Source organism: Chroicocephalus ridibundus, chromosome 4 (assembly GCF_963924245.1).
Source record: "Chroicocephalus ridibundus chromosome 4, bChrRid1.1, whole genome shotgun sequence".
NCBI classification, from domain to species: domain Eukaryota; kingdom Metazoa; phylum Chordata; class Aves; order Charadriiformes; family Laridae; genus Chroicocephalus; species Chroicocephalus ridibundus.
Window position 1 is genome coordinate 83,911,600 of NC_086287.1, and position 71,481 is coordinate 83,983,080.

The 71,481-nt window shown below is 44.5% G+C and overlaps 1 protein-coding gene across 6 annotated transcripts; it reads right to left on the bottom strand.

The window, feature by feature from the left end:
- Window positions 1–1,805: 1,805 nt before the first annotated feature.
- On the bottom strand, window positions 1,806–38,552 carry SLC7A10 (solute carrier family 7 member 10). 6 transcript variants are annotated; one of them, XM_063334564.1, is made up of 11 exons: window positions 38,429–38,552; window positions 16,597–16,801; window positions 10,112–10,263; window positions 9,200–9,325; window positions 8,053–8,206; window positions 6,784–6,907; window positions 6,585–6,688; window positions 5,352–5,448; window positions 3,086–3,235; window positions 2,551–2,728; window positions 1,806–2,085 (listed from the first exon to the last, which is right to left on the bottom strand). In XM_063334564.1, exons 1-11 carry the CDS (start codon window positions 38,523–38,525, stop codon window positions 1,958–1,960), a joined length of 1,515 nt encoding a protein of 504 aa, XP_063190634.1. In that variant the 5' UTR covers window positions 38,526–38,552; the 3' UTR covers window positions 1,806–1,957. The 6 variants fall into 6 exon arrangements, with proteins under 6 accessions (XP_063190634.1, XP_063190637.1, XP_063190631.1 ...); XM_063334567.1 differs by having other exon boundaries at window positions 1,947–2,085; window positions 2,551–2,669; XM_063334561.1 differs by lacking the exon at window positions 1,806–2,085 and having other exon boundaries at window positions 2,109–2,728.
- Between the last annotated feature and the right edge of the window lie 32,929 nt (window positions 38,553–71,481).

A 71,481-nucleotide genomic window follows, 5' to 3' on the forward strand; every position in this document is an offset into this window, starting at 1 on the left:
TATTATTATTATTATTATTATTATTATTATTATTATTATTATTATTATTATTATTATTATTACCACCTTTCTCATTACCATACAGACTTGTTGTCTCAAGAGCTGCAAAGTTTCTGTGCTGGCTGATTTCCATACTTTAATTATTTAAACAAACAAAAATAAAACCACACCAAAACCGAGCAGTTCTGAAAGAAATCATCATTGCTGGTGCCATAATACATTTAATTTGCCCACTAGATAATAAAGTTATTGGAAAAATTAATCTGTTGGAAATTATACCACAGGAAGATGATTTTGAACTATGGAAAATAAGCCTCAGTCACGAGAGCTGCTGACACGGGTTCAGTGTTCAGGTGCTGCTTTGCCAGCAGAAACAGGGGCGGTGTGCTGGGAATTTTTAAAAAAAAAAAAAAAAAAGAAAAAAGAGCTGAATAGAAATTATTTTCATTAGCAAACTTCATATATTACTAACGTTATTTAAAATATGGAATCTCTCTTTACATGTGTGCATAAGTACACACAAACCCACGCCTTTTTCTTTAGGTAAATATATATTTTAATCTCTTATGATTAAGAGCTTTATACAGACAGAATAGTATAAGTTGTGTTTCTTTTTAGTGCCTGCCATCTGAAAGTTTGGAGAGAGATGGATAGGTATTTAAAAATAAAAAAACCTTTGAATAATGCATTGTGTTCGAAAGACACATTCCTTGAGCTCAATCCTTATTTTGAGTCTATTCTTAAATCTTTGTAGAGCGTGTGGTACTTAACACACTGAGAGATTAATGAAGCCTGAATTTTTGTAGCAGGGCCTGTACCACACGGAAAGATGCTTTTAAAAGGAAATTCACATAGCTGTGACCAAGGCTACTGAACGTGATAGTTTCTGTTTTCAAAAGTTGCAGAAGAACAGTAGCGATTCACAATATTGCTCGGAGCTCTTCTTGCATTTTGCATTTTCAAAAGATTCTTTGGTGTGAAAGTGGCCATATTGCTACAGCAGCAAGTCTCTCTATATTAATTAAATATGGGAATGAGATTTTTTTTTTTTTCCCCCTAGTGTTTGCCACAAATAAAATATGCAGAACACCTTCTAAAGAGCATCTGATGTGAGAACGATTTAGGCTTGTTTCTTGGCTGAGCACGGCTGAATTGGGGTTTGTCTCTGAGGCAGTGCGACAGCCCCTGACACCAGTGAAAGGGAGAAGGGCCGGGCTTCGTTCTCCCATTTCGCTCCAGTCCCGCTGCTGAGCCCGCTGCGAACCCTCCCCGGCTCCGCCTTGGTGGAAATGCTTCAAAACTGAGAGATTTGAGATTTTTTTTTAATAACTTTTTTTTTTTTTAATATTTTTTTCCTGTGTCACCAGACGGTGATGAAGCAGGCTGTTGATTTTGGGCCCTGGGCTCTCTGGTCTGCCCAGGTGGTTGCTGTTGGGCGCAGGACGCCGGGACGCCTCTGGCAGCGGTGAGGGAGGGGGGTCTTCCGAGGGGTAACTCACGTGTTACGTGGGGATTCTCCCCACCCAGGGATGGCAATGGGAATCTTCCTGCTGCCGTGGGTGTCCCAGGGGCTCCTCGCTATCTCTTGATTTCACCACTTTGATTTTGTGTCAGGAGCTGCCCTACTTTTGAAATGCCTAAATCTGTGTGTCTCTGATGGACCCTCCTGGCTGCTAAAATCAGTATTCCAGAGCTGTATCCGTACAAGTACACTGCCAGAAGAACACAACCAGCACCTTATTTTATATTTTATTTCTTTTCTTTTTTTTTTTCTCTCTCTTTTTTTTTTTTTTTTTTAGGGAAAAACTAAAAGCTACAGATGCCATAAAGGGTGTAGCTCATTTTATGGGCTTCGCTATTGGAGCTCTAAAAACATTTGTGTTTCTTTTTCCAGAAAAACTTTTTGCAAAAATTAGCATGTAAACAAGAAGCCACTTCATCCTGGGAGGCCGCGTTGCTATTTCGTCTCCGCCGTCTTGGTCGCCGGTCGCCGAGAGCGGGCAGAGGGTGCCTCCTCCTCCTCGGCGACTCCCCCCTGAGGGTAGACCACAAAACACAGCTTCTGTCCCCAGCAGGTCACCGACTCTGCGAAGAGCAACGGGCGGGTGGTTAATGGGGATGCTCAGGCTCTGCCAAGCAGAAGCGATGCCGGGGCCACCCCACGCGTGAAGGGACGCGCATCCCGCCAGGAAGAAAGCAGGGCAGGGGGGAGGCAAAGCCCTCGGCCATTTATTAGTCCTTTTGTGAGAACTCATTTCTCCTCCATGTGTTTAAAATTGCCCTCCAGCGTGTCTGCTCTGGGACAGGCTGCTGTGGGCGAGCCGGGTGGATGGGGAGTCGCAGGGGCGCAGGAGAGGAGGCAGGAGTGAGCACAGCAGTTGCCCAAAGGCAAGCGCTGCCTGGCCACCTTGTGCCCGCGGCTGAGAGCGGTGGTGGGGCTCGCTGGCCGGTTCCCTGGCTGTTTTAGCGCCCATGTGGCCGAGGTTAAGCGGATCCTGGCAGCCCCGAGCAGCCCCAGGAGCGCAGCGAGGCACCGCGGCGCTGCCTTACCTATTAGCCTATTTACACACTTTGGTTTATTTCTCCAGTAGACTCCGAGGAAAAACACCGGCACTCCAGTTAAAATGATAATGAGTCCAATGCCACAGACGACCGGCTCGGAGTATAAGCTGAAGATCAGCAGAAATGCCCAAAACGCCAGGTAAGTGATGGGGATGAGGAGATTCACCTACCGGGAGAGAGCAGAGCAGAGCACGACCGTGCAGAGCAGCAGCAGCGGCTGATGGGCAGCGGGGGCTGTGGGGGGCTGCATCAGCGCTACGGCTTCGGGACCCCCTGCGGGTTGTGTCCCCCCTCCCTCCACCACTGGTGTCCCCTCTGCCATCCCAGCAAGTTCACAGGGGGTATGCCTGTGTGTCCTATTTCTACACTCATGGCACTTTGGGTTGTGGCTTGGGACCTTAAAACACTATCACTACACAAAAAATAAACCCTTCTTCAAAACGGGAGGATGGAGGGCTTGGTGTGCCTGTCCCACCCCTTGCATCGCTATCACAACCAAGAGATTTAGCTTTAACATTGTCACCTTGATCGGTCTGAAAATTTTGGGTTTCTTCCAGCGCAACACGATCAGGCCTATAATTGTCACTCCATAGCAGAGGTAGTTAATAAATGACACGTAGTTGATTAGCGTGTATGTGTCTCCAACAAGCATGATGATGAGAGTGGCCAAACACTGTAAAGAGAAAAGCATAGCCTTACTTGAGTCATTAATAGAGAAGGTAGCTTAAAACGAACAAATACAAGCAAAAAACCTGTCAAAGCAGTTGAACTCCTTTTGTTCATGGCCCCTGCTGGGCGTTAGATTTTGGTCTGTGTTGCTCCAGGCTCTCTTTTTCTTATATCCCTTTTTCTCAGTTGTCTCTTTCAATAGCAAAGCCCTCTCGGAAGGGGGGGCTTCTGCACTGGGAACCAGGCACCACCCCAATCAACAACCCTTTGGTCCCTCTGGTACCCTGTCCGAAGCCTCGCAGGCTTGGCAGGGGGATTTCAACACCATCAGCAGTGTCTCCACAAAGTGGATGTAAACCAGGACTGTGTTTCATATGGGTGTCATGTAACGCGTTCCCCGCTCTCCCCTGGCTGTCACGGGCAGACAACCCGTTCCTGCGGCCGTGGGGCTTTGCAGGGACACTGCTGGGAGTGGTGATTGCTTGCGGGTGGGTGACACTGAGGTGCCAGCTGTGATTCCGGGGTGGCAGCAGGTGGCAGAGGGACCTGCTGCTCCCTCGGTCACTGGTCGCAGTCACACGCAGGTGGGAGAGATGGCTGCTCCCCACCGTCTATTTTACATTTAGCTTGGTATCTTGATTTTTGAAAGGGTTAGTAAAAATACAGGTCTGATGGTGGTGTTAAAAAGGCCTTTCTCCACGTACAAAGAAACTTTTCTCCATGCGAAGAGCTAGGTGTGATTCACTGGAAGAGAAAAAGGAACCTGATGTATTAATTAGCTTTGTCTAAAGTCTGACCTGAAGCCCACTCCTGCCAGGGCTGTTTCACAGCAAAACAGCCTCTGAAATGTAGCGTTATTTCAGACGATGTGTTTTTGAAGACCTGGGCAGGGCAGGCTGTGGGCAGTTTACCCCAAAATCCCGCACAGGCAACACACAAGACATTTGTGATGGAGCACTGAGCCCCAGGAGTGCCGTAAAGCCCCAGCTAGACACACATTTTGTCATAAAAGTGGAATGTGCAGGAGGCTTATTTGGTGAAATTTGGTCTGGGTGTATAGTGCCAGAATTGCTGTTAGAGCCGGGAGACGCATAAAAGTGCCCCATCCTGGCGCATCTGGGGTCAGACCCTGGCTGGTTTGACACTGGTGGCAGGTCTGCAGTTGGCAGCAGTTGATGCATCCGAGTTTTCAAGCAAATGCCCTTCAGGGAATTCCCTTGCTTGGGCCATGCAGCCATGGACAGCAGCACCAGGAGTCATTTTCCTCTTTGACACGTTCTACGCTACAGTAAAGCCCATTACACATTCTAGCTTCACTGTTGCTCAAAGTGTATGAAGCTCTTTGTTTCAAATAATAACTTCTCTAAGTCATTACTAGTGTGGAAATTTACGCTGTACAAAAAGCGAGCGAAATCTTCCCGCAGGAGCACGCCAGCATCCTGACCAGCCCTAAACACCCCAACACTTGGCCCGGTGGTTTCTGGTCTTTGCAGGTGACTTCTGGTCTGCCCGGCATACCATTGAGCAGCCGTGTTATTCAGGGCTGCTGTAATCAGTGTCCCTTCTTAATTGTTTGGCCCACAGAAAAGAAATACCCCTCAGCACTGCCTGATCATCCTCACCAGGTGTCTTGCTCATTGAGAGTAAGTAACTTTGGGAGCACTTTGTCCTCTGCCTGGGACCCACCACAGCTTTGGTGGTGGGATCTAAACCAGTCCTGCCCGAGGGGGATTAGCAGTGACCATGGTGATTTCCAGCTCTTTGTGGCAAGCGGGAAAAATTGGTCGAAAGAGCTTGTCTCTTCTTAAATGAAGTATCTCCATTTCAAAAGCCAGTCTCTGTCTCTGCTGTGGGCAGGACAAGTGGTGACGGGCTATTTCAAGGACCCCTCCCAGCGCCGAGGGTGGCTGGCAGCAGGAGCCATCATTCCCGAGGCCGAAGGCGGCTCCTCTCAGGGGCCGTCGGAGCTGCTCGGTGCCCACTGGCAGCACTCCGGGCCGACCCACAGCTCCTCCGGGGTAAAATGTGGCCTCCCGAGGATTTTTCCAGCTCTCCTGTCTGTGATTCAGTATTTCTAAAAGCCGGTTTCAGGGCGGCAGGGCCGGGATGGTAAAACTTACGCAGACGAGCAGTGCGGGGATGGGCGTGCAGTGCTTGACGTGGATCATGGCAAGCAGACTTGGCAAATGGCCTTCTCGGGCACCAGAGAAACATAACCTGGAAATAAGGACAGTAATGCTGAATCCACTGGGTGCGCAACAGCCTCCTCAATATCTAGCCATGTCACGGCTCTAATCTCAACCGCCCGCACGGGCCTTGCCCTGGAAGGGAGCTGCGGGCTGTGGGTGCTGGGCTGCGACTGGGGGATGACAGGTGACCGACTGCCTGCGTAACCTCCGTCAGTTATTTAAACTAGATCCTTCCGTATACCAGGCCTTTAACAGCTAACGTCATCTGTGACACGACCAGCTCTGAGATGCGGAATTACCTCTGAGGAGGAGGAATGGAATCTGTCCGGTCCCTGCCTGCTGGCCTTGCTGGCCTGTTGCCTCCTCACCCAGGGTGGGATGAATGCCGTGATGCAGGTTGCGTGGCAATCAGCTGTGCATAGCCAAGGCATAAAACCCCTCAGAGATAACATTTCCAGTGTCCAAAGGGGCTTGGGGGAGGTTTAACATGCCTTGAGAGTTCACTTCTAAGTGTGTAACCTGTTCCATACGCACTTAGATTTGTTGCATCTCATACTCGTGAAATTGCTGAGATAAATAACTTTCCCAAGGTACTTAAAACTTGAGTCATTTCCTTGACATTTTTTTTATAACTTTTTAATTAGGTTCAGAGAGGTCAATTCATATAAATAGACCTTATAGACTACAATATAATACACTTTACAGATTCTGGCCCCACTATCAGCACTGTGCATGCAAAGCATCTTGCCTGAAAGGAGTTTTTCCAGCATGGGAATGAAAATGTCTGTAACTGGGAACAGCACCGGGCTCTATAACTCCTCTTTGAGCGAAGCACAGTTTAGCTTGTAGCTACTGGAACTCTCTTGATGTAAAATGACTTTCGTTCCACGCTAAAGCCGTGTTTGGCTCTTACCATGAGTTATTCCACATCTGCAGACACTTTCAGTAGCTTATAAGGATTATTTTGCAAGAGATTCCACGATTCAATATGACATTTGCTGATTCAAAACAGAGTAATTCATAACTGAATGTATCCAACGCGCCCAACAACCACCTCATGCTCTACAACATCCAAAAAGTCTAGCTAGCATTTCTTTAGCAAAAGAAATTAAAACAGCCCCTCCCCAAATTAGATAATGTTCATAAAATTGTACTCCATCTAACCTTGATGAGGTAAAAAGGTATCCATTTATTCCTCCAAATGTAGATAGGGCCACTGAGACTGGCATAACCCAGGAAAAATAGCCCAGTAACTTTTCACCAAATGTCTAAAGCAACAGAAGGCAGAGAAACTGAAATACACCGCAAAGCACAGAACCGAAATCAAAGTGTATTTTAGACATCCAGGGAATGGTTTACTTACTACCGCCACAGCGTTGGAGGACAAGAGCTCTTGGGGTGACATGGCAGTGAAATATGCAATGTTGGTGAACGTATACACGAATGTCACCAATGGGATGGATATGAATATGGCACGAGGTAGGTTCCTAATAAAAGAATTAGGAGGGTAGATAAGAAATTACAGTCATGCACAGCGAGACCACAACACCCGTGTACGGCCCGGGGGAGGTCACCCCGCCGGGTGGGTTCATCAGCTGTTCCTCTGAGGGAAATGTGCTTCCATGGGCTGTGTGGTGTGACCCGCCGCAGGTTGGAGAAGGCTAAAAGGGCTACCAAAGGCAACATCTGCAGGGGAGCTCCCTGAGACAGACCCACCACCTCTCCCCTTGGGCTGTGGGCAGGGATCGAGGCAGTGTGCTGCTGGAAAATGGAACCGCTGCGTCTCAACAGGCACCAGTTCTTTATTCCTGCCAAGATCTCTGGACATGCACTTTGCTGCTCACCAGTGTGAAGGCGTGTGCAGAGCTGCTCGTACGGCCGCAGCATTATTTCGTTCCCATCCAGGCTGTGCAATAGCTTAAATTTCTCCTTGTTTAATTGCTGTGTGCATTGGATGCTCAGAAATAACTAACGCTCCGGGAACTGCTCTTGGCATTTGTTGTTCCACTTCATCAGCTCAGAAATGTTGAAACATTTGAGCTTTGCTTTACTAAACTAAAATTCACTTTCCCTCCAGCTTTCCCAGCCTGCTCGTGATAAATCATTTCTGAGCCCCTGCCCGTAGCCAGGACCAGCAGGAACCTGACGCCAGTACCCTGGCCATGCTGGGGCAGGGAGCGCCGCCTTCACTGACCAACTTTCTAATCTTCTCTTTCAGGTGTCTGTGAAAGATCCCCTTTGGGTGAAAAAGCAAAGCAACTTCCAGCATAATTCAATATTTTTCTAATAAAAGTGATTATCCCTATAGATACTTGTGTGGCACCTCATCAAAGGTTAATTTTCTCCTATAGAAGCACTGTATGATTGAATAGCGCCATAAAGATACTGCTTAGTCTGCAGGCTGGTTTGATTCAGTTAATGCCTTGAAATTAAAAATGTATTTTTAATTTCAGTGTTTCTTTTACTTGCCTGCTATCTGTTCCAAACAAAAAATCTCTCTCTCCTTTAGAAAGATTGGTCCCATAGCCATGGAAGGACATCGCTGCAGCTTATTAAATGAATAATATTACCAGATGGCTCCGATGTCTCAGCACTTCAAGAAAATGAGGATGGCATGGAAATGGATACTTGCCTGCGGGGATCTACCAGTTCTTCTGTTACATAGTTCAAGAAGTTCCAGCCACTGAATGCAAACGACCCTTGAAGAAAAGCTAATGCTAAATGCCCCACGGATGGAGTCATCCAAAAATTGAATGCGTTGCTTGGTGTCAGCTCTTCATAGTTTCCTGCACAGAGAGTGCAAGCAAGAGGTTAAACCACCCCTACCTACCAGAGACACCGGGAAATAGGTAAACTTTTGCTTCTTATTCTTTATTTTTATTCTTCATTCCTTATTGGGTTTGGGACATCATGCTCTTCGTGTCACCAGGGGCTGGCATTGCACTCGCGGTGCTCCTGTGGGACAGTGTCCCGGGGAGGCAGCTCCAGTTGTAGGCATGGGTGTCCCTTGCTGCCATCTGTGCTGTGGCACCGGTGTCACCGCCGCCACCCATCGACCCTTTGCCAGCCTGCACTGTCTGAGGGTGGCTCCTTGGCGGGGTAAATGCCTACCTGTTCTTAATGCAGTTGTCTTTTGCAAGAATTTGTTTAGTAGAAATACTGAAAAACAAATGTCTACGGGGCTGGAAGATTTTTCAAGATCGTGGGATCATATTATCACTGAGAAAACAAGATTTCTGCTCTCTGTAAATGACATAGGTCATCTTCCTTTGTATGACTCATCGCATACATGATAAAACCCTTGTGAGCCTTTTGTGTTCTCTGCTTTCCATTAAGTTAGTCAATCAGCGAGACTTTTCTTTTTTTGCCTATTTTTAATCTTGTAAATGACTTTTTGTAGGAAATTGGACTAGTGCACAAAATTGAAGCAGGTGTCTTCCTGTCCTGGGCAAGGCATCACTTATGCATTTTATACCCAGAGCACTTCAAATTTAAGCAACACACAACAGAATAAAAAATTACAGTAACTATTCCGAAACATCCTCAGCTGCCCTCCTTTATTCTATCAAAGCCGACAAGGTGGGCTGGAAAGGGACTTGTTTAAGGGGATATGGCTGGTTTCTCTGTCGTGCTATCTTCTCCACAGCTGTGTGAGTACACGGCCCTGCGGCTCAGCTAAACCCAGTGTTCCTTCAGGTGGGTTTGTAAGGAGGAAACAGTGCAGTAAGTGGGAAAAATCAACAGTACCATACCCGTGTTAGAGCTGTCTCACAGAGTACCTTTAAAGATCTGTATGAAGCCCACAATAATGATAAGGGCCAGGGCTAAGAGTTTTCCTGCTGTAAATATATCCTGAATGCGGGTTGCCCATCGAACGCTGGAGCTGTTCACCCAGGTCAGGAGGACTGGAGAGCAAAAGATGGAATTCAGTGAAATGACATTATGTTTATTCAAGAACACGCAGTCAAAGCATTGAAAACCGCAGGCTGACGCACACGTTCCTGTGGGGAGCTCTAGCGTGGCCGGGAGCGAGGGTGAGGAGGGGACTCCTGGCTGCAGGAGCATCCCTGGCAGCAGCATCTCCCCCCTCGGGCACTGCTAGACGGGTCCCCCAGCGCCAGCGACTGTGCCCAAGCGGTGCTCAGCGCACCGGGACTGCTGCCTCCCCACGGGAATGGTGCACGGCTTTGGTCCCTGCAGCGCGGGGGGGCTGTCGTCGTCTCTGTGAGTAACTAATGCAGAGCTGGTGGCATGCCGCACTTCATACACGCTGGCATTTGTGGATGTAAAAGATGACTAGGAATGGTAATGGGTGACCCGTGCTGATGGGTCACCCATGCCAGTGGGTGACCTGTGCGGTGGGTGACCTGTGCCAGTGGGTGACCCGTGCTGGGTGCCCATGGCTCTGTGGGGAGCGCAGCAGTGCCCTATCCCACAAGCTCACCTGCCGCCACTTTCCCTGGGACCCGGAGGGATTTGGGTGCTGCCGTGTCCCACTCCAGCCCGCTCTGCTTGCTGTGGGCAAGTGGGAAGGGACTGAATATGCTGCACTGGTCACGGTGCCTGTCCTGGGACCTCCCTGCTTGCCTTTTGGGTTGTGGCTGTGACCCCAGCCTGGCTGGAGCGGCCCTGGAGCGGTCCCCTACAAAACTGAGGCAAGCTTTGTGTGTGCGCGAGAAGCAAATACTCACGTAAACACACCATGGAGAGGATCCTGGAGGCATTATAGGGGGGAATACAGTTAGGGAAGACGGGCTGCAGGACATAGTTTGAGAAGGTCAGCGCAATGACGGCCAGACTGGTAGGGTACATGATAAGCACGGCACTCCACAGCAGCAGAAACCTGAAAACAGAAGAAAAACCACAAGAAGCAGTGCTGGGGTGTGCTGGAGGAGGTAATGCATGCTCGGCTGTGCTGCACTTTGGGACTGCTCCCGAGGCACTGGGACTGAGTGCCTTTGTCCCAGTTATAGCTAACCATCACCTACTTGTGCCCCTCCTCTTCCCTTTTCCCACATTCCCAGTGCAATCTGCATTTTAAGTTAAATGTTTTAAAGCAAATCACAGTTTAGGGACGTATAGAAGAGTGAGGATTATGCCCAGCGGGCAAGCTTTGATTTAGCTCTGTACATCAAAGTGGAAACATCTCTGTTGCTCCTGGGCTGACGTGTCCCCCCGCAGACGGCAGTCCCTGCATTGCAGCCATCTCTGAAGGGTCTCAGCAGGGCATGGGCCGGCTGCACTCTTGGGGCTGCCACCGGCTCCCCATTGGTCATGGGGGGGTTTCTTGTCACCATTAGGGTTGTCTCTGTGACCTTAGGGCTGCAGTATTGTGTGACTGCCCAGCTGGGGCCACCCGGGCTGATTGTCTGCCTCCTGTGCGGCTGGACGTGATTGCACCAAATGAGGTTCCCTTGCAGATATGAAGCGTGAGAATTTTTGGTTTCTCGCTCTGGGAAAAAGAAAACAATACTTACCTTATAAAAGCAGCAGTGGATCTGGTTAATGTTTTAAAATATTTGAAGTACTGTTATTTCTGTAGGGAGAAGTAGTTGTTGCAAGAAAGTGAAATCCTCCCTGCCACGTACATAGGCACACAGATACATACACATTAACTCATTCATACATGTGCATAAATGTAGTCTGCAGGGATGCCCAGCTCAAATGAGGATCAGAAGTGACATTTCCAAACAAAACAGTATAACTTCTTGATTACATGGGCTGCTCTTTCAGAGGCTGCCCCCTCGCCACCCGCTGCCAGCCCTTAAATCTGGTGCAGCTGTGGGTGCCGGGTCCTTTGGATGGAGGGATGGATGAATGGATGGATGGAGTGACTGCTGCTCCCCAGCTGCTCCCTGGGCTCAGGCGGTGAGTGTTTCTCAGTCCTGGTCTTTACTTTGTCATGTTGTTTCTGAGAAGCATGGGGCAATCTCACACTTCTTTTTTTCTTATTAACTACCAGAGAGTTAATTTGGTAAACAGGCACGATGCAAGAGCTGATTACCGTCCCAAGTGGCACTATTGGTTTTTAAAACTAAAGGTTCTTTATCCTTTTGTCCTGGCTTGAGTACACATTTCCTTTTATTTTGTTGCATGACTCCTCCCCTCCCCTGCCCAGTTTCTAATGTTTTTTATCACGGTTCAGAGCAGTTTCCTCCAGTAGTTGCTTTGTGCTATTCAGTGCTGCCGGTGCTGTACCTGGTCTGGGGCAGCTCTCCAGACCCCGTTTGCTGGGGTGTGACTTAAATACTGCAATAATAATTCGCTGCGAGGGTGCGGGCGCTGCTGAGCAAGGTCAGGTTCAGCCCTCGGTGTCCCTGCAGGAGCCCCGGCTATGCGTGCCCACGGGGCCATGGGGTTTGGTGGGCAGAGGCCACCAGGTCTTCCCTGTCACGTTTGTCTTACCCCACACAATTCATGTGGCCTGAGAGCTGTGTTCAGCTACAAACATTCGGTGGGGAGAATGACTCTGAAAGCCGGATTTCAAGCAAAATTGGCCCTTGCTTCTATGTCGTAGTATGGAGTGCGTTACAGTTGGTATTGGGGTAGACTATGGTAACGTGAATAATTCAATAGATTTCTGACAGTCAATTTGCTTCATGCTGAATTGAAATGCAAGCAGGACCGATAACACCAACTGAAGTAAATGCAGAATTTTAGCAGAGGATGATGAAGTTGCACTGTCAATGGGAAGCTCAAATGAGAGAGGGATATTAAAATAAGAATTATGAAAATAAGAAGGAAGCTTGCCTAAGATGTAGGCCCACTTTTACCTTGTTTTCTCCCAGGTAAGTTTTAAACAAAGCCTGGTTCTGAGAAAAAGACACCCATGCTGGCCACTGGGCTAATGCTGAGGTCTCTGGCCATTGGGCGGCCGGGGCTGCGCTGCCGAGGACGGTCCTGGCTCTCGCGGTGCCGCAGGTGGCTGCAGGACCAGGACCAGGAGCTGGGTGGCTGTTCTTGAGTTAAACTGCTCATGGGGAGGTGGCGTTTGCTGTGGCTGGCAGGCAGGAATTAATCAATCCCAACACTTGGAGTCTTCTAGGAAGTCTTTGCTTCTAAAGCACCACGTTTTATCAACTGTTGTGTAGGAAGAGTTAAGCGTACAATTTCCTTAGCAAAGAGCAACTGTTCCAGGTCAGCTATAATTAAAGTGACATGGGGCTGACATTTCCTGCAGAAGTAACTGAGTTTCAGATGTTCTTGCTCTCGTGCTGCGTGCGATTTGACAAGCGGAGGTGCAGCCCCGAGGGCTGGCGGCAGGCGTTCTGCAGCCCTGCGGAGGGAGCCCACTCCAGCACGGGGCAGGGCCATGCGTCCTGGCACACCTGGAGTTACTTTGCCCAGCCCTTCAGGTGGCAAGAGGGGGAATCAGTGCCCCGAGGGCTGAGCTGTGGCGTGGAGGGGGTCAGGAGCTGAGCCCTGTCTCACAGGCTTTCACAGTTACTAAGTAACTTACAGCACTACAAGAACCCCAGCAGTTAAATCTTCTATCATTGCTGAGAAGTGATCAGACCTTTAGAAACAGGCTCGAGACAGCTGAATGCAGAGAAAAAGGAAGATGTAGCTGCTCTTGCGATTATTTTTTTTTTCTTTTCCCCCTGGGCATTGGAGTTTGTGTGGGAAAGCTGAGCTCCTGCCTGTGCTGATGGCAAAAGGGCTGGTAAAATGCCACCCCTGTCTGTATTCTGAGCAAACTGTGGTTGTGTGTAACAAGTGTCAATAACTGCTCGCTGGTGGCCTCTGCCGCTGTGCTTTTTGTTGTTGAGTCTGATCCAAAGTCCATTGACGTTAATGACTATCCTCCCATCAACGTGCACGTGCATTAGATAATGTCTCTAATTAGATTCCCTCCACCTCCCCCCATTTTAGAACCACACTGGAATAAGTGATGATCTGTGGTTGGACGTGCTGCTTTTGGGAAGGTGTGGCATTCATGTGGAAGTGCCAGTCACCCCTGGACCAAAACTGAATTTTTTGCAGATATCTCTGCATACTGATTTCCTCACCTGTGGAAAGAAATGAACAGCATGGTTTGATCTGGGTCTCGAATACTATTGATTTTTAGTGCAAACGTACTCCAACGGCTGTTACGATCAAATATTGCTTCTTTGTTCCTTATACCTATGCAGGAAAACATAATAAATGGGGAGGATTTTGGGGGGCAGGGACAATACAACAGAAGTGAAGAAGAAATGTGGTCTGGGTGGATATGGCACGAGCTTCTATAATAAACCTCTTCATGTGAATAGACCAAACCATCCAGATTTGCCACTGGGAAAATCTTTCGGCAGATGCACTAAAGCTTTGTGTGCTGAATTTGATGTTCTTTGCTGTAGAAGGATTAAATCAGAAGAGAAAATCCAACTTCTGGAGAAGAGGTGTATTCTGTCTCGGGGGAGGCACCATGCAGCCTTCCGATGGGCCCCTTTCAGCTTGGAGCCCCACGCGTGAGGGACGGCGGGAGGACAGGCGCTTCCCCAGTGGAAAACTGAAGGTGCTTGTGAGAGTTCCCCAAAGCTCCAGGATTTAGGTGGTGGCTCAGCAAAGTGCAGCAGGGTGCAATCCCAGCTTGCTTTACTGGAAAATTAGACTGAGTCCCCCCTTTTACACCAAAACCTACCTGGAGGCTTCTTGCCTAAGGCAGCCCTTCGTCATACTTATGAGATGGTTTATTTTCTTGGGAGAAAAGGTAAAGTCTCTTTGCAAAGCATGAATGGGAGCACTGCTTCCCTTCAGGTGACAAGGTTGTGCTTTTTTGATACTGCTTGTGCATTGGAAGTGGGGAGAGCAAGCGATCTGCTGCCACAGCAGAGGTCCCTGCCCTGAGAGGTGAGAGCCTTGCTCTGATCCCCAGTAAATGCTGGGTAGTGATCGATCAACGGGCGTGTGGTTTGTGACAGCAATTGCATAGCCTGGTGCTGTCTGGGACCATGCCAGTTCTCTGAACATGGCACAGAGTGAGCTGAGGAACAACCAATGCCAGGTTTAGTTGTACCTGATTTCTAATTACTTTCTTTTTCTCCCCTAGAAAGCACAATTATTTTGGTTTTAGAGTCAGAATAGTTTGGATTGGAAGGGACCTTTAAAGGCCATCTAGTCCAACACCTGTGCCATAAGCAGGGACATCTTCAACTAGATCAGATTGCTCAGAGCCCCGTCCAACCTGACCTTGAACGTTTCCAGGGATGTTTCCAGGGATGGGGCATCTGCCACCTCTCTGGGGAACCTCGCCTAGTGTCTCACCACCATCATTGTAAAACATTTCCTTCTTGTATGTATTCTAAATCTCCCCTCTTTCAGTTTAAAACTGTTCCCCCTCATCCCATGGCTCCCCTCCCTGATCCAGAGTCCCTCCCCAGCTTTCCTGGAGCCCCTTTAGGGACTGGAAGGGGCGCTAAGGTCTCCCCGGGGCCTTCTCTTCTCCAGGCTGAACCCCCCCAGCTCTCTCAGCCCGTCCTCACAGCAGAGGGGCTCCAGCCCTCACAGCATCTCTGTGGCCTCCTCTGGCCCTGCTCCAACAGCTCCGTGTCCTTCTGATGTTGGTGCCCCAGAGCTGGAGGCAGCACTGCAGTGGTGGGGGGGGTGTCTCCCCAGAGCAGAGGGGCAGAATCCCCCCCCTCGCCCTGCTGGCCATGCTGCTGGGATGCAGCCTGGGCTGCGGGTGGCAAGCATGATGCCTCCTGTAGCTGGAGTAAGAAGGCTTCATCAATTTTTTTGTGAAACACTGATGGTTTCTGGCCTCCCTCAGAGTGATGTTTCAAGGACAGCACTTGTGACTGTTTGTGCAGTTTTATGCTCTTTCATTTTCATGGTCCTCGCTTGCAGAGCCCATTCCCGGTAGCGGGTGATGGGGGAAGCTGCTGACTGCCTGCTGCAGCGTCTGGGGGAGCGGGGGCTTTGCCATGCAGCTCCCACCCCTGTGAGAGACCAAACCTCAGTGAGACGAGTTGAGATTTTGGCTAACCAAGCCAATGCTGCTGTTACCTCAATCCGTGCTGCGACACCAGTGTAATTTTCTATGTAAAGTAGGACACCGTTCAGAGGAGTGGTTCCTCTGACTGAAGCAACAGGGATTTTCATGAGAACTAGTACAAGGCAACAGCTTAGGTCTGACAAGCATCAGAAAACTCCCGTGTCACCCAGCCTGTGTTCAGATGCTGGCTGTGCCCAGTGCCACAGCAGGCACCAGCACGGGGACATCCCATGGGACGGGGTGACAGCCCGCCCGCATTACGCCGGTGCCCATTTACTCAGCAGCCAGCTCAACTGCTACGAGCTTGTTTTCCATCTCAAATGAGAAGGAATATTTTTGCCACTTTCTTTCTCTAGTTTGCAGTTATGGTGCTTATTTTTCACAAATAAAGCACCAACATGTGGCATGGCTTCTTTACTTGCAAATGAGCGAGCTGGCCAGAAGGTTTTGGTGCTTCTCTAGTCAGCTGTGAGTACAGGTTATCAGTTTCATTTTTCTTGTTGAAGACACAATAAAACATACAGTCAAATATAAATGATGACCTCTTCTCACTTGTCCCTTCTTCCCTTAGCCACACTACTCCATTTGTGGTATTGCCAAAGAGAAATCATTCCCTGAATTAGCATTTCCCCTCTTTGAATTTACAGCACTTCTTTTGTGCACTTATTTTTGCCCACCTGCGCCCGGAACGCCTCTGTGGGCAAATCTCCTTCCCCAGCGACTTTCTGTGTGCTGCTGTAGGAAGGTCTCGCAGTGTAATGCCATAGAAATGTTTGCTGCCTTCTGCACTGGTGGTTAGAGGGGAGCTGTGGTTTATGATCAGGAGCTCCAGCCTGGCTTCCCTGATGCGCGAAGCTCCTCGGTGTAAGGTCCTGATGGTTGGTGGCTGGCGCGCAGGCGCCGCACTTGGACACAGCATCGTTTACAGCCCCGTTCCTCCCCTTCACGGACCCTATCGAGTCAGAGAGGGAAGCGAAAGCGCTCGTACCTCTGCATAGGGGCAATTTGGTATTTCTAATGAGAGCAGAAAGAATGACGTTGCAAAAGCATTTTATTGACAAATGTTCCCTCTCTCTTCCAAGTGACGTATCTTTTCCACACTTAATATATTTAAGTGCAGAATTTATTTATTTATTTATCATTTATTTATATTTAATATAAACATGTTTTCAAATTACTTTATAGAGATAGGGTACTTACCCAGCTAACCCACCAAAAATCTCTGTGACGTAGGAATAATCCCCTCCCGATTTGGGGATAGTGACTCCCAGTTCGGCGTAACATAGCGAGCCAAGGGCAGCCACCCCACCGCCAAGCACCCAAATAATGAGAGCGAGTCCCACCGAGCCGGTGTGCTCCAAAACTCCTTTTGGAGAAATAAAGATCCCAGAACCAATGATATTACCTGGAAAAGAACAAAAGGTTTGCAGTGAGGTAAAAGGAAGTGAGAAATGCACTTTTATTTTCATTTTTTAAATTAAAAATAAGGGAATGCCCCCACCAACCCGAACAAGAGCCCCCCCCCACCAAACCCTCTCTTCCAGATTTTGCTTGATTGTATTTTACCTGATTGTGCCCTGGGGAAAGCGCCGTCTATCAGCAATTAAGGAGGGTGAGAGCGTGCTCAGCTCTGCTGGAGCACGGTAAGGGTCAGGTGAGCATCTGCATTTGCAACTAGCGGTTTTGTGTCACCGACTCAGACAGCTGCTGTCACCCGCTGTGACCAAGTACCTTATCGAAGAAGCACCTTTGTAATGAAGACTTTTGTCTCCTCCTGAGAGGAACCTAAACAAGATAAGGCCCATCTTCAGGGCGCGTTGGGAAGTAAAAAACCCCCTCTGTAGCATTATCTACCATGCCAGGGCAGGAGGTGCGCTTGCCAGCAGGGAGGGTTTAAGATTGTGCTTGAAAAGTCATCTCAAAGTCTTGAATGTTAGAAATTAATTAATATTTTGTATTTGCAATACCTGTGCTGCTTAGTCATTGCCCACAGATTTTAAAGGGATATTGTGGGGTGACTGAACAATCAGACAATGTGGACTTTGTCCTACTAATTTTGTTTAATTAGCGTGTGAGCTGAGGGAGTGCTGGGTGTAGAAGGGGAGTGCTGGGTATCACAGATGCTCTTTTTTTGCGTGGGGCCAGGGCATGGTTGTCCTCCCAGACCAGCGGGAACTGCTCTGCAAGAGGTGCCCATAGCTGCTCTGAGTCTGGAAGGAGAGATTTTTTTTTTTTGTCAGTCTTGGTACTTTTTGAGTGATACCTGAATAGCACCCTTTTCCCCAAAGGATGTGAAGACCCTGCTGTTATAGGACTCTGCTGAGGGCTTTCCTCTTTTATGAGTTAGCATTAAAATCCTCACTGACAGAATTGAGTTTCAGCCTATGCTGTTGAAGAGCATTTCTTATTAGTGTAGACATGAAAATAAAATACTGGATACCAGTCGCTAATGAGGTATTGTCATCTACAACAGCTTCTCGGCAGCCTTTGAACCTGAGCATCATCAAATCTAAGCTCTCTTCCTCCCCTCTGCTTTATAAATGCTTTTCAGCTTGCAATGTACAGCAAGTTCCCTAAATACATCTAGTTACACCATGTTTTGCTGCACTTGGTTTCGCAGGAAACGGAAAGGTGTAAAATGTGTGGGAGCAGGGAGATGACCGAGGCACAGGGAGCAGCCAGCCCTGCCCACGCTCTCCCCTCCTTCCCCCAGCGCCGGCAGCGGTGGCCAGTTGGGCTCAGCGCCTCCCGGTCCAGGGACTGTAAAATATGATGTGAGGAACTGGAGTTTACTCCAGAGAGGAGCTGAACAAGACAAGAAATCTGCAAATGTACAGACAATATTTGTGATAAATGCATTTTTGTGTGCATGGGCTGCTTTCTGTAATGTTTGTGATACACAGATAAGACTAAGTCAGAAATAACCAGCTTAAATGGTGATGGAGAAGGTTGAGGGTAAAGCTTAGAAAAGTCTTGGCAGTGTTGAGGTCTCTGGCCACGGAGGGGATCCCTGGGGAAGATGGAGGCATCTCCCACCTGAGCCCTCCTGCTGAAGGGGGGATAGATATCCTCTGGGACGAGGAGCACTTTCTATGCATTTAAAAAAAAAAATCAGGTCAGGGATGTAGATGTTATCAAAACTAGCTCATACTAGAATAACAGTAAAATTGAATATAACTATACCTTAGCTGAACTAGCACAAGGAGCCCTAACCACTGCTACGGCGTTAATCGTGGCAGCTCCCTTCCCACAAAGGAACGGGGTTTGATGCGGATGAGCCGCATGAGATTATTCACAGCGCAAATAGATTTGTGCTGGGTCGTCCCTGCTGGGAAGCTGCACGGCTGGCGTGGAGTGGTGAAATCTTTCAAGAAGACAGATGAAGAGTTAATGTATTGCTAAAGCATACATAATACTTGGTAAAATTTACGGGGCTTTTTGGTCACAGTTTCTCCTGCTGGCTGAAGCGTTGCAACATACCTAAAACAAACAAGCTTTTCTGGAAGCTTGGTTGCGCCCTGTTCAGGAACTGTAACAAATCCTGATTTAAGCTGAAAAACAAACACCTGTCTTAGGAATTTAAAAAAACATCTTGACAAAGCCTCTGGCACTGCTGTGTGCTGCAGTTGTAACAGTTACGCTCCTGCAGATGGAGGAAGGCCTTAAGTTATAAAGGACCCTTAAAAATGATCCTCTACCTGCCAGCATAGACACCTCCGTGTATCTATTTTTCACAGATCAGTGCACCTGAAAATGTTGCAATTCTGGGAGAAGCCAGGGGTGTTTTGGGGAACATACTGAATTTAGGACATGCCACTTTTCACCCCAGTAGAGCTCTCTGGGATGGGACAGTACTCGTTCCTGTTCTGGCAACGCCAGTACTGAACCAACAGGAATTGCCCAAAGACAGAATAACCCAGAAATGGGTCCCCCGGCTCCTCTTGCACCATCTCCTCCTGCTCAGTGCTCCTGCTCCCTTCACATGTTTTTCAATATAACTATGGGAGTTGAAACTCATCCTTTAAACAAAAGCTGAATTCTCACTAAAATGCATCAAGAACTGCATTTTAAGGGAATACAGTAAATAATCACTCTGCTTGTGAGAAAATAAAGGGATCTGGTAATACTTTGTGTATTAACTTAGCATGCAAAGTTCTTAAGGCATCTTTTATTTACCTGCAGCACACAATCCACACGGACTGTAAAAATAATGGATCTTGCAGCCCGCTGAAAGTATTCAGCAGTCCTTTAGGAATGGCCTTACTGAGCGTATTTAGAGACCATTTTTCTGATAAAACTAAGCAATATCTCCTGTGTGGCTAGCAAAGAAAAATATCACTCATGCCTTTTTACCGCTTGTGTATTTCACTAAAGATCTGTGTCATACGCCTGAATTTCTGAATGGGTCTGTGATACGGACTAGAAATTTGTCTGAGCAGCTCCTTCCCCTACAAAGTGAAATATTAACAACAAAGAAATTCTGCGCCTTTTTCTTCGGCTGCAGTCAGGTAAATCACTTTGTGACTAGTTGTTCAGGGAAGGATTACAGCGGGCAACACTCCTGAGAACCTGTGTGTGGTTCACAAGCATAAATCCTGCCAGGCTCCCGCTTTCATGGAGTGCGGTTCATCGTCCCCAGGAGACGGTGGTCCAAAGCTGAAGGTGGCACCTGGCAGGTCACTGGATCAGAGCAGGCGTCAGGGAGACAGAGTCAGCATCATTGAGCATTACAGTCCCCAGCTGCACACTGGCTGTTTCCTTGCTAGGGGTGTAACAGTGGTCTCGGTATGTGTCTGGGTATCGGCTAAGAAGGGCCAGTCCAGAATCCTTTCTCAGTGCCGATGCTGGGAATGTACCCCATTATTTTTCAAAATGAAATGTTTGAGACCAACGTGGTTTCAGTTACAGCTTTCTTTTGATATAGTGGTATACTGCATCCTCAACAGTAGATAGAGACAGTTTTCACTGACAGCTGTGAACAGAAGGATAACCAAAAGTCCACCCATCCTCTCGAGGCTCCCACATCTCAGTAGACATTGTCCAGGCCAACAGGATGACAGTCTGTGTCATTATTTAAAATAGCTCTTTTACAAACCAGTGCTGAAGCTTTGCGTCCTGCCTGGGAGTTAATAAATAAATGTATCTTATTTGAGTATGAAATATTGTGAAGGTTTGAGAATACTGCTTAACAGCAACAAAAAAAGCTTAGTCAAAAGGAATCGTGCTTTACAAATTGTTTAAATCCAAATTAAGTATGAGGTAGATTAAGTCAATAATGGCGATGATGTAGCTCATTGTGGGTGTTTATTTATATATTTATTTAGCAGAATGCTGCTAAACCAAGCAGCCTCTAGTCCAGCTAACTGTCAGTTACTAATTGGCTCTCAGAAGCTAAGCACTCCTAATTGAGGGCATCAGTGACTGGTTTTGATTGTCACTGCCTGTTTGGGAAGGCAGGGCATGAGACACCTACAAAACCAGCCAAGAAGTAACGCGCTTTTGGTGCTAACCGGGAACCTGGTGGCGGCACAGGCATTCCCTCTGGCTGCGGTTGGTTCTGGTGACCAAACGTGGGGCTCTGTGCCCTGGGTGACAGGGGCTCTGTGCCCTGGGTGACAGGGGCTCTGCCCTGCTGCTCTCCAGCTTAGCGACAGAAGTGCAGCGCTTAATACAGGAGATCCAAGTGCCCCCGCCTTTGAAATACAAAGGGTAAGGGAAGTTCTGAATCAACAAACCAGTTATGCTTAAAAAAATTACTAGGATAGAGGGACTCGGCTGAATTAAAACCCCCAAACACGCCAAGTGTGTTTCCTGCACCGCTACTCAAGTGTGAATTTAGGCTTTGTGGCGGTGCTTCAGATATTTCATGTAATGCCCTTGAACTTCTTTGCTTTTAAATAGCATTCCCAAAAGTCTTAATGAAGAATGGATGAAGAATAGAAGAATCTATAGAGCTTGGCATTAAAGTAATAGCCATTTAACTTCATATGTGAGTAAAAAAGGTAACTACTGTACCAGCGGAAAATGAATTATGGCTCTTCTGCTAATATGATTGCAAAGGAAAAACTGAAAAGTGGCTACAAAAATAACAGTGATCATTTAATGTCTAAGGGGATTGGTATTTAACAAAATTAAATGATCTTAAAATCTGACTTCAGTTCAAATATTTATGTTAAAATTCTTAGCAAGTAAGAACATGACCAGCTACAATAAACTACGATTCCAGCATTCCAAGTAGATTTTACTGGGTTAAGAATTTATAATCTGATTATGCTACACCCAACTTTAAAGCTTTTAAAAAATCAGGTTACTTAAAATACTGACAAAAGTGTTTTCTTTCACTTGTCATGATTTATAAAGAAGATATTTGCCTTTTGAGCACGAAAATATAGATGTAGTCCACGAGGACCTGAAGAACCGAGTTTTTCTAACAAGGAAGGCGCGGGTAGAACACAAAACCGAGTGAAGGGCAGTATTTCAGGCATAACTTTGCTTATATGAACACATGTGGTCTAACAGAGGGTGTGATAGTCTGTTTTAGTACTAGGGTTAAATTTTGCTATTGCATAAGGTACTATGGAGATTTGCCAATTGTTTTAATATTTGTATATTAAAATTTAGTATCTATATATTAAAATGAGCCGCAGGATCCTCAAAAGGATGCTTGCAATTTCTAGTATTGCCTTTTACCGACTGGAATATTTAACAAGCCAGGCTCAGTTTCCTGGAAAACTGTTTCACTTAAGAAAAACGAGCCAAAAATTTTCCTTTAATGAATGTAAACCCGAAGAAACATGGTTGGGTTTTCCAGCCCTTCCCTTTTCTCCGGAAACCAGGGTGCGGGGGGCAGGAGGGGCTGCAACATCCACCCTGAGTTTTAGGGAATATTATGGTGGCTGTCACGTCTTTGGTTTGCGGTTTTCCTCAGTGTTACTGGAATCAACCTGTTTGCAAGATGAGTGCATGGATCTCTCTCTTGAGAGAGAAGAACCTCTTTTTTCTTGTCTTTGATATATTAAGAAAACATAAGGTCGATTAAATCGCAACGAGACCAATAAGCAGAAATAGCAAGAGGATCCTACTTGTACCTGATGGCTGCACTGTGTGATTTTGGGGGTGTTAGACAGCTGTGTTGCAATTAGATGAAAAATTCACAACGTAGAGAAGAGCAATCAAAGCAAATTTGTGGGAACTGCTAACTTCAGTCTTCCGGGGACCTTTAATACATCTGGGGCTGTTTGAATAGTTCTTTAAAAGTAGTAAGCTGCACATTTGGCTCTGGCTTAAGCTGTATAAACCGCTTAATAGCGGCTGTTAGTTTGGAGTCACTTTCCAGCAGCAGTGGAAAGCAGCCATAGAGGAAAGCAGGACTGGCAAAACCCGGAAGGCGTTCATGGGACTGCAGCACTTTGCTGTTCCACTGCTCACGCGCGAGGCTGACCGTGCCTACACCATTACTAGCCCACCCTCTGCCAAGGTACCAACATCTTAACAACAGAAAATGTGGTCGTTTAGAATTTCTACTGTTCTGAAAGGGGATCGTCTTTTGTCACCTTTTTGTAAAACTAGTGATAATTCGTCAGGTGCTTTCCTTCTACAGAAGGCGGCTAACCAAGTGCGACTTCATCAAGAAAGCTTTTAAGCCTTTATTTTGGTAACGTGATCAACACAAAATAATCTGCTGCTTGAAAAGCACTGAAAGGAGATTACACTGGTGGGTGCTGATGGTACTTGTAGGGAGGGCACATCTGTACTGTAAAGACCTCGCTGCAAAAGATATGATGTGGGATATTGTCACTATAGCACTCAAGAGTCGAATGCAAATGCTTCCTTAACCAACAACAGCACTGGAAACTCTGACCCCCTTCTCTGGCTTGCAAGCATCATGTCACGCTAGGTGTGACAGATTAATTTACAGATCTACGTGTTCAAAACTGCAGGGCATGGCTGAGCAGCTGGGAGGAGACATGGCTGCGCCTGTTAGTTGGGGTGCCCGTGTCGGCGGTGCCCCCCTGCACTGGAGGCCACGCATTCAGGTGACGCGTGCCGGGGACAGACCTGCACTAAGGTAGATAAACGGTGAGGAGATGCTGGGGTCAGGCCTCTTAGGAGCATCTGAAATAATGAAGGAGGAGACGGATGTCTGCTAGTGCATGGTTTTATTCCATTTTATTTGAGTAATGCTGCTGCAATATGTTCATATCAAAGGAGAAGTTAAAGCCTGTATGATAGGATTTTTGTTGTTGTTCTAAACTGAGAACTCTCTTTGTGCTGCTAATCCTTTCACCGGCTGCAGGCTCTGTCTGCTCTTTTCAGGCCCACAGTCCACTGCTTTATTTCCTGCTCCTCTGTTCTGACTCTTGTACTTGGTCTGATTTCTCTACTTCCTTAACTTCTGACTTGTTCTCCTCTTCTCGTGCCAGTGTTGGGATATGTGGGCTGCATCTCATTACCCCGGAGAGCAAGGCTCAGCTTCCTGGGCCCTTCTCTACACGCTGCAACAAATACCGCAGATAAGGCAGAAATACTGGGAAAAGCCTTCTAGGGACTTGGAGGCATTTTCTTTGGGGTTTTTCTCGAAGGGGTACCACTGTGCGAGCTCCAGCACGCTGCCGCACCAAGCACAGCATCTGAGCAGCCGGGCTGTGTCCAGGCAGGAGCCGCTGCCAGCCACCCGTGCTGAGCCCTGCACTGCACCTTCCCTTCCCGCTCACCCCGGCACCGGGGGCCTCGGCAGGGCTTACGGCAGGGCAGCGCTGCCAGGGGAAGACGAGGGGCTCCAGCACAGACCTGCGGAACAGCCCTTTTCAGTGGGTCCCACTGCATTGCCCCTGATGTGGTGCAGGGGCTGCGGGAAGAGGGGCTCCAACCCCTCTCTCCTGTGGCACTTCAGCACGTACAGGAGCTACTGTCACCCTTGAAGCCAAGCACTGCTGCGGCACTGCAGAATGCTTCAACCCTTCCACTAGCTCCCAAAGAGGAGCTGAATGTCCAACCTACCTTGGTGCTGTGAGAGGGATGTGGGGGAAACCCCTCCAGTGTTCTATGCCTGGGTTGCCCTGGTAAGAGCGTGCAGCACTGCACGGCTCTCTGTAACACTGCAGCTTTGTATGAGCCCTTGCCACCTCTCTGACATCTGCTTTCTGTGCTCTCTGCACCTCAATATCCTGACTTGGAGTTTTACCTGCAAACAGCAGAAATGTGTCATTAAATCCCCTGATGCAGAAAGGGGCAGTTCCTCATGCCCTGCCCTGCCTGCATGCGGAGGTGGGGGGTCTCCTCTAGGGCACTGTGTGACTGACCACTGCCAGATAAACCCTGAGCTTAAGGAAACCAACTGATAGTGGAGCAAGGTCCTCCCATAGCAGCTTACGAGGCAGATGCCAGCCCATGCAGCTGATTTAATGTTTGTCCCTTGGCTGAGAAATCCCGCAAGTGACAGCTGTGCCCCAGGGATGGCTCATGGAGCCCTCCGCCACCTGCAATGGTTTCCAGTATTTATCAGGAAGAAGAGCAATTACAAAACGCTGCTGTAAAGCTCACCAACTCAGCTTTAGGAACAGCCAACGAGTTCAGCTGTGCCAGGGAGTGCTGTGGGTCAGACAAGGACAGATACAGCTTTTTGCCAGCCCAGGCTCTTCAGCCCTGCTCCTGCCAAGGGAGGGACCCTCACGCCACCTTTGAAGCAGAATTTGTTTCATGGAAAATTATGTGGGTTTTTTTTCTCCTCCTATCTCTATTCTTCTTGCTCGTTGTGACTGAGCTTGGTAAACAGATTACTCGAACACTCTGGAAAATTTATCAGCAACTGCTGCCCAGTGGGAAAAGCCTCCTCCTGTCCATTCCTGAAAGTCCTCCTCAGTCCTCATGGTACTATCATCATTTGCCTAATTAGAAAGATGAAATAAAATGGCTGTATGCAATTTCAAGAGTTACACGGCACACTAATTTGAGTGCACAGAAGGATCTTTTTTGTTAGGTGAGTCTGGGCTCTACTGGAGAAACCCTCCTGGAAGCTGTGCTGGCTCTCTGGCCCCCACCCGGCACCTCCCTGCTTACCTTGCACAGCATTGCTTTATGGCTCTCTGCTGGGAAAAATGATCCTCCTTGCTAATTAAAAACTCTTTTTGCCTGCACTGGTGCCCTTTCCACCCTCAGCTGTGGCCACCAAGAGCCCACCCATGAGCTGTGTTTGCCCCTGGGCTCCGCAGCACTGAAGGGAGACGGGGGACTCGCGGGACAGCATTACAGGAACGAGCAGGTCTGGAGAAAAGACACAGCTTGAACTGATTTTCTCAGCTGTAGATAAGGCAAAACGTAACTCCCACTCTTGCCTCTGATCTTCTCTTGAATTACTGGGTTTTATGTCTTCTGCCCCTACCCCACGGAGAAGAGCCCTGCAAAGGTCCGCTTGGACTCCGGCCTGTTGGTGGAGCTTTGGACCATGCCTATGTAGCTTCTGCAAACCTGTGATGTTATCACCTGGGCTCCACTAAGAAAAGCATCTCTAAACTAGGCATTGCTTGGTCCTTAATCTCTGAAGGGGTATCATGGGAATTTAAGTATGTTAAACTTTTAAGGTAAAGCTATGTCTTCAATATTGCCCTGAAAAGTAAAGGGGTTAAATGTTGAAAGTGCCTTTCTGAACTGAAATCCCAGGCGATACATATTTAAAAGAAAGTAATATGAAAATAGCAGTAACAAGCCATCCAAACACACAAACTGTTGTGTTATAGCTCAGGTTACATTACTGGGAAGAAAGCTTGATTAAGAATCTCGTATAAGATCCACTGCCATTGCCTGCATCTTACACAAACCTTGTTTTGGATGCAGATGCCAACAAGCCACAAGCTCTTTAGCAAAGTGTGCTGTTCTTGCAGGTTTCACCGCTCCGTGATTGGAAATCATTTCAGCTCTCAAGTTTACATTCTTCTGGTTGTAAATCTGTGTTAGCAAATGCTGCTGTAGTTAGTTTCACCTCTGTCAGCATGGTATCACTACCTCTTGAAATGGCTTTGTCTCCGTTTAGCAAACAATACAAAGATAGGCTTATGTTTCACTGTGGTCAATGAACTGAGGTGGAATTTAAAAGCAAAAAAATTGTATTTATGCTTTCTGGGTTGCGCACAGCTATTGCACATTGATGTTTGGTTTAAAACTTGGACTTAATTTTAAGTGCACTTTGGTAACTGGCTCAACCTGTGTCTGAGTAAGATTTACAAATACATATTGGCTTAGTATACGCTTGTACAGGCGTCGCTTACAATGCTGTGTTGCTGTCCTCGTGTGTTTAGAAATTGGTGCTGACATGTATCTTGACTTCATTTTAAATTTTTAAATTTCTATTTAAAGAATACATTTAGATAATTTTACTGACAGGAATTAGAAACCTCTTGACTTCCAAAAGAAACGGCAGCTTTCCTTGAAGCTCTTAAATATCAATGATCTGGAAATTTAAGGAAAATGCCAGACCTGTTGTAGTATGATCTCAAGAGTTAGCAATATTACTACATAATTTTCTTTTGTGCATATGAATCCTCTATTAGCAAATACCACAACTACCTCTTGAAATTAAGTATTTTCAGAATTAGTAGACTTCATGTTGCTCGCTAATGTTTTATATATCAGGTTTGTCTAAGCAGTTGACCAGCTGCATAAAAATTTCATCCAAAAAAATGTCACTCCTTCCCCCTGGATGCAAACGCTTGCTTACAGAATGTTTTGAGTACACAGAAACATGGAATTAAATTAGCTAACCCTGCAAAATACAGATCAACACAGGCCTGAGCACCCCTGCCATCGCAATGTATAGGACCCTGGTTACGATACACTTTCTATTCTAGTTCTGCCACAGATCGGAGATGTTTGATTTGTCTTGTTTTCCTTCTTTCCTAGGTTCCTAAAGCAATAGACCTCTGGTTGAAGTAGGTTCTTTATAAATGTCACTGTACAGTAGTTTTGTTGTTGGTTTGGGAGTTTTTTAGTTCTGGTGCTTTTGCGCAGCTACATGTCCTCAGGCTGTCTTGGCCACAAAGGGAAATTTGGGGATTTCAATAGATGGTGTATTCAGAGACCTGTCTTCAGGGAGGTCCTGTGAGTTGGTGGCTAGAAGTGAATTTGCTCCTCTTGGCCTCCATGCGCCATTTTCCCCGTCCCTGAAATGGAGAGGACGATCCCTACCTGCTGCAAAGGGCAGCTGGGATGCTGGGGCAGCTCCTGTGCCCTGACCGCGTTTGGTCAATGACAAGTGTTTTCATTGTTAGATTTGTGGTAAAAGGAACGTACGAGACTGGCCTCTTGTAACTTTAATTAATGAGAACAATTACACTTGTTGCCATCACTCTCCGCTGGGCTGTGCAACCCGAACACAGTATGGTCCATTCTCACCCGACTTCACTGGGGTACAAGTGCCAGCCTCACTTAGGGGTGTGGGGAATGAAGGATTAACGTGCTTCATGCCCAGCTGCTTTAATTTAATTTAGGGCCTGATCCTATGAGGCAGTGAAGTCCTCTGCTCTCGTTGACTTCAGTGGCATTTGAGGGACTTGGGACCTGTTAAGAAAAAGGTCTTTGATCTTCAGTCAGCAGCGCGAGCACATGAAGGGGAGCTATTCCTTCTGTACGCACTCATAATTCGTACAGGATTTGTGTACCTTTTATAATAGTCTGCTTAAATCTTAATGCGTTGCTAGGGAACTGGCCGTGTCCACTACCAACAAACATGCAGGCGTTGTGTCCTACTGGTCTCTGGCAGAGTTTTCCTTAAGAAATGGCTTTATTGCAACAAAATCTACTAGCAGTAGTACAAAAAAGTAGTTTGTCAGCTTTTTTTTAATTACAAATATTTTAATTCTGTCATACAAACAGAAATCCCTTCCAAGCTGAAGGCTAGGCCTGTGAGCACACCACCCAGAGTCAAATACTTCTTTCCCTTATTCTTTAAAATATTGATTCAGCTATTTTTTAATTTACTTGAGTCTAAGTACAGTGTTTAGAAGCTTAGCAGGCTTGGATACTTTCTGCTCTTTTGTACTAACTAATGCTATTACTATTTTCAAGACACTTCTAAGAAGAGCTAATTATTTATGTTTCCAAAGTGAATGGCTTTTCAAGTTTTCAGACTGCATTTAAGAGTATCAGAAAAGAAACGTTTGTGTTTATGGAGTCCTAGAATGCTGTTTCTGAAATGGTTTCATCTCCCTTTCATGGACATCAGAACTGTCTGCATTGTTTTAAATTAGTGATAAAACAAGGCGTGAAACCCCAACTACCAAAGAAAGAAATCTGCTACCAAGACAGGACAAAATCTGTGCAGAGAAAAAAAAAAAAGTAATGGGGAAATAGAAATGAGACATAATCTGAGACAACCTCCCTGAAAACAAGCAAGCAAACCCTCTTCTGTTAAGCTCTCAGGAGAGCTGCTAAAGAATTCTGAAATAATCCAGAGAAGGAACTCAACCCCTCGTTTTCATTCTTCTCGGTCCATTCCTTGCAACTCCCTAAGAAAAACTGATCCGTTGGGTGTTTTATACAAAGGATGAATTTTTATGATACAAAAGCACACCGTTTAAAGCTGTGTCCTCATATTCCTCGGCAGCCATTATCTTCAGGCTTATGGAGAAGCACACGTTGATCTTTTCCAAGGCATGGGTTGGCAGGGAGGCAAGGAACACTTTTCTGGATTCATCAGCCTTCCTCGTGGGGCCTGAGCAGGAGCGATCTCACAGCACAACACAGGACTATTACAAAGCCATCATATATGACATGTGCTAATAGCTTTTTCTTCTTGTCTCATGGTGGTCACACAATGTAATAGCAAAAGATGGAAGACACTTAGGAACTACAAGACACTATCCAACTAATGATGCTTTTTTTGGTCCGATCTGTAGCTTATTATGTCATGCACATGTATTCAAGTGCAATGACCCTTTTGCAAAACTGCTTAAGTTATAGAAAAGGCGCTTCAGTATTCAGAGCTCAACTTCTGTCCTCCACTGTCTGAATGGACATCTCTACACTTAGAGAGCAACTGTTCCTAGCCTGACTGCTGGTCCCTCTGTGGTTATCTGACCCGGAGTTAATGTAGCATAATTAACATGTCTGTGGGTTGCCCAGTGCCACATGTGAACCAGAGGTTTTGTGATGGGCAGCCTTGTGACATTCACTGTCATAGATCATATAATATTGTGGATTTTAGTTCTCTGACCCAGTGTGTTCAAGAGAATGAGATTCTTCCTTAGCTTGATTTTTCCTGGCTTTTGTGACTCTAAATAAGGTCCTTATATTGTTCAAACATAATTTTTGCGGTATATTGTATTAAGATGTTTGGCCTGATCTAGATTATGCAGCTTCATGTAACTGATGAAAGAGCTATTGTTTTTCACAGCAGAAAAACCACCACTCATCCAGATCACTGACCTATTTCTTGGAGTCAGAAATAACCTTTCTGAAGTCTTACTGATTTTTAACGCTGTTTTGCACTATTGTTCTTGAAGACCCATGTTTGAAGTGTGACTACAATAGTATTTAAGGATCAGATAAAAAATTTCAACTTAATTTTCAGATGCAGAAAGATTTTATTTTTCCATAAGTTTTGGTACTATTCTAAGGAAAGTGTTAAATAAATTGCTGTAATTGAGCCGTGGGGGTTACTCCATTACTCAATGATACTGAGGTTCCTCAGGCTTAAACATCACCAGTATATTCCTCTCCACCTTTCTTACTCTGAAATCCAGTGGAATTTTCTGTATTGTCTGAAAGAGATGATGAACCATGTCCAGGAGCAAGAATTTAATTGGCTCACCCTATTACTAGATTGGGCTATTCATTACCCTGAAATCTGAAAAACAGAATCTACAATTTCCTGAAGATGGGAACAATTTGTAGACAACCGCTCCTCTAATCTTGCTTTTCAGCCCTGACGTGCAGAGGCCAGTGCCAGAAGAACACATCAGGAGAACAAACTAATACTGCATAAAGAGATTTTGTGGAGGCTAGCGTGTGAAGAAATGTATTTACCATTATATACGGCTTTTCTCTGCAGGAGAACAGGGCTTGCATATTCTCTATGCTTTTTCACTATACAGAGAGGGATAACAGGCATTCAAAAAAGAATTAGGATGCTGAGATGCTCAGTCCATGCTGGATTGCTGGCTCCCTGCTCTTCGCCGTGGAACATCTGCTAAAGAACTCTTTGGGAGACTTCTGGGTTTTTCAGGACCAGCAGAAAAAACAGCACTGCTAGGATGTTTTATATTTAGGGCACTTTGGTACTGACAAATGCTGTCTCATTTTATCATGCTGCAATCAAGATGACAAAAAAGTGTGGCAGCTAGTAGAAACTCCCCTCGCAGTCCAACAAAAAACGGGGTCTTGAAAGGAAAAGTTTGGCACACAAAAAGCTCCAAACACAAAAAAGCTAAACCTCTACCAAACCATTTCTGCTTGTTGTGAGCCTGCCAAAGCAGAACAGACTTTCTCAACAGAAAAGGCTACATTATGCTAGAAGGAAATGAGCTGCAAGGCACAGGAAAAGGGAACACGAGTGGAGATTTATGGCAGTACTGAAAGCAGGCACTGTACTGCCAGATCAGGAGTAAGACACTACCAAAGGATGCTACCTCTGTTTTTTCATCTATTGAGGAAGAAGGAGAGTTTCTGTTGCAGGGTATCTAAACTACTGGCATCCACCGCAGAAAGCCGTTGTGTCCCAATCAGAATTTTCTACTTTTTTGGAAGGTAAGAAGTGGGAAAAAAAACCAAACCCAAAACAACTGGCAAAACCCACTCAAACTAAAACCACCCAAACCAAACGTACCAGTCAATGAATACCTGACAGTGAATAACCTGGGAACAGAATTGTGTTACGAATGTGCCAAGTTTTGCTCAAGTATCACTGACTTTATAAAGTACAAATTCAGTTTTTTTTTCCAAAAGATCTTCACTATGCCCCACTGCTGCTCCTGAAGATCATAGAGGAAGGATTGGTTCATGTTGACATTTTTTACTTTGTTTTTTTGCTGCTATTTTGGCTCTTGCTCCTTGAAGTACCCGAGGGACTTCACACGCTGAATTATCCTGGACACAGACTGCAGCAGAAAGGCACATCTGTGGACAAACAAAACCGTTTTCTATATCCAGAAAGACTCAATTAAGAAAAATATAAAGTTAAGGCTTTTTTTTTTTTTTTTCCCCTGCCAGGAATTTCTAATTAGAGCTCCTTTTTGTCTCCCTCTGTAAATTCATTCTCAGAGGTAAGCTGCTAACCCAGAGAAGCTGCAGGATCTCCCTGGATTTTTACCAAGCTTAATTTGAACTTTGCCATGGTTTTCACTTGCTAGTGAAACTGCAGCTTGTTTTCAGCTCCCTAAACTCAGGTGAAAGGCTACCCCAAACGATTCTGATGGATAACTGTATGTGGGAACAGCCTCGAAGAACATGAGAACACCCCTGAAACGTATCATGCCATAAATGTAACTTGCACGATGCATTTTGGATGGGCAACCCTAGGTTTCTTTCTTTCAAAATGTAAGGTCTGATCTTTCTTGGTAGCATGCACATCTTTTTCATACTGGGTATGATACCAAATTATGGACACCTGTCAGCTTTAATGTACGTATGGAACCTGGACATGTAATTTTCAGTAGTTCTGAATAGGAGCCTAAGCCTCTGGACTGTACGGAAAAAATCTTCACGAGTGTCTCAAAAGTGCCTTTGTGGTTTCTTGCTAGTAAGGAAGGTGTGCCATTTATCTTGAACAAAAATTGACTGCTGCCTTTATCTATCCATAATTTGCATTTATAAGAACAAGATATTGAATTACATTTCTCTACGGTCTAGAGCTAGATCCTGAAGTATTGTCCTGAAAATCCACGTATGTGCAAATACTTTGTGTGTTATGTCACAAAATGCCATGTGGAACTGAATGCTCAAAATATTAGTTAGCAAGGTGTGTAACAGAGATACAGAAGACTCCTTCTTCACAGAAACACTTTTTTTTTTTGAAAGAGAGAACCACTGAAGTAATCTGTATTACTCTCACAAGTCAGTGAACAAAAGTGTGTCCTGAAACTACAGCTAGCTATAAAAGTGAAATGCTCTCATGCAGATTCAGAGGGGGAGAAGAATCTTGCTGCAACACCACCATTTTCCCTGGGTGGGATGACAGAAGAAATCACCTAGCGATGTGCATGCTTTTCTTCTGACTTTCTCATACACCTTCCTTTCTGCTGCAGTCCTGTAACTCAGGTACGACTGCAGTGAAGTCCATTGGGCCTTCCTAGGAATCATCTCCTAATGATTTGATACATTACCTGATAAAGGGATGGACCTGACGGGTGCCAGTTGATTCAATGACCAATAACCAGTCTCCTTAAGCAACACTGACACGTGAAACACGATCGGAGATGCATCAAGCAGCTGCCGTTAACACCTATCCATTTGGGGTTGTTCAGCCTGGAGAAGAGAAGGCTCTGGGGAGACCTTAGAGCAGCTTGCCAGTATCTGGAGGGCGCTGACAAGAAAGCTTGAGAGGGACTTTTTATAAAGGCATGTAGTGATGGGACAAGCGGGAACGGCCTCAAACTGGAAGAGGGGAGATTTAGATTAGATATCAGGAGAAAATTTTTCACTCTGAGGGTGGTGAGACACCGTCCCAGGTTTCCCAGAGAAGCTGTGGCTGCCCCATCCCTGGAGGTGTTCAGGGCCAGGCTGGACGGGGCTTGGAGCAACCTGGTCTGGGGGTAGGAATGAGAGGGTCTTTAAGGTCCCTAACAACCTAAACCATTCTATGATTTCCACTTAATTTTTTGTACGTTATGAAAAAGATGAGCATAAAGGCTATTCCCAGTTCCGCATATTCGCCTTCTGCACTGTTAAGCTAGCAGCTTGCCAAATCCTGTACTATGTTTCTGTCTATAGGGACTGTCTGTGGGATTTAGGGCACGTTAGAACGGCAAGAGGCACAGGGGCAAGGAGAGAGCGAAGTGATATGCAGGAAGGCTGGTAAATAGTTTCCTGTTAATGGCAAGGAGGAAAAATCACACCCAGTGCAGTTATACCTCTGAATTCGGCATTATCTTGGAGCGCTGCCCTTGGAAGTGATATTTATGCAAATGAAAACTTCCCTGTAGATGCAGGTGCAATTGTTAGTAAATAAGTACAATGCCAAGCAGATAAAATGACAACCGAGGAAACTGATGTGGTTGTTCCCTTGGTGGATTATTGTGATGTGGACAGTAATTTGCACTACACACAGGACAGCGCTGGCATAAGGAAGCATCTCCCACGTCAGGGGGCTTTTCAGCTCGCACGCATTCTGCTGAGAGCAGCCATAGGGTGCCGGACTGGCACCAGCTACAGAAGAAAGCGAGTATGTGCTGCTTCCTGGGCAATGTGGACAGATAACTTCTAGAAAGCTACTTCCAGAAGTAGCAATAAGTGAACGTAGTGCTCACTGGGAAGCTGAACATGGTTTTGATATTATCACTGGACTTGCATTGGGAACCAGTTTCTAAGGGATCTTACACCAAGCTTGTGTAAGAGTACAATGAGCACTGCCAGCATTTTTTAAGCAACGCCAAGTCAGCTGATGCAGGTAACTTGACCACCTGTGCTCAGCAAAATATGGAGATGTATTTAGTTTAAGCTGACATATCTTATTGTGGCTCAATTTTCCCTCAATTCTTCCAGGGAGGTTTCTCACAGCCTGACATAAAATCATTCATGTGTATACAACAGACTTCACCACGATGCGAGTACGACCCTATGGCTACTTTCATACAGTTTTACAAGCCGCACAAAGAAAGGTTTCAAGAGATGTTTAACTGTTTTATATAAAGCTACTTGATCTGTATTAAACAGTCAAACATCTCTTATGCATGCAATTTGTGTATACAGTTAAATGTACATTTCTGGTGCAAGAATGGTGAATTTTGTTATTCAGACCAAAAGAAGCAGGCTGGTATCGGACGTTAATCAGGCTGCTGTTTCTAATTCTTGTACTTTTCTAAAGAACAGTGGAATGTGGTAGAAACTACACAGAGCCAAGTCATGGAACTTCTTACTTATTTTTTTTACCTACACAGGCAAAACTTTCATTTGAAGACACTGAATAAGAGTTTTTCTCTATAGCTCCTATGCCTGTGCTCATAGAAAAGATACATGTGCAATAATTTTAATTACATATATAGCTCTACAAATGAGATATAAAGCCAGCTACGTAGAAAGTGTATAAAATAACTGTTGAATTAAATATGGCATAGATTTCTGTCTGCTAAATAAATACTAATTTGGTTTTCAAGCAATTATATAGTATCTGTAAGTTATTATCTAGTAGATAATAAAGCACACGTTACTACTTTTTAAGCTGTATCACTTCATCTGAGTATTGGCAAGCTTAATTTGCAGTGTAATTGAGTATATTAGAAGATTATTAATAGCTGGAGCCCATGAGAGATTTGTTTTCACTGTATGTAACTGCGTTTGAGACAGAGCGGTTTGGGTACTCCTACAGCAAGTCTCAGGTGCTTTCCAAAATTCTGTGTCAGAGATGAATTGCCAGAAAGATTTTACCACTACTAAAGACTCTGTTTGGTTTTACAGTCATTAAGTATCAGTCTCTTTTTAATGTTAAAACAAAAAGTTTTTGTATTTAGTACCTGCGTTTACATTAGGATACCCCAAAGAGGTGTCTTCTGCCTCAACATGCAACAACCTTTGGAAACAGCTTTCTTCTCTAATTATGCGTGTTTGTATGCAAAAAAAAAAAAAGTAATGAAGGATAGTCTTATGTGTGGTGAGAAAGCTCGGCTGCTGGGAGAAATCAGGAGACCATCCAATGGGGTAGATATAGTGACAGGCATATTATATTCCTAATTTGATGTACTTTGTTCTGCTGTTCTTTCTGAGTATTTTCTGTTACATGAACTGGTATTTCTTATGGCAACGCCTTTCAAACCTCTATAAAGAGATGATAAACATTTGAAAGGATGAGTTTTGTGAGTGTATTAAGACGGCATAGCAATTTATTACGTTGACAAACATCTCAGTTGTGAGAGTGGTAAGAAAACTGTCCTATAATTCAAAACGTGGGAAGAAGAGTGGAAAGCAAGCCCTGTTTTGCAGGGCATTAGCAGGGCAGCAGGCTGGCAGGATGCGGGCTGGCTCTGCCCTCTCCAACAGAGTCGCTGCTCCCTGAACCAGAACCTGCCCCATGCTCCCCAGGCAGGCTGGGCACCCTCTGAGCTCTGACAGCCAGGAGCTGTAATGTTTAAGCTGGATGAAATGATGTGCCTGCATCTAGAGGTAGTTTTTATTTCCTCAGATGCAACTATGAAATTTCACGGAGTCCCAATGGACTACGAAATATGGAGAGACCTTGACATTATTGGAATACTCTCAAATATACCAGATAATGGTGCCCCCACCTCCAAGCCTTCTCTTTCACCTCATTTCATCGTGCTAGGGAGCACTCGGAAAACAATCTGATTTCCCCTGCCGCCTTCCAGTTGCAAATCATATAGTGCTTTATTTTAAACATGCAGAATTAGTGTATAGAAGGCAACCATAAGTTTATTAATCACATACTTATAGGCTCATATTTGCAGTATTTTCCAAATACTCTCCCGTGTTTCCTCTTCCTGTTACTAATTACTAGAAGATTATAATTCTCTATATTCATCCTGCAGCTGATTAGAGTTGTAGAGCAGTTAGCCAAAACAGAACATTTGGTGTAATGCTGGCAGATCACAGCATCAAACTTCTATTTGATAGTGCAAAAATATCCTCTTACATTTTCTGTATCTGCAGCACTTTTATACACTATTTGAATAAAGATAACATAAAAAACATTTAAAGAAAAATAGCATAATCTTCTCTTAGCTCCATGCAGAGCAAGAAGGGTTTTTTTCAAAGGTGATTTCTTTTTTCTTGGTGTTCTCAAGCAATATGACTTTGCCACGGGACACATCAGAGTCCAATGTCTAAACCCTTGAAGGGAAAAGGGTTTCCCTCTACCACTCAGAAACAGGACATCCATGATGATGGCTGACACAGGAGTCCTGCTCTGTCATCAGTTCAAAAGGCTGTGGCACTGACTGCACCCGTTTTTTCCCCACAGTCTTGTCCCATGTTAAGTTTTATCATATGGAAAATTCGCGAGCTAACTGGTTGCCTAATACCAATTCAGATCAAGTAGTTTAGTGTTTTGCTGAAAGTCTTAAATAAGACTTCACTTATTTAACCTCAGTAATGGCTTGGAAGCTGATTTGGTATAATTTACAGTGTCCTCTGATTATAGGCTGTCATGTTTTCTGTAGACACATCTACAAAGCTATACTATACCATAACTATATATCACTTTGTTACTGAAGACTTTGTGATACCTGATGTAATTTCACACACCTGCACACAAACAAATCAAACCCAAAAATAGAATCCTAGGGTTGTTTTTCAAACTTCTTTTACCAAAATATGGGGAAATCTGCAGCAAAATTTTTAGGCTTTATTTGACAATACAGATAACCTTCTCTAACACTTAAACCACTTGACAGTACTAGATTTTATCATAAATGTCAATATTTTTCCCCAGTCAATTGTCTTTGATTAGATGAGAGGCTGTTTCACGAGATGTATTTTGTACAAGATAGATATATATAGATATAGATATATATGTATTCTGCTTGCAAAGGTTGATGGAAGGCTGGCTGGGAAGAGATCTGGAAGAGCAGGGTAGCAGTCTTCAGATATAATTATCTAATGGCAGGACTAACTAACAAATGAGATAGATGCCATATATTTTCCCTACAGCCAGCAGCAACTCAGGGGACCCCTCACCCTGGAAGTGCCTGCCTTACAGCTCTGTGCCTCGCTGAACACCCACAAGTACCCACTCTGGCACAAGGTCATCTGTGCTCCACTGAGACCCAGAAACCACATCTTCCCCCTTAAATACGCCAAAGGATTCAATGTAAAGGTACGTCTGTATACTGAGAACATATCTTCCCACAAGCTCCAGCTATAGCTGCCCATCAGATTTTAGTACGGGAACGGAACAAAATATTTTTTTATATAATAGCCTCGCCCACGATGCAAGAGATCCTGATCAATGTAAAAATGCCTCTTTTTCTTTTTTACAAGACCCTATCCACCTGAAGGGGCCATAAATAGAGACAGGGCTAACAGCACGCCACCGCAGTCAGACAGCATGATAACCCATGGGAAGCGTGCAGAGTCCTCCTCCTCCAGCCTGGGGACAGCGCTGGCGACGGCACACGGGGGTGTCCCAGCCAACGCTGACACCGTACGGCGCGGCCCTGCCTTGTCGGGACTTTCTGTGGCTCTTTCCGACAGCTCCCGGTGGAGACGGCAATGGCTGGCTCTTCCCCGGGGTGCGGAGGCTCCTGGGTTGGTGGGGGCCGGTGCTGCTCGGCTGGGAAGCGGCTCCCGCCGGGACGCGCACGCTGCGGGAAGGTGCGGGCACGGCCTGCGCCGCTCCTGCCGTTTGGCTCCGTCCCGGGAGGAGCTGGCTGGACCCCGCAGCGCAGAACGGGTCTGTCGCGACAGGCACCGACGGGCCCCGCCGGCCCCGCAGCGCAGACCAGGTCTGTCGCGACTGTCACCGACGGGCTCCGCAGCGCAGAACGGGTCTGTCGCGACTGTCACCCAGGGGCGGCGCGGGAGCGCGCGGCTGCCGCCAGCCCGTCCGCCGCGGGTTGCGGGACCGGCGGTGGCCGTCGGAACGCTCAGGCTGCCGCCCTCACGCTGAAGAGCCGCAGCCTCCGACAGAGGAGCCAACTTCTGTGCCAGCCCCGCAGGTGACAGCCACACGCCCGGGCCGCCCAGAAGCGCACCGTAGGAAATGTCACACCTCTGTGCCCGGCGGAACGGCGGGGGCAGAGGCTCTTCCTCAGCTGCGGGCGCTCGGGGAGCCGGCGCCCCGCTGCCGTCCCGTTCCGCGCAACATCGCCCCGTCCCCCCCCGCTCCTGGTACCGGGCGGGAGCCGGCGCCCCTGCCCGCGGGCCGGGCCCTTACCGATGATGATGGCACAGGCGCTGACCAGCCCGATCTCCTTCTTCAGCGCCACCCGCTCGGGGCCGCCGGGCGCGCCGCGCTGCTCCCCACCGGCCATCGCTGCCCGCGCCGCTCTGCCCGCGCCGCCGCCCACACCGCGCATGCGCCGCCGGGGCGGGCGGGGGGCGCGCGGCGGCCGCTCCCTCAGGCGAGGCGGCGGCGGGCGGGGGGACGCCGGCCCCAGCGGGACAGAGCCCGGCGGGGCGGCCTGGGCCGGGCCCGGCAGCCGCCCCGGGGGAGCCCGGCCCCGCGGGGCGGGCTGGGGCGAGCGCGGGAAGGGCGGCGGGACGCGGTTGGTGAGTGGCAGGAGGCTGGTTCAGGTGCCCAGGTCGCCCGCCCGCCCCCGGCTCGCCCTGGGCCACCGGCCCGCCCTGCTCCGTGCAGGGCTCGCGCTCGCAGCGCTGTCTCCACGTGCATCTCCTCAGCGGTGGTCCACCAGCTGCTGCTGCGGAGTGTGATAATATAAAGGGAAAAAACGTTTTATTGCTTGTAATCAGCACTGACAGTGTGTGGCCTCATTAAAATCAACAAGGCGATGCCCAAACTGCTGGGTTTCTGCCTTTATTTCTCCTGCCAGTTTCTTCTCCCCCGTCCCAGATCTCTGAGGAGCGGCAGCCCCCAGTCCGCCGAGCCCCGGCTCCCCCGCACCCCGGACACCCAGGGGCTGCCACCCGGGACGTCCCTTGCACCCTGCACGCTGCCACCAAGGGCATCCCCCGCGCCCCGGAGACCCAGGGGCTGCCACCCAGGGCGTCCCCCAGCCCAGCTGCGCCACCGGGCAGGCAGCCGACTGGCCATCAGCTGCAGCTGGAGTGGTCAGCTGGCAAGCTGAAGGAAATAATTGGTATTTCCTTTCCTCACACAGGGGATGGAGCATGAACGTTGGGATGCTTCATTGCAGCAAGAGCACAGGAGTACCAAGGTAAATGTAAAGAAATAATGTCATGTGGTAATTCACAAATCTTTTGCTCAGTGAAAAAAATGCCTTCATAAGAGTGTCAATGGATAGTGTCTGCTCTGCTCTCAGATGAAATCAGAAAATTAAATTCTGGCTTGGGCACCTGGGCTCTTCCCTCAAGCTGTAACAGCTGAGGGTTTATTGACGGAAACCCTTGATTCGTTCCTTGTTTATAAGGCAAGAGGAACACCTTCCTGAGAGTAGTGCTGCCTTTGGAGAGGATTCCCACGTGGGTGACCTTTTCTGAAAGTGCACAGGTTAGGAAATTTTCATAAGAAGATTGAATGGTGTTTGGGAGGTGAGGGAAGGAGATAGTGTGTATTATGGGGTAACCGATGCGGTAATGGGGTGATATCAATGGGAGGTGGAAGGTCTGGTTCTTCACCTCGGGGAAGGATGGTGGGAAGTTTCTGTGATGACATCATTCTGATTTTGTTTGACTTTAGGATGAAAAGCATGACCTAAAAACTGGTGAGTGGTTTGAGGAAATCAGTGGACTATGCTTACAATGTTGATAATAGTGATTTTACTTTATAAAGCTGCTTCATACTGCTGCTGTTATAGAAAGGCTCATTGATTTTCAGAGGGTGAGACTTGGTTCCTCAATTGATCTATTGCTCTGTGGAATTGTTGTCTCTAAACGAGCTGCCTCACTAACTACTTCTAAAATGAACATTCTTTTATTGAATTACTGTGTCCTTTTTATAAGAAAGTATTTTACAAAAATAATGACTCCCTGAACTATGTAAATTGTAGTACTGTTTTCCTTTTAAAGATGAGGAAATGCAAAGATTAGAAATGAAGTTTCAGATGTTCAAAAGTAACCTGGTGTTTTAGGTATTTCTTCTCGGTGGTTTAAATGATTGTTTCAGAGGTATGTTTCACACTGGTAGCAACTTAAGTAATTTCTAGTACCTCTGAAAGTCTCTAAATGCTGGTTTCATACGGACATTATGATTTACTCTGTGAAAGTTGTCTCTGGCAGTCTATTTCTTTTGTAAAAGCTAAAAAAATGGATTGAATTTCATAAAAAAGCACAAAAATCAAGAAATATGGGAATGAATGGTGCTGCTAACTTTGTTACTAACTGTATTGCTGAGTTCTAAGAGCCTAATGAAGTTTAGGATCAATTAACCTTTACAGAACAACCACTGAATCTGTTAAATGGATGACCACTTGCAAGTATAATGCTGCACTTCGTTTCTTTTTCTATGGTAGAAACGTTGGTTTGCTTTGAAATGTGTATAATCTTTGTGGTATTGTGTGGAAAATAAAAATCCCAGTCAGCCCTCTTACGCTGATTAGCGAGGAACAGTGCATGCTGGCTGTGGGGTGATGAAAACAAATACTAGAATTCAATTAACTCTAATAATCTTCAACTCAACTGTGCAGTAGCTGCAGGATTTCTTTTTTTTTAAGCATTCTGGCCAGTTTAGGGGGCTTTGCCAGGGAAAGTGCTAAGTATTCATACATGTGTGCATTCTGCCTGCTGATATAAATACTTTGTTCTGTAATTGTTCCTCCTTGCTGAAATTCACAAGGCACAACTGAGTGACTTTACCGATAAGTTTTCAAGGATTTTACTGGTAATAAGAAAGGAAGAACCTAACAGAAAAGCTCCAGAAAACTCTCCTTAGAAGAGATAGCCGACAAACTATTAAACCTGAGAAAAGCAGAGGAACATTACGAGCATTCTGCCTTCCTATCCAGTTTCACATCAGGTGCATTTTGAACAAGGCTAAAAGAACAGAGCTGGCGCAGAAGCGTGGGGCAAAATCTCAGCTTTTCCAAAGAAAACCTTTTGCAACATAAACATTAATGAACTGGCACATCCCATTGTGGCTTGGGAAGGCCAGGATATTGTCTATTACACCTTATGGTTTCAGAACCAGATCCTGTTTTGTGGGTCTCATCTGTGCCCTTGCCTTTGTGGGGGGCTGTTTCCAGAAGGCACAGGCAGCCTTTGGGGCTGGGCCATGATAGAGGCCCCTGGCAGGGGAGATCCGGTCCCCCAAGTAGGGATTTTACAAATGTCTGTCCGAAGGCATGTGTACCCTTGCCAGGGGAGATGAAGATAAGGGTATATGATTGCCTTTTTCTCAAGATGTATAGCATTATTTGGTAGGTGCTTACTTGTGTTTTTCCTAGTGCAGGCAATAAGCTTGTAAGCAGTTTAGCCCAGTTACCAGGTAGTGTGGGCAGTAAACTGGGTGCTCAGATGAGGCTGGGGGGAGCTCTGTTAGCGATGGGGGAGGATGATGGCTATGCAGCAGCAGCGCGGTCTCTCCCTGGCACATGAGACTGAGTATGTGGTGTATGGGGTAACAGTTACGGGCGAGGGGATACAGCTGGGAAATCCGTGCTGGTAACTTCATTTAGGATTGTAGTCCTGGAGCCCTGTAGAATACTGCATTTTTTTTCATTTGTCCTTGGAAAGAGGATAAATTCTTTACCTAAATCCATATAAAGAACATTAGAACATTGATTTACTGATTCTTTCCCCAGTGTGTGCATAATAAATTACTTCCCTTTTCAAAGTTTTAAGTGTTTTATTATTGCTGAAGGAGTAAGCAGGTGGCTGTTCACAACATGAGCTTTTGATATGCCTTCATCCATAGCAAAACACAGGAGTGTAAAACAGCAGTGGGACAGAAACCTGTTGAAAAATACAGCAGTGACAAAGGTTGCCCACACTAGCTGCCAAAAAATGCTCCTTCCCCCCCCACTTTTTAGGCTGAGTGCCTGCCTGCTTCACTGTGTTTTTTGCATGGGGGTGAAGAGAGGACTTTTCTCTTTTTGTGGTAGTGTTGGCTGCTTATGTAGGTTGTATATTCTGTCTTATTGTTAATTTAGTTCCAAAATGAGCAAGTCAGAGGGCATGTACATTCTAATTAGTAGTTATCTGAGACAGCCCTCAGAGCAAAGACTTCTTTTAAATTGTTTTGGATCTGAACATACTGTATCTACTTGAATGACGAAATGTTAGTAAGCAAAAAAAGCCAAAGTTCTTTGTAGGAAGGCAATTGCTGCATAGCAACTGCACAGAGAGGATGCAATGAAGCTTGCATGTGTTCTTTTGTTGCTATTTTTGTCCTCATTTTCTCCATGTTCTGAAATGTACAGGAATTATTAAAGTTGTTGGAAGCAATGATTTCATTCATGGCTACTTATGCTCTTAAAAGAGAAGCAAACAATGCAGTTTGGTTTTATATTTTGGGAAGAAACAATAAAGGGAATTTAATATGCCATTTATGAAGGGATGCTGCGACTGTTTTCAAATGAGTATGGTCTTTAATGTATGGGACTCTCCATGATAGTAGATGTTCTTTCTAGTCTCACTCTATTTTTTTTTTTTTTATCCAGCTAAACCAATTTCTATTTTCTCAAAAGATAACCAACCCTACAAAACTGAAACATACCATAGCTGTTAAAACATAATAATAATAAATAAAACATAATAAATAAACATAACTTTGAATTTAATGGGGTTACTATAAGCAACATCTGGGAATAGTTACTTGGAAGGATAAGCTATCTTGTAGTGTGTCTTTAAACCAGTCTGACTGGTTTAGCAAAAGGAAATTTTTGGAGTAATGGGACTGTAAAGTGATTCTTAACTGCTAATGAGCTTGAGAGTAAGGTTTGCCATGTTGAATAGTACCTGTGGAAAGCCTGTTTTGCCCACACAAAATATGTGAGGCTCTGGGCTGAGCTGTCCTTACGTCTGTGCCCTGCGCCAAGCCTATGCTAGAGGGATTTATCCAGCCCCACAGCTGATGCCCGACCAGGGACCGTGGGGCCCACTGCAGTAGGATGGCTCTTACTCTGTGCTTTGTCACCTTCCTGTAGTAGGACAGGAATTCGTAGGGCATTGGGATTAAGAGCAAGAACAGAACCAGGAAGGAGGCCTGTTTATGGGGAGGTGACATCAGTGGGAGAGAAGCATGTGAAGCTCTGCCACTTTAATGTGAATGAGTCCCAACAGGTGACCCTGAATGTAGCCAGGTGCAGGTGGATCAGCTGCTTGTTGAAAGCATCCCATTCTCCATCACCTTGTTCTATCATATTCAGTCCCTATATGATAAAGGTGGAAAAAATGGTGTTCTTTGTATTTCTAGTAACAGGATACTGTACCTTGGTGTTTTCAGAAAGCTGTAGTAGGGGAAGCTGCCTTAGTATGTGACTTCTGTGTGCTCCCCAGTACCTAAACAAGAAAATGGGGCACGTACGTTTGAAAACGGAAGGCAGAATCTTTTTGTCTAGTTCAATAAAGGAGGAAATTGTCCAGAGTGTCTCTTTTTTGGGTAGCTACTCTACTCTGCAATAATGGCAACAGGAAAGAGGTTCCTACAAATGTGGAACAGTTCTGAAATAGGTCAGAGGCTAATTAGCTCATGCAAACTAGCTAAGCATCTGAACCAGGTAAAAGTAATTCCTCTGATTAAATATAATCTTAATAATTTATTGCTTATGTTTCTTTCACCCTCCTTGATTATTACAAGTTTTATGCACAACAAATATTATTTATAGACAATGCCTTTTTATGTTTGTACCTCATCAAATGATAACGTGAGAGCTGAGTAACTGGAATGTGTGAGCTGTCCTCTAGCAATAGGTATGCGGATCCTTCACACCCTCTGCTGCCTTGCCCTAGCTAAGCACTGCTCTTCAGGACAACTGAACCATGGTGTGCTGAGGAGTGAGTGGAGTTCTTTGCTGATCCATTAGGTTGGGTGCTGGGGATGCAGGGCTATATGCAGAAACCCAGCAACCATCTTGAACCAGAAATGTCCTGTTGCATGCAGTGAGGCAGTGGGAAGTCTGTGTTTATGAAAGCATTCAATTGTCTCTTCCTCTTGTTTCAAGGTTTTGGGAAGGCTCCCTTTCATGTCAATAAGGGGCAGGAATGTAACCAAGAGATGGAGTTAGCAAATACATGATCTTCAGGCTTACAACAGTGGCTTCTGAGTGGGCTGAGCTTTAAGAATACGTTCCAGGCTTGCTGAATGCGGACCTGGATGAGATAATTGGAAAAGCAGGCTGAGAATCAGGGTTTCTCTGAAGCTCTCTAATCTGAGTTATGTCTGACAGTGAAGTCTATCTTCTGGATTCTGTAATGTGTTGCATTTGTTGAGCATTGGGAAGAGCCTTAGTAGGTAAGTCTGACTGTTTGGGCTGACTGATGCCACTCTTCCATGGTCCTCTGCAAGGTCTGGGAACTTTAATTCTGTGATTTAGGAAACTTGGGAGATTCTTCAGGCAGTATCACTGTGTTTTGAGCTTCTCTAGGAGGAGTGTGGGTCTTGTACATAGCCGAGGCTCACCTAGCATTAATAACTCCCTCCACAGCCTTTATGAGAGGCACTATTTTGGCAATGTACAGAAAAGTCAGGGCTGGATACTTCACTGCGCTTATAGCTCCCTGTGAGCAGGCTTTTATCCGTAAATTCTGGTGACGAGAATGTTTGCTGTCTTTTAGGTAAATTATTCATCAGGTATGAACTGTTGGACACTTAGATATCTGTGTAAAAACTCTGTTTCTAAACTTCCACCTGTATGAAGTGAGCCACCGTATGTTCAAATTGTATCACCCCTTCAAAGATATTTCATGACAGCTCATAAGTAGATGAGTGTAAGTAGATTATGTAAAGACCTATTTGTAGGCTGTTGATGAACGAGGTTTCTAGAACCAGGGTTATTGAAAGAACCTAGTTTCTGTTAAGCACACATACAATTGGTGTGTTATCAGAGTACAGTGAAATGCAGTGGTGAAAAGGACCTGAAAGGATGATTAGTCTCTGACAACGCTGGAATATTTCAGCGTTTCACAACTATAACAACTAAAAATCTTTTCCTAAATCACCAATCTAAATTTTCTTTGTTGTGATTAACATAATTCTATCTTTTCTTCCTTAGTGGTCACTGGGAAACTGTCTGTTAGTTTTTCTATACTATACTTTGGTTTATCAGTTTGCTAGAACACTTCTTTTAGTCTCCTCTTTTATAGATTGCAAACACCCCCGATTTCTTAATTTTTTTTTTTTCTTTATAGGACGTGCTTTCTAAACCCTGTTCTTATTACTGTCATCAGGACTGGCTTCAGTTTCTAAAGTTGGTGTCTTAAGTTGGATGTAGTACTGAAGCTAATGCATCACAACTGCTAACTGGGTTGGAATAGTCACCTCCATTTTTTACAAGTGACATTTCTCCCAGCTTGGGTCTCTTCTGTGTGTGTGACACGGTTGTGCTGTTGACTTAGGCTTTTAGCTTGAAGTTCACTATAACCTGTTTTACATCCTTTTCAGAAGGAAAAGTACTGCCAGGTCTTTTCCCCTGCAGTGTTGCTACCAACTCTGTCCTTCCCTATTTTGCATCTGTGTGCTAGATCCCGTCTTTCTTCTTGCACCACGTGTTCAGCTGAACATCAGCATCCTAACTTCACACCATTTCACCAGTCAGCTGAGATCATCCTGAATTTTATTCCTCACTTCTGTATTTGCAATTGCTCTCATCTCATCATGAATTCTTAGTCTCTGTTGAGTCACTCAAAATGAATAATAGTGGTCCCTCACTGGATTCCAGGGGACCCACCTTGAAATTTCTTTCTGGTTTGTCAGTACATTGTAAATAATTACCTCAAGAGGGATTATTATTTTAAACCAGTTACACAGGTAACATGACAATTGTCATTTGGCTCTTGTTTTGTATTATCTTGCTTATGAACAGGACACGTTGGGAAGAGTGAAAAGCTCTAGTTCAAAGGAAATTTAGTTCATATCTACCACTTCCCCTTTATCTACTGAAGCAAGTTCCCCATTGGACACGAAAACCACGACTCGAATCAGCCCTCCTTTCTGTGAACTCTTGTCATACCCCGAGAAGCCCAGTAGATGGCACTCTGGATCTGTAACTCAGTGTTTTAAAGTAAAAGTGATCATAATTGCCTCCTGTGCTGATTATTTTAAGTACTTGTTTATCAAAGTTTGGCATCTAAGTTTAAGATTAAAATTACTGTAGTAGTAAAAGTCTTGTTGAAGTGGGTTTGGGTTCACGTTGCCATTTAAAAAAAAAATCTAATAATCCTTCAACGTCCATTTGCAAAGCACGATTTTATATGGTATGCCACCGAGGGAGTGAGCCATCTCAGTGAGGGTGGCTGCAGCATGTTCCAGCGCCGGCCATGCAATCCACTTGTGTGTCCGTGCCTGGTGCACGAAGAAGCAAAATAGGAAGAACAGAGGACCGAGGATCGTTCTGCCATGTGTTCTCCCAGTCTGAGAATGGCCCAATTGTAATTTAGATGGAGGGAGGGAGGTTGTTCTTGGATCAGGCTAGCCATTATCGCCGTGATCCATAGGTCACAGAAAAGGTATAGACATCAAGTAACATTAGTTCTGCTAATGGCGTTAGCTCTGGAATTCTGTTTCTGAATGTGTTTTAAGTTGCCTGAAACCATACTTCTTGCTTGATTTTGATAGCATCATGTGCCCACAGTTGGGATCTGTGGGCTATGCTCTTGCTGAGTCCTCCGTAGGCTCCTGCAGTGGTTTGGGGAGTGGAGCCTGGACCCTGTTTCTCTGGGGGCCCAAGGCATGTCGGTGTGCAGTGGGCCTGCGCTCAAGGTGCTGGGGCAGAGCAGCTCTCTGCTTGTAGGGGATATGTCAGCTGCCAGAGGCGATCTCCAGGCTGCTAGTCCAAAGACTTACCACTGAGATGTGATGGAGTAGACTGCTGCTTCCTGCCTTTTGGAATACTGCCTTCCTGGTAGTTGATTGGGTCAAGGACAAAGTCAGTGGTGTTTAACCTAACCTTTGCCTTCAAAGAGACTAATGCTTAGGATGCCAGTTAGTTCCGTTCATCCAGGATTTTGGAGCTCCCTCTCAACTCTTCCTGACCTGTGAGCACACCTGAGTCTTCCAGGACAAAATAAAACAAGTTACCGGAGCCACCTGGCAGTGGTTTGAACCGACTTGTTTGACTTTGCCCTAGAACTGACTAGAAGTGCTTACACAGCCAGTTACTGGGTCTCAGCTGGAAGGTGTTATAACTAATAGCTGAGAAACAGAAAGGAACAGCTTTCTAAATGGCCTGTGAACTTGTATGCCCTGGGTGAGAGGCTTTACATTAGCCTGTTGGCTTTCCGTGGAAGAGAGAAGATGTTCTCCTATGGCCTGTTCCAGTGGAGGGGTGCTGTAAGAAGCTGTTGTGTCTCAGCTAGTGTATTTTTCTGCAGAGGTGTGTTCCCTGCCTGTGCAGCACAGATGGGATTGCTGTGCCTCAAGGTGTCCAACGGAACCATACAATGTGCTTCGCAGGGGTGCTGCGAGTAGCTCGGGGTGGAGACTCCATTGTAGAACCTTATTTTGCTCTGTACTTCAGAGAATGGGGAAGCCAGTTTAGCACACCAGCTTGTCTGTCAGTCTTTGAAATACACAAAAAGCTTTTTTTTTTTTCCTTACCTGTTAGTAAGCTGGTGTATATGCTGTATTATGGAATAGTAAGGAAATTATAACACTTCTTATCTGTACAATAGTATTGTTTTTGAGAAGAATAACAAAGTTGGAACGTGCATCATGCTCTTCACTTAATGTATTGGTGAGTATTTGCACAGAGAACCACAAATAAAATAGACTATCCTGTTATCCAGGAGCTCATCTATATGCAAGATGAAGAGCTGTCTTACAGACAGAAATGCGTATTTGGTTTAAGTGCATTATGCTTAGGGTTCATACACATCCCCTCCAGTACTTACCTATTAAAGGAGTTCACAGAAACTACACTGTAAACCCGCTGGAATAATTTTTATTAAATAATTTTCTCTGGTAAACAGGGAAAACGGAGCTGCAAGGAGGTTAAAATCTGGGCTTGGCTTCCCCACTAATGACAAACTCAGGCCCCAAAATCTGCTGAGACAGAGATGACAGGCTCTCGCAAGTACATTGGGTCATCCACCCACCCCTCCTCTCTGGTTGCTGCAGGGTATGGGTGCACTCAGGCAGAAAGGACTGGGTTGCTTTTGAGCTTTGCTCACACAGGAGGCCAAGCAGGAGGGAAGTGTAGACAGTGCTATACACCTGTCCCACTTAAATGCACTAGACCAGCGCTGCCAAACCTCTCATTCTTCACACTGCCTGAATATGGACTGTAAGAGTGCTGCAGCACTTTCTTTCAGTACTGGGTGGCCACTTATACCCTGACAGTGTGTTTAAAGAAAAGCTGCACGGGAGCAGGGATGCTACAGGTAGGTAGGATTGCCAGTGAGCCCATTCACTCCCGTCTGCCCTGTGCCCCAGTCCAGGAAATGGTGAATGACGCTCAGGCAGCGTTGTTTCATGTGATCTTGGACAAATTTCTTACCTCTCTGGACTTGGTCGCCTATGTCTAAAACAGATGTTTCCTTCCCGTTGCAATCTGTCTGGAGACTTGTAGTCTTATGTATTTATTATCCTTTAGTATTATCACTGATGGGCTTTTTCAAGTGGCAGAGGGACAGGATGCCTTTTCTTTTTGTTAGGCTTTGACAGTATCATTACAGGGGCAGGGGATTTGCTGCGCAGTACATCATCCCAAACATTTTTGATGATAGCATCAGATTTTTCTCCTACTTGCCCTTTTCCCCAGAAAGGGGTTAGGCTCTCCGGGTGTTGCCTGACAAAATTCAGGAGGTGGGTGGGCGCGGTGAGATTTTCTGGCTGCACCTCTCTATAGGGTTACTGAGAGTGCAGAGAGCCCTCAATCCAAACAGGGAGCAGCCCGCACAAATGCAAGTAGAAGCAGAAGATTCTCCAACGCAGCATGTTTCTTCTTTCTGGAGTGACTTGCCAATAGAGAAGGAGATTATGTTGGAAAGCAGCTGGGCTGTTCTCTGTGTGTGTGCATTTGGCCAGTCATCCTTCATGCGAATGCATCAGCCTCTTGGAAAGATGCAGTTTAAGCCAGGTGTTGGTATTCACTTGCTGTCTGCACATCACAATAAGGAAATGCAAGGGGAATTTGTAAGCCAGTGAAAGGCTGTGTCTCTAACAGAGAAGAGGACCAGAATCTAGAGCTCATTCTTGGCTTGTAATCTCACTGATCTCTCTTCCAGTAGTATTCTGTATGTTCACACAGCAAATGTTGCTGCAGGATGCCTTCACGTCCCGCAGCTTGCCCTAACTACAGTGGCTTCTTTCTGCCTCCCATCACTACTCTGCCCAATGCCCTTTCTTGACCCTCTGTATGTGTGCTTACGTGCCTCCTGACCATCTTCATCCTCCTTTCAAGCTTTGAAGATGTGGACAGACAGACATACCTATAGTATGACTGCAAACCCTAATTTTCTTGGGAAATCTTGCTCAAAAGAGTAAAGTGTCCAACTGCAGCTGGTTCTAAAGTACTGAGGTACAGAGGTCCAGCACTACATGCTGCGTAATGTTGAAAACAGCGATAACCTAGACTTTGCAACAGCTGTGGAACTATAGGGCAGCAGACTATTCGGCGAGTGCTCTTAGTGAAATGCGCTGAAGTTCTTTGTTGAACTGGAACCACAGTCAGCCTGTGGCACGTGGAATATTTTCAGCTGGAAAGTCTCAAATTGTTGAGTCAAGTCCTGTAGTACTTTAGGAATAGCTCAGGGAGCTGCTGACAGCTCAGACAAATTGGTGTTTTTCTACCTGAGTTGTCGGCCATTCAAGCTGAGCACAAAGCAAATCTTTAGGGCTTTGGGAAAGCCAGTGACAAATCAAAGAATTTTGTTTAACTTTGCTATGACTGAATACTGCACTTCATTGTGAGGCTTGGCATTCTCCTCTGATGCACAAACGTCTGCTTGTCTTCACCGACAATTCCTAAGATGACCCCTTGAAGGAAAGGGAGCAAGCATAACTTTCTGAAGTGCTGGTGGTTCTCAATGGAGCAATTGCAGGTGTGTGCAGGAGGCCAAAGCCACGTGTGCTGGATGAACACCTGCATATTGCCATGGCTGGATACATCTGCTCTACCGATTTCTCTTAGCTTACACGGCACTGGTTGCTGATGGCACCGTGTGGTACATGAATTTCAGGGTGCTCAGCCTCCTAAAGTCTGAAGGGCATGGTTAAATACTCTGCAAGGACTAAGAACCAACACGTCTCTAGGTGTTCTTTTGGTACCGGGTGTTAAGCACTAACAATACTTAACAGCATCTAAAGGCTAGTGCTTTGACTTCTGCTGGTCTCTAATCACAGTATTTTCTATCTTCATATATACATCTGTCTGTTTCTCCCAGCATATCCACTGTGTCTCATACGCATTTTATCTTATGTGGACAAAGCATACGTGGACCTGGGCAGTAGTTTTGTTTGACTAGGGGCTTCCTGTAAGTGGCAACCAGAGGGCCTAGCCCACCCCTGTGGCACAAGCTTTTAAAGTCCCATTATTGCTCTGAATCACACCTTTGTCTCCACACCCTGAGTCATATATTAAAATAAAACTGTGGGAAATAATAAAACCCAGTTATATGAATGTGTTTTTTATTATAAGAGTTCTTAAATTTTTTTTTATTACTGCTTTGAGGCCAGCTCATCATCTTTTGTTATGTTCATTACAAAAAGCTTTGCTCCAATCCCTGTTAACTTGAAGGGAAAGGAACGCAGTGCACAGGGAGAAGGGCAGTTCCTTGCTGCTGTCGTTCCTTTGTCCTCAGCATGCCTCATAGGCTTTACCACAGCTGCTCTGCGAGAGCCCTGTGGGGTAGGTGGTGTTACAGGGGAGGTTGACCAGGCAGGTTTGCAGAAGACGACTCACAGAACAAGGGGTCAGGTCGAGTTCTCTTTATGTCTCATACCTAGCACTCTAGCTCATAGTCTCGATTGTTCCAGGTACTCCTGATATGAGCTACTGTCCTCTGTCAAGTAAATATGAAATAGTTTTCAGCTTTGCCGATGTCATGTCTGTGTTATCCCCAGCAAAGTGAGAAGTCTTTCTCAGCCACAAAGTGGTAGAAGATGAGATTGGGGCTGGGGGAAGTAAGTAGGAGGCGGAAGGCTTGTTTATATTTGCTAATTAGAAAAATAGATTGTTCCCATTTAATCTGCAAGACCATGTTTTTGTGAAGTGTTTAGGCTCTGTAGATTGGGAAATGGGTGGAGCCCTTTTCTTCCTGGGGCTTTATAAATTAAAGTGTTTGTATCTTGACTGAAGCTTGGAGAATTCCTCTTCATCTTCAGTTTTAGATCATACTTGTTGACCACACCAGTACCAGGACTCTTTACCCTTTTCTCTCACCCTAAAAAGTAGCTGAATGTACAGAAACTAACTGAGTACTGGACCAATGCTCCACTGGAGACTGGTGTCAAAATAAAATAATTCCTTTGTGCACCTCTGGCTATAGCTTCCAGCCCCCCCACCCCCCACCTTTTTTTTTTTTTCCTTTCTTTTCATGTGTCTCTGCGTTCTCAGATAGTAGCACAAGCCTTAGCCTGCGCTCTAGGTATAGTCTGATATTCAAGATCTTTCTCTATTGCAGGGCATGCTGCTTTTTACCACCCCTGTCACGCACTTATCTAGGTCATCTGAATTTCTTTTGGCTTGTAGAAGAGCAGGTGCTTCTGAGACTACAGCCTGAAGCTCTGATGGAGCAGGTGAGTCAGAAGTTGGCTTCCTAGTTACTCTATGGGGAGAGGGTGCTAAAGTCTTCATTACAGATTTGCTGTAGCTTTTTTTTCTGAAGCTTCTCATACAGGCACTACTCAAAAAGAAGCTTTTTTAATGATGTAGGCTTCTGATCACTTAAAATTCTGCTGCCACCAAACTTACAGTTCATAGGGCACCCAACAGCTGTCTGGTGTTGAAGACTTGTGGTGGTGAATGACTTCCCAGTAGTCTTTTTATGTATCTACTTCTGTCTGTTTCTGGACATGTATTAAATAATTCTCCATCATCAGAAATGCGTTAAATGTTCCCTGACTGACCACCCACAAATCATTTAAATAGTGTTCTTCTGGTTTATTGAATGTCTTTTGTGACTGGTATTATTTTCTGCTTAATAAACCGTACAGGATCTAAAATTGTGGCAAGTCTACTTGATCTCTGAGGATGGCGTGTATTTTAAAATGATTTTTACCTGTAGGCTCATTAAATCATGAGACATTTCCTGCTTCACTGCTAGGAAATAAATAGAAATTCCTGCCAGGTAATCAAAAACCCAACAGACCAAGAAACTGGCTCTTGAAAGACACAATAGATCAACAGGATAGCCCCTTATGGACCAAATGCCTGGAAACTGTGCATCGTCTAAAAATAACGTATGCAATGGTTGAAACCTCTAGGCACAGCTGTGAATTCCCTGCAGGTATTTTATTCCCTGTTCCTCAGTAATTCAGGTGACTTTTGTAGGGCTAATGCCTGGAGAGCTCCCATGGAAACGAGGACTAATGATGGGTAGAAATAGAGCTGGAGAGAAGCATGTTACAAAGGCTTCACAAAAGCTCCTGTCCATGAGATCTAGCGTATGCTATTGAGGATAGTGAATAATGGATTTGCTCACTGTACAAATATAAAGCTTGTTACAGATACCTTTAACTGTGGTGTTCTGAAACTGCTCATCCAGGCTCTAATGTCCACCCTTATTGAGTTTTGTACTCAGATATATTATCAAACTGAAATACTGGCTGCTTCGCTCTTTCTGGTTCTGTGGTTTGTCAGAGCTTCTGCACTTCTGAAAAGAAGTGTATTTTTAAGGGAAGAAAACGATAGTTTTGAACCTGGGTGTTTCCCCATAGGGTAGCTGTTCATGGTCCTCTTGGTTTTGCGAGTAATCGGTCTGGTCCTGTGCGCTCAGTATCTAACATCTTGCGTATAGTGAGTGGGTGAATGACTTATATCCATGGCAGTGGTGCCTGCAGGTAGATAGAACAACTGGGAAATTCAGTTCTTATAAATCTATAAAAATAGCTAAGAGGTGTAATGTACTGTAAAGCTGCCACATTAACACACACTGGGCTATCTCTTCATTGTTTTGATATGCAGCAACAGTTTTATGGCTGTCTCAGAAGGTGTTATAAAGCTTTGTTTCAACATGGATAATATTCCAAATCCAAATTTTGCTTCATTTTTATGTGGTTTCAGAAAACTAAAATTAACTAGAGTTCATTTGCATTTACCCTGCTTGTCACAATTACAAGGCAGGTGTAGAAATAATGAGAGTTTGTGTCATTTAATAGCAAAGATTCAGCAATGTTTGTCCTATCCAACCGTATATTTTTTTTTTTTTTTTTACCCTTGTAAGAGAATTGAGAACCAGAGCTGGAGATGCACAATCATTAGCTTCAGTTGCTTGGCCTCTCTTTCCCCATGTCTTCACGGGGTCTCTCAGAAGAGCTGGTGTAAGTCAACTAGCATGGAGATGCACACATGCAGAAGTGTGTCGATCCCCAAAGCAAATGGGAGCGAGGTGGCCAGGAGTGTGTTGTGAGGTGACAAACACCAGTGCTGCTTTACTCCTGAGACAGCACCCCAACAGGCGTTTGAGTCAGTGATGTCTGTGCTCTGACTCTCCCCATTCAGTTTGCCTCTGCTGCCCTAAAAACAAGCTCTTGGACTGCTCCTTCCATCCTCAGCCTGTCTTTTCCTTCCTCTTCCTGCATCCCTTTCAATGGAAGGGACTCTCTTGTTGACTTTGTGACTTAGGTTCATTACTCTCCTCTTCATACTTTCCATCGTCTTCGTGACGAGGAGGAGGAGGAGGTGGGAAAACCCTGAGGGGACTGAAGCCATGGTAAACTCAGATTCAGTGTGAAGGGATGCCCGAATAGACCGGTGTCCAGTGCCTGCTGGCAGCTTGCTTGATTTTGTGCGAATTTCATGCGAAGTTGCTCAACTTAGTCTGACTTCTTGCCTATCTCCATGCTAGCATCTGTCTGCCATCCTCAGCATATCGCAAGTGGTATCACTTGAAGTAGTGGGATTTCCAGGGCAGGGCCTCGGTCCTTCCCTGAATTTTCAGTCACTTGGTTCACATCAGCTAAGAAGGGGTTTGGTTTATTTTAGTCTGTACAACAGAGAACTGATGACCAGATACAGCTCATGCTCTTTATGAAGGAGAAGTCATCCAGGGAGGGCAGCTATAACGGATGTTTCAAGATAGAATTCTTGCTATCCATTCTGGAAATATCAGATATGTATCTTTCTGTAGTGGTTTAGGCTTGTGTCTGTCCACCTGATACCGGATGATCCTGTCCTGGGGCTCAGACCTGCAAAACAATGAACATTTGGGTTATTGTGGAGAGCTCAGACCCTGTAACATAGAGGTTAAGAAAATACATGTTCCAACAGACAGTTGGCTTAATTCTATGCATATATTTCCTGTCTTTGTGTACTCTGTTTATTCTCAAACATATTTCTGGTGCTTAAAATAATACTAAGTTTACCTTTCAGGTAGGAAATGCCTTCTGAGGTACAGTTTTTGTATGACTGAGATTGTATGAGAACCAAATAAATTCAATGTCCAAAGCAAATCACGCTTAGTGTTTTAGTGCCAAAGATGGCAAACGTTTACACGTATTTAGCTTTTGCTTTACCTTTGTAGGGAAATAAAACTGAGGAGGTTTGGATCTACACGCAGCTGACTGTTAAAAGGAATTGCTCTACTGGTAGTAATGAAGTCCAGGACCTCTGCCTGGTGTCTGTTTGTTCTCTTTGTGGTCACTGGAAGTCTGCTCAGTTCTCTTTCTTAGCATTAAAGTGGGGATCATATTATGGCACAGATGTCATATTCCCTGCAAGCAAAGAATGGCAAAGGGATTCTGTAAAGATAGCTGAAAATGAGCAAACCACCTTGGAAACTGCCACCTTCAGGTAATGCAGACTGATGTGGTGTCGGTAATGGCTATTTTGTGCATCTGCACTGTGAGAACTTGTTACGTTAGAAAATATCAAAACAAAATACTTCTGAGATTGACAAAGAAGACAATTTAAGCCTCATGTCTTTAAACTGTATCTGCTTTATGTTCATACAGTGTATACGTAGCTGATAATTTTGCTTTTACACTGTACCAGCCGACTGCAACTCTGGCTGAGAAGTATCATCAAAACAGTATTGATGTGAAGAAGAGGGATGAGTTCTGAACGGAGGCTTTTAAATGATGGGCATTAGAAATTAGTCTTAAATTCTTTTACAGTATGGGTAGTCCTAATTAATAATTGTGTTTCAATTTTGGTGGTAATAACAAATAGATCACCTTGATTATCTTCAGTGACAATGCACAAATAGGCATATTTTGCCAGAACCCTGATGACAGGAACCGTGAAAGTCTCTGTGTGGATGGAGTGAATTTGAGACTATGTGCTGGGTTCCGCTCCATACCGTGCTTCTGTGCATCTCCTCCTGGGATGGAGAGAGAAGGTTCCTCTCTTCTGGCTGCCTGTACCACAGACTGAGGAGAAAATTAGTACGAGAGGCAGAAGAGACATTGCACACATTCTTTTCTATCTACTCAGAAGTGATCTAAGGTCAGTGCTTTGCTCTGTGCATTCTTTTCCTGCACCCTTCCAAGGATGACTTCAAAACAAACAAACCAACCCTAACCAAAAAACCACCACCACCACCCCCCGCCGCCAACCTCCCCCATATTTACCTAAAGCAGGCCTATTTCAATTTCTTTGTGGATGAAACTGGTTTCATTGTTGATAATCAAGCTGAATAAAGTCTACCTGCTTTCTCTTAGCGTAATAAAGTATTTATTCCTTCCTGGTAATCCAGAATCCTAGTGGGATTTCACCTGCCTTTGCACCATGTGTCACCAGAATCAGCCTCTCTCCTGTATTTCCGTGGAGAGAGGATAATATGGTGAAAGCAAGTTCAAGGTTAGTATTTTCTATCTTTTTTTTTCTTCAAGTATTGTTTTTAATCTGATTCTCATACAGGAGCGCACAGTAGTCAGAAAATTTTCTTTGCTTAAAAGGCAAACGTGGATAAAGTTTGCTTATAGGAGAGCCCTTTTAACTCTTCTAGTACTGGCCCTATTGCAAGGTTTGCAGAGAATATAGACACTTCAGTGTTGTAATTGTTCAAAGATTTAGTGTTGTAAAAGCTGTAAAAATTTTCATCTCAGTTTGCTTGAATTTACTTTCACTTTTAGGATTTCTAAGTTATTGTGGATTACATGTACTAATGAAGGTGTCTTTTTTTTTTTTTCTTTCTTTCCCTTCTTAGCAGCACCTCTGAAGGAAAGTTCAGCATGTAGGAAGTTCTAAATGCTATAAGAAATTCTAATAGAGAATCAGTAGGCGAATGTAAACATGAATGGAAAAGTTATTGCCAAGAATTTTGAAGTATTAAAGAAAAAAAAAAACCACAACCAGATGAGATTAATCTTGAAGGTGTTTTGAGACCAAGGAATGTCACTGAAGCATCTGATTTGGTAAATGGTTCTTAATGCCATGAGATGCTGGCAAAGCAAGCACTAAAGTTAGTAAGATATATTTAGAGGATTGGGCCCCAAATGTGATTCTCTGGTTTCATCTTGAGCTGTGGGCGAGTAGGTGTATACTGTATGACAGCAGGGTTGCTGTAGTAACTATTCATTAGCTTTAAATAACAGGGTAATTATGAAGGTAAAATTCATATACCCCAACACACCCTTTTTTGCTAGCTTTTCAATTTCTGAAGAATGCCTACAGCCCTGTGCTTTGCGTTGTAAAACAGGGCACTGCCCCTAGTTGAACACGGCTGTTTCTTTGCTTTTTGCACGCTCCTTGCAAGAACGTGAACTGGGGTGAAAAGGTAACACGAATCAGGGAGGCAGGCACTTGAAGAGAATAAAACCTCAGTTTCTCCTGTGCCTCCAAGGATAATGAAGGTCACTCTAGTGCCCACAAACATGTGTTTACTGCACACAGGACTGGTTTCTCCCTGAAAATTCTTGTATTGTCTGTGGGTGATTCGGCAGGGGCAATGTGCTCAGCAGCACTCTGCCAGCTCGCTTGTCAAGGACAGGTGCCACTGCCACTTTATTTCACTGAAGTTACTGGGTTTTGGTGTCCTTCACTGAGCTTAGTGCTGCAGCCATTGGCTTGTGGCTTATTTTCCATTTCTTGCACCGTGAACATTACGTTGTGTTCAGTGGAACGTAATAGAGCTCATGCCGAGAGAGGCATACAGCGTTCAGGCCCTCACCCAGGGTGTGATACATATGCCAGACATCTTACACTGCAGATAAATTCTCAGTGCACTGGACTGTTGGGATAGAAGTGTCACCGACAGACACACTGTCTGTCCTCAGATGTACCTTCTTCAGGGTGCGATCTGGTAGGTGTGCTCCAGGATCTGGGAGTGAGTTTTCTGAATGGCATCAACAAGAGTTTGTGATCCCAGGTGTGTCTTAGATGTGAGGTGAAGCCTAATGCTTAGTGCTCTTGCAAATTAGATGTTTTTTCACTACTTGGTAGCAGTGGTGAGGAGCAAAGTATTGATAACAAATAAGTGCTTACAAATTTTGGGGCTGTCACCTGGTCGAGCACGTAAGATCTTGTGTGGAAATGGCCTATCACATTTTTTCTGTTCTGGTGGAGAGGATGTAAACAAAGACTCTGGTCTAAGAAGACCCATGTGGACCACGATTCTGGTGTGCTCTGAACTTGAGAGTTGAAATAGTTCTAGTGTGGTAACAGACTGGTGCAATTTCCATAGCAGCTGAAATGCTGAGGAGACTGGAGAAGTGGACAGACTTGTGGTAAGGGAAGAAACAAATTGTCAGAAACTTGAACTTCTGGAAGAAAACTGTGGCTGTCTTGGGGAGTATGGAGTGCAGATCTGTGAGACCAACGGTTTGAAAACAAAATGGTTATTAGAGAGCTAATTCTTGGAGCCTAATGGAGGCTTTTCAACAGTGAACTACTTTGTTGCTGTGGTGTCTGGGTGCTCTAGCCCGGCACTAGGGGCCCCTTTTATTATTCTGAGATATACTATTACGTTGTAAAATCTGGTTTTAAGAAAAAGCTGAAAAGGAAAGGCTGATATGTAAGCTGTTGGATATCTTTATGGGCAACAAATGGTCTTTGTTGCCCCCCACCCACCCCCTCCAAACTTCAACAAAAAGTCCCTTTGCATTGTCACCCAATTGAAAAATTAACAGTAAGAGTCTAGGCCTGTGAGGAGAGGGAGAGCTCCTATCTAAGCAGCCTGGACAGGGTGACTCTTTTTTTTTTTTTTTTTTTTTCCCAAAGCCTAAGCATTTTGTTTGTGGAGCCCTGTCTTTGCCGCCTTCTGTACCTCCTCTTACTCTTTGTCCTCAAAGCAGCACTGCTGTTTTTAAACACCCTGGCAGCTTGGAAAAAAGATGTTATTAGGCTCTTCCAGTAACTATCCCACTCTGCCCACCTCCTCCCCTGTGCCCTCCAGCAGACACGGAACATGCCCGACCACACAGGGTGGCCTGCAGCGCTGGGCGACAACGCAGTGTTTGATATCGCAAGAGTATTTGAGACCTTATTGAAATAAGGTTGGGATCTCTGTAAGCAATACACTAAATAAATTGTGCTTTACACCGTGGGGAAAATGAAAACTGATACAGAAGTAATTAGCAACAGATCATCTGTAGTAGTGTAGTTGTTTCAATGACACCAAATATAGTAGCTAAGCTATACGCAAAATGCTATGGGGAAAAATAAAAGGTCAAAAACACATACACCCTTCTGTTGCACAACACTGTAAGCTGTAGACATGTGTGAGATAGATATAAATATATACATTGCTCTCTTGTGCGTATTCCTTGGACCTGACACTGTATAATTTCATAAATAGAATCTGTAAGTACCTATTGTATTGAGCCTTTGGTTATTTTTATTTCGTAATGTTAACATAGATTTTTTTCAAGAGTATTCACCTGAGAGCCGAGCAGCAATTTAAAGGAGGTATGTTTACCTGTATTACTGAGTTACTTAGCTGGTGGCCTGTGGTCCCATCCCAAATTTCGTATCCTAGCATCCCAGAGACACTAAATAATTTTGAGAGGCACATGAACACTCACAATTTTTGAGTCCTAGAGACTGAGGCCTTTACATTTGTGAAGTAAATCTTCAAAATTTGGATGCTGATGACCATGGTGGACAGCCACAAATGCAGTCGTCTTCACAGGAGCTCTTGGTGGTCAGCATCTCTGGCAGATTAAGAAGGTAGCTGTCTTGGGCAGGATACCATAATCTAACACTTCTGTGGATCTTAGCCTCACATTGGTCAAACTTAGCTCTGGTTCTTACAGACTGTTGATGTATCAGGCAGGAGCAGGTCCTTTTCTCATTGCCTTTCAGTGCTCCGTGTTAACCACAGAGTCATTCTTCTTCTTGTGTCGCTCTAATGAAATGGCTGACATGTCAATCCATTACTTCAGAGGTTAACGGCTACATGGAAAGTAATGTAGCAGGCCCTTGTGCCAAAGCAGAAACCCTATCACAACATTTCCTTTCTGATCCCCTCAGTTTTGACAACTGTCATGGAAAAGAGAATTAAAAAAAAAAAAAGCTTTTAGTATCTCGATTGCCCTCAATGAACCTAGGATTTTTCCAGTCAAGTGAATCCAGGTGTTTTGTTTCTTTTCCATTTTCCTTGTCTCTTAATTTTTAAAAAAATAATCAGTGTGTGTAAGTTTGAAATATTTTGTAGACGGAAGTGAATAAAAATTCAATTACAGACTCTGAGAAAACTGGGGCTGTAAAAGCAGGACTCTTGTAAAATAAGTGCTTATTAAACAGGATTAGCTCTGTCATACAAGTGTTCAGGTGTAGCAAGCACAAGCAGCAAACAAGAAATTTTCTCACCTTTAGAGAATGGTATCCTGTCCTATTCCTTATGGTGTCCTGTACCAGCATAACATTACAGTTTCATTTAAAAACTCCACACTTAAAAAAAAATAACCCCCTTGCCCCCCTGCCCCCTCCCCCCCCCGCGTGTAGAGACTGAACAAAATTGCAAAATATTTTAAACAGGAAAAGCTGCTGCTAGAGTAAAAGGAAAAAAAAAGAGGAAGGTTTTATTGCTAAATTAGGAAGTGGAAGTTCGTATGAAAGACGTTTTCCTCAGGAAAAGATTGGTAAATGTGAGGCAAGGTGACCTGCTATTGCAGTACAGCAGCTCTGGGCTCGCTCGGTCTCTCTAACACGCAGTTCTTCCAGTATCACGTTTGATCTGGGTGCATCATACACCTGGTACCCAAACAATAATAGCAAAGAATGAGGTTCTGCGTTGTAAGCGGAGATTCTGTAGCAGCGACGTATTTGGCGTTAGTGACAGCTAAGGACTGTCAGCTCTTTTCAGCTCTATGTTCTTTTTGGTCTCCCCTTTCCCTTCTCAGGGGACCAGGAACAATATACAGGAATCTGTATCACATTTTGCAGTCAAGGTGTGTCTATGCAGATAGTAATTCATTATGAATGTGTCAATGTGCGCTCAAAAAGTTTTTCTGGAATGTTTTAGGGGTAAACAACAATGGTATAAAATCATATAATTTCCCATTCTGCTTCTTTATTGTTTCACAATGTGACTTAGAGTTATTAAAGCATGTTTCCCCAAATCAGGACTTGCACGTTTGTCATAAAGATTAACAGCTTATTGTTACAGTAGTTTGTCATCTGTGGTGTTTTTTTTTTTTTTTTTGGTGTGCATTAGTTTACTTGTTCATTCCAGAATGTATGCTAAGGTTTTTCTGTTGATGATTCCAGCTACTCGGTTAATTAATTACAGTTTGCTCAGAAGCCACATGAAATAGCTGGTCTCCAACCCCAAAAAACCTAGGAAGAAAGAAAAAAACCAAACATCCTTACACTTGTGGCTTATATGGGCAAGATCCAGGACTTCAGATAGCAAATGCTAAAAGACATTTCTTTGTGGAAAAGGAGGCTCAGGAAGGAACTGTTTCATACTCTTCCAGTCTTTCTTCTCAGAGGCATGCAGAAAAAGGACGAGGTCAATGGTCACATGTTGTAACAAGAGACACTTCAACTGGATGGGAGGAAGATTTTTTTTTCACTAGCGGGTGGTCCAACACTGGAACGCGTTTCCCAAGGAGATTGTGGAGTCTCTACTCTTGGGCGTGTTCAAAAGCTGAGCCTTGAAAAGCGTGCTGTAGTTGGCCCTGTGCTGAGCATGGAGTTGGACTAAGGGCCTCCAAAGGCCCCTTCCAGCCTCACTAGTCTGGGAGTCTGTCCATCGTGGTTTCATAAATGACTTCTTATAGGCCAGATTTTTTCAATACTGCAACACAAAAGCAGGAGATGTGTTTTCTAACATAAGGACAAGTAATTTCTCTATGGAAAAAAAAAAAAGGGTGAATTCAGCAGATGTACTTTTAAATGGACTCAATCCTGTGTGTGTTATGTATTTCAATTATTTTAAGCATAATGATTTGTGCTGTCTCTTGTCATTCCCTTGATCTTGTCCTTTTAGGGATGGTTACAATCAGATGTATAATTTTCTGTCCTGTTTTTCTTCATATAGCAAGGACCAACAGTGTTAAACCGTATTTAAACGCTCTGAATTTCAGTCATTTGGTCAGTAGGAATGATGTATGATATAGAGCTATGAAACTGGAGGTTTTTTTGTGAATTAGTAAAAGTTTTCTCCCCATTTCCCAAATGTCCGATATCTGTGTACCAAATTCTTCATGACAGTCAGTTACATTTTGAATGACACTGTTGAACACGAGGTATCAGCATTAGAATGGTTGGTTCTTGTAGATGTCTTTTCCTTGATGACCTGCAAATTATTGTTGTGATTATTATGTTTGCTAATAATTTTCAAATAATAGATCTGAGGCACATTTAACAAGTTTCACTGGTTGAAAAAGCCTTTTTCCTACATTATTTAATAAGCTAAGAAAAAGGACTGAAAAAAAGTGCTTTTTTGCAGATGTTACATCTCTCGTAATGTGAAATGTTATTCTAATGCTTTAGAAAGTGTTTATCTTTGGTCTAAGCAATTATCTGATTGGCACCTTCTTTCTTTTTCATCCACCACTATCTTTTTCTCTTGTCTGGCTTCTTCAGTCTCCCTCCTTTCTTGAGAACTGAATAATAATTAAAAAGAAAAAGTCTCATTAAAATACAGTTAGTTAAATATGTATGTTTTAACAATTATTTCTAATGGAAAACTCTACTTGTGATGGCTGCTGCTATTACATGTATTTTGAAATCATTCTAGATTTGGAAAATGCATCTTGTGTGGACAGACAAAACCTTTCCCTTCCAGAGGTAATTTCTGTCCTGACAGTGCTTGATTCAACATGCTTGGACTACGTATGAGGTGGAAAACTGGGGAATGGAGAAGCATAGGTAGAGCCTGAAGAAAATAGTTATTAAAACAATTTAGCTTGCCATTAAATCTCACAAATTTTTAATATAAATATGTTGCTCTTCCCTTTACCTCATCTGTCACTTTATTATGGCAGCAGACCTGGTGCTGGACAAAATGGGCAGGACGGCCTCGCCGTTAACACAAGCGAGAAGCCAGGATCTTGGTTTTTTGGTCTGACTCCACGAGTGACAAGCTGTATCATCCTGTGCAGCTTACCAAACCTCTGAGTCTCGCTTGCCGCTCTGTAAATGTCATATAGCTACGTAGTAGGATGCTGAGAGGTTTAATTAGAATTAATTTTAGTCTTTCAAGTACTTTGTGTTTCTCAGATGAAACGTGCTGTGCAAGTGTGAAGGATAATTATTATGTTGCGTCTGTGTTTCTCTGATACATTATTACTATTCTTTTATTAACTGTGTTTTGAAAAAAAAAAACCCCATGGTACTTACTGGTTTTCAGTTTTGTTTGTATGGTTTAAAGTTAGTCCCTATGAGCACAATAAGTAATTAAACTAATATTAGCATTGAGATGCGGGTTTTTTCATTTGGGAATGTTAATGGCTATTAGTAGATTGTCACAAAATGTCTGGCTGTTTTGATACTTTGAGCACCTTGAATCACATACTTAAGTGTAAGATGGGTCGTATTGCTTTTAAATGTAGTGGAGGAGCCAAGCAATAACAGCCTGCAGAGCCTCTCTTGGTACCTTCCTTGTAGCTGGTCAGGCTTGACCCAGACGGTGTTATGGAGCAATCCTTTATAAAATTGTCCTCTCAATCAGTGCCTGGTGCCTCCTTAACTGTTTGCCAGCCTTGTCAGGAGCAGAGCATACCTTATGCAACAGGCCACTGCCTGTTTCTCTCTTTTTTTTTTTTTTTTTTTTTTTTTTTTTTTTTTTTTTTTTAACTGAAACGCTGAAGTCCGGGGAAAGCTGAGATACCGGGGGATGTCACGTAGCACATGGAAGCACGCTGTCTTGTTGGATAGGAGATAACTGTGTTGTTTCCAGATGGAATCGCTGCTACATGAGAAATAAAAATAACTGATTGTAGCAGAAACTCTGTGTCCCAAGGACATAATAATTCAGAAAGTGTTGAGTTATAAACTGAGCTTGTACTTTAATATGGATTTGAGCATGTGATTGGGCTTTTCTTGTAGCTGAGTGTTCAGGAGCCTTAAATAGAAAGGCAGTATTAACAAGTAAGATCAGATCATTTTGGGATAATGAACTTCTTTCAATAAGGTTATTGTTTTTTAGGCAGGTCACACTCTTTTTGTCCTCACTTGCCATGTACTATAAAGTGCAATCGTACAATTATTCTAACACACAGGACTCCTGTGTTTAATTGCAATGAGATAAATGTGTCTGGAGAGAGAGTCTCTTCCAGTCAAGGCCACAGGTGTAATGATGCCAACATGACTTTGCTGTTAAACATACTGTGTGGAAAACTGCTTGAGCTGCTTTGGTGCCCTCCGATTCTAAAGTAGGTTAGAGCATAAAAATAAAAAGGAGATGAATGGGTTTATGCCATTTTTACACTTTATAGGTACAGCATGCAGATGACTGCAGGTGTACCACAACACTACAGGCCCAGCTCATCCACTGAAGTTGCCTTTTTGTCCTGCTCTAGTAAACTCACTCTTGAGCAAGGTCCTCAGGAGTGGCAGTCCTGCTGGTAGAGTCGTCTCCCCTGTCTCTGTCTGAAGTGTTAAGTACCATTTCATGATCCTGATAGATGTAGGATAGGGTTGCCCAATGTGAGCTTTGTCAGCTTTGTGCAATAGACTTCTTTGCTAGCATAGACCAGATATTAACTTCAAGATTCCAAAGTTACACAAAAAGCATTTCTTAAATGCTAATCCAGCCCTGATTAGGGCCTGTTAAGATGGGAACTCTAGGCTGATAGCAAAGTGCCCCATGCTAGCTGGCAGCTCTTTTGCAAGTAGGCATCTTGTCGTTGGCTTACCTGGCAACTTGTGTATTTGTAGGACAGGTTGCCAAATAAAAGGGTGCACACATTTTGTAAGGCTTGTTAGCTAAAAAACGTTATTTGACATACTTTGCTATGATGAGAGGAAGTGGTTTGGTACTGGAATGTTCACAGAGCAGGGAATAGGCACAGATACATTTGATGACCCCAGCGGTTCCTTGTTTCCCCCTTGCTGTCTGTGTCAGCCTGTGATGCCTACATTAACACATAGGATTTGAGAGCTGAAGTCATGTCGCAAACTAAACATTGCTTGTGCTGTAATGTCCGATGACCACTCGGATGCCTGGGGTCTGATGGTTCTGGCACCATACTGGGCAGGCAGCAGTTTGCTGTCCAGCACATCTGTTGGCCTTTGAGAAATAACTCATCATGGCTGTGAATCTAGCGGAGCCATTGGCAAAGAGACTACCAGGTCTATGAAGAGAATGACAGACTGAAAGGGAATGCAGATGGGTACTGCACATTTGCAAGTGTTTATTATTTAAAGTCTGTGACTGGAAAATATATAGAATGAAAGGGTCAGAGAAAGACAGTGTGCCTTGCTGGCTTTGCCTTTTAGATTTTAGGATCAAAAAGAAAGAAGGAGGAATATGTCACATTGCAGGTAATTAAGGATTCATCAGGAAATAAGGAACACTTGGTCCCTCTTGTAGCTTTGAGGACAAAAGGTGAAGGGTATCTGGTATAATATCTTCCATATGTGGCATGCTAATAGGAGGGATAGAAATGAGGTATTTGGAAAGCTGAATCTAAGCTCTTATAAATGGAAATTGCATTTGCTTAATGAGTTTGCTGGTAGGCTCAGTGCTTTACGCTTGGAAAATAAGAGAAGATTTTTGATTATATGTTTGTGAATTAGGGCTAGCCTACTTGTCGAATTAGCCCCAAAGATTTAATAACCTACAAGTGAAGAATTATGTTTTTTCTTTCCCTATAAATATTTGGGATTTGAATGATGATTCCTAAGCATTGCAGTATCTTGTCATTACCAACGCCTAAGAATTGCTGTGAACATAGTCTAGGCCGTTGGCATTTTATTCTTTCCAGAGTTTTGAAAACCTCACATTGGGAATGGCATACAGAAATTGTTTGTCTCTCTGATCTTAGAAAACTGATTAGGTATAGCTTTGTTTTTGAGGATGAAAAGGCATCACCACCACTTGGCATTGATAGACAACCCCTGGCCCAGACAAAATGGGTCTCTGTGTCCAGGTGAGTCGAGCCAGAACAAACACCTTCTGGGCAGTTATGTCCTGCACATCTGCAAGTTCGTCTAGGATGGAGAGGACAGGATTTTTCTGTGAAGGGCTGTGAGAACCGTCGAGAGACGGAGTTGCGCTTTATTCCCGCTAGATGGCAATTAAAACACATCGGATAAATCCGGCTGGTGAAGCTCGCCAAAAGCTCTCCGCTCTTGTGGCTTACTTCAAAGCGTTAAAAGCTGGGCTTTTGAGTAAGACTTTGGGATATCTGTATTTTCCTTGGAGTAGAGCATGCAATAATTTCCATATGACAAAGGAAATATTGTTAAAGCTGAACTGAATTTTGGATTGCACATTTGGATTCATACATGTCTTGGCAGTTTTGGAAAGGATGTATTTGGTTTCTGCGCTGTAGAACCCCCACCTCCTTGGGGAGGGGGAGTAGTAGAGTCAGCAGCAAGTAGGAGAGGTCTTGGCAGGGTGGCCTCCTGGAAATCGGCTGCCAGGACGCCACAAGAGCCCTAATTAGGCAGGCAAGTAGAGCCCAATCCAAAGCCTGCTGAAGTTAATGGGAGTAGCTTGGGTTTGTGCATTTCTTCCTCTTTCCAGGTAAATCTACCAAATGAGTCTGTCTTCTTCAGCATTCTGCTTTATACGTATTACGTCATCTACTGCAATTGCTAGCATACTAGGTATAAATGCATGTCCATTATTCGTAATGAAGATAGGGCATTCACGTGCTCTATATGAATAACTTACAGGAGTACATGTGAGGTAATTGAATTGTTTTTCTATTATTTTCCTAATTAGAGTTTGAAACAATATAATTTTCTCACATGTGTGTTGGAGAGTATAATTTCTTTTGAATGAAGGGGAGGGGCACCTTTTATCCTGACTTTTGTCTCAATATATTTCAGTTAAAGTTCTAATTAAATGCAGAATGTCACATGTTTGGGCTGCCCTAGCATACACCCAGGGACCTTAATAACAGCTGGTCCTGGACATACAAAATGTCATAGCTAGCAGAATTTAGGCAAAAGCTACTACAGAGTTAGTCCTGCTTCTCTGTTTAAAGTTGTTCCAGTACTGGCAATACTCATCTCGGAGATAACTAATGTAAAACACTGGAACTGACTCTGTGCTCTATAATCAGGAAGAAATTCCCCATAGATTCAGTGGGAATTCTGCCTGGGTAAACCCACAGGTATTGTGTGCATTGTGAGATTGCATGCAAAGGAAGATCATCCCTATAAACTAACTTTATGGCTTGATTTAAAAAAAAAAATCTAAATAAAGATTAATGGAAATAGCTTCTCTGATTACACCACTACTTTATGCTTATTTGAGCAACTTTAAATAGATAAGGAAATATGAGTTTCAATCTGTGCCTGGTGCCCCAGAGTAATTGAAACTCCCCTTTGTTGCAGAAGTGCTGGCTATAACCACGGTAAAGCAGTAAAATGTCTGTCAGATATTCTTGCAGAATTCTGGTTTTGTCTGTCAGGGTTTATTCTCCCTATTCACACAATGTTTAGTGTGATTTTTCTGCTTATTTTACAAGATACACTTAATCTTTTCATTACAGAAGCACAGCATATGAAAAAGGGAAGATTAGCACTTTGAGGATTTTCATGTTTGTAAGTCATAGTTGGATTCAGATAGCCTTACACTAGGTTTTGTACACGCTTGAGACATTTGTGATTGCAAAAGGACACTAGTTTCCTAATGACTGACAATGACTGCTGCACATTGTACACAGAGAAAGGTTTTCATGTTTTTCAGTTTTGTGGAGTTGCTGTTGCATCCCTGAAAGGCTCAGTTTACTTCTACAACATGTTGTGCTGCAATTCTGAGGAAGTAACGAAGTTCCCTGTTTATATGGATGGGTGATGTAGCTGTCTTTTACCATAAAGGCAGGTAATCTTTTCTGTTCCCATCTCCTCTCAGACAACTCTTAATATGCTCCAGGTAGATGCTTTCATATGGTAGGCTTGAGCTCCCCCCTTACCCTTTTGGTTCTTCATCCTCTGATTGAACTTCTGCCATGCCACCATTTCCAGCATAGTGGACAGGGTCAAGGATTTGATCAATTTGCAAGGGATCATAGCTGGATTAAATTGGGAGGGGAAATGGAAGACTTGGTGTTCATGTGGGGACTTAGTGAGATGGGGGAAACTATTGATTTGAGTCCTTTGATGAGAGCTTTTTAGACTTGGAAGGTAGATTCAGGTAGGAATTTAGTTCTTAAGAAGTGATGGCTCAGTGCCCTCTGTGGAGCAGTGCAGGGCTGAACAGTGGTGCCAAGGCAACTGCTGAACAAGCTAGTGTGGATATGGGAAAGAGTATAATTGTGTTTAGCACATTGTTCCTGTGGGGCAGCCTGCCATTCTTCTGATGAGGATAGACCAGCCTAGGCAGCGCATGAAGTTAACACATTTGTATCATGGCTGGTATCTGAGCTCAGTCGCTGAGAGCTTTCTTCCGTCTCTCCAAGTGGCTTTACACCCTGCCTTTGTAGGGGTGTCCTCCAGAACGTGGCCTGTGGAGACAGCAGAACCCTATATCGGCTCCATGGGTGGCACTGGGTCTCCAGCGGGGACACGTAGGCAGGTGGTTCAGGGGGTCTATGTAGAGCAGGAGCTATGGTTTCACAGCTCAAACCACCTTCCTGAGGGTAGGTGCTGGCTCCTGTTCTCTCAAAGAATTAAGTAGAAATAATTTGTTTTAAAAGGTGATTTTTCCCACTTATGTATATAATAGTCCAGCAGTTTAATGAGGAAGCCAATGTTTGGAGCCTTCTCAGGTAGGAGAGTCTCCAGCCTGCATCTTCCTCCTGCCAGTGTGTCAGTTGCTGGTAAGAAGGAATACAAGACAGCACGAGCAAGACTGAGTGCAAGGGAGGGAATGAATCTGTCAGTGAGTATAGAATTCACCAGAAATTAGGGTCCAGTCCCAATTCCAAACAGTTCCTGAGCGAGCTCTCTGAGCACCTGGCTAGGGAGGCAGGTTCATGTTGGCTTCTCTCTCTTTCTTTTCTGGTCCAGTGAATTCTGAATTCCTCTCTGCATGTGAACACTTAAACAGAGCGTGCGTTGCGCTCTGGTGGCATTTTAAGAGTGGGGTCTTCTCCAGGTTAGCGGTTGTATAGGTGCTGAGAAGTACTCAAGGAACAAGATGGTACGGTAAAATTAAGAGTACCTCTGGAATTAGGGCATACCCAGATGAGGTATCAGGGTTTTGTATCACAGTTTTGTACGAAGGTACCTACCTTCATCCTAAATGATACTATAAAATGCCTGCATCTTTCATTATAGTTAATCCTTGGATCCCTACAGATTTTTGTAAATTAAAGTGGCCTGTTGTTCAGCATGCTTGTGTCTACTGCTCTGATTTACTTTAGTTGCATTAGAATATGCACAGGACACAAAATACCTTGTACTTTCAATTCGGTTATTGCAAAACCTTGAGTGACAGGCTATTGGTAGAGTTGTCCCATTTTAAAAAGGAAGTGTAAAAAAACCCAAAACAACAAACAACCAAACAAGATGATGACAGAGCAATCCCTGAACACTGGCTGTCAGAATCCCGAGAGAAGCGTATGTTCAATTACTGTACATGACAACATGTTAACATTGTTCTACTGGTGCTTAAGGATAAATTTTGTAGGATTTCTTGTAGAATCTGAACTGATTTGAGAGTCTACAGAGCTGAAATATGCAGAATAAGTTAGTGTGAGAGTTCTTTACCCTGAATGAGGTGCTATGACAGATCTTACAAATAAAACAGGGAAGGTTTCATTTTGCTGGCAAGGGGAGATCCGAGCAGAGCAAAGGCCTTACAGAATAGTGTGATAACCGCTGGAGAATCCCTGGTCAGAGAGGACCAATGTGCTGATTCATGCCCTGGCACTCGGAGCGATTGTGCTGTTTGTTGGGAATCACTTCATTGTATCAGTGGAACTGAGGTGGAAAAAGTCTAGGAATTCATTCTGGCTCTTCATTAGACTTCATGACTCCTGGCTGTATTTTACATTGCAGTATCTTTCTGCTGCCAGAGAAGGTTTGAAAGAACCATGTGGCAATGTTCCCTGCCAGGAGTGAGCCTGATATTAGATTGCTGGTGGGCTTCTATCCCATCTCCTCAAAAACACAGATGACCTTCAGTTCCCCTTTCTTTAGTAATTCCAGGCAAGTTAATGGTTGCTACTGGAGGTTAATTACAAGGTGGAAAGATGCCCAGGGAATGGAAGGAATGTAGTCCCGGTGAATAAGTCATGGAACAGGAAATGTGAGAAGGCCTGGGTTCCAGTACCAGCTCTTCTGCAGGGTTGGTATCTGTTTGCTGTCTTTTTGCTTGACTGTGAAATAAAGCTAAAAGTTTTGCCTCTGCTTTGGAGTATTCGATGTTTGTGGATGAAAGGGTCTATGTAACTGCTAAGCAAATCCTACAAATTGCTTTTTATATTGTGGGACTGTCCCACAATGGAAGCTCTGAAAGTCCATCAAAAAAATCTTCGCTGTTCAGGTGAAATTATCTGGGAAGGAGTAGCAGGATTTCAGATGCAGTGAAGCTATAACAATATTACCGGGCTGTAGTGTCTCAGTTCCTCAATCATTGTATGAAGAGAGGACTTAATTTTGAAAATTGCCAGGGGTTGCCAGACAGCAGGAACAAACGAAAACATTATTACAATTAATGGAGGTAACATTATTAAAAGTAATGGGCAATATGATTGTACAACTAGTACTTATGTATTTATCCTAAGTTGTCTTTTTTGCTAAGGGGTGGTAAGGGAAGGTGTAATGGCTCAGCAGCTAGTTAGAAAAGTGTTTTTCTGAGAGTTTTGTCTGCTGTTGGAAGCAAAAGCCACATATAACACCCAAAGCGCAAGAGGATGAGTTCCAAGCTGTGTTCCAGCAGCAGTTTTAATGGATATCTGGTATAGTTCTGCTAGGAAAGGGTTCCAATTCTGCTCAAATTTAATATATTTCATATATATGTATTGAAGATATATATTTTTAGTAAAATCATCTTCTGTTTATTTAACCACAAAGATATGGGTTACTTTTGCTTGACGGTCAGCTATCTTTGCTGACATGGGTTATCCCATTTGAGATGTTTGGTTTTTTTGATTGTTTAGTTTGTTTAGCTTTAAAATCTTCTATGCTCAAGCTACCTTAAAGAAAGCCTTAAGACAGCAAGTAAATAAATCCCAAATGGTATAAATTCTTGATGCGTCCTCCAAATCCCAGATGGGAATGTGTCAGGAGGAAAGAGATCAGCCGTGAGTATTTGTATATGAGCATTCAGACACATAAAGTCATGTCTCCTTCCTGTCAACTTTGTTGTCTTCCAGTTAAAGGTTTTCTGCTTGGTATCCTGGAGCAGATAAGGGGTTAAGTATGACAAGGAGAGCAGGGAATTCCTTCTCAGCAACTTGGGGCTGCTGTGTCACAGCAGTCTGTGACTGCTGCCGCCCAGGCGGACGTTCTGGAGCGCTGGTGCTGGCCTGTCCCACACCAGCCGAACGCTCTTTTATCGTCCCCTTCTCTGGGAAGACTT

Excerpts from the sequence above, each read along its gene's own strand:
- SLC7A10 (XM_063334561.1), bottom strand. The coding sequence starts at position 38,525 with ATGGCCGGTGGGGAGCAGCGCGGCGCGCCCGGCGGCCCCGAGCGGGTG. Across the intron at positions 8,207-9,199 it reads CTTCATACAGATCTTTAAAG|GAAACTATGAAGAGCTGACA; the intron begins GTACTCTGTGAG and ends CTCTCTGTGCAG. Across the intron at positions 6,908-8,052 it reads GAACTGGTAGATCCCCGCAG|GAACCTACCTCGTGCCATAT; the intron begins GCAAGTATCCAT and ends TTCTTTTATTAG.